Source organism: Quercus lobata, chromosome 10 (genome assembly GCF_001633185.2).
Source record: "Quercus lobata isolate SW786 chromosome 10, ValleyOak3.0 Primary Assembly, whole genome shotgun sequence".
NCBI lineage: Eukaryota > Viridiplantae > Streptophyta > Magnoliopsida > Fagales > Fagaceae > Quercus > Quercus lobata.
In genome coordinates, this window is record NC_044913.1 from 55,010,271 (window position 1) to 55,082,359 (window position 72,089).

A 72,089-nucleotide genomic window follows, 5' to 3' on the forward strand; every position below is an offset into this window, starting at 1 on the left:
CGGAGAGGAGGACTTTCTTGAGGACATTGTTCCCAAGGATTTGATTTCATCTCGTTCGTCTTGGCGGATTTCATCTCGTTCTTCTTTGCGGATTTCAACCTCTGGGTTCTAGGTTTTTTGAGATAATATATATGTCTCAAAAATAGGTTTAGAAGTGTATCCTCGCACCTTTTTTTTGAAATAATGTCAAAAATACCCCTAGAAAACGAAATTCTAGTAAACTCCCTACCACCACCACCACCAGGCCAGGTAGTGTCAATTTAAAGGAAAAGGATCCCAGATTTGATCCAACGGCTTCAAATTCATCTCAGTAGCCACTTTGGACCGTATCACTGACGTAAAGACTAATTTTTAATTCGGATATATTAAGAGTGTTCAGAAAGTTTGCCACTTATATTATGTTTTGTTCAATGTTTATCTGTGGTATCTGCAGGGGGTTGGTAATAGGTTTCTCTTTGATATGTGATTCTCATTGAATTTTGTTTAGCTTTCAAAAGATTTTAAAATGTTTGAATGTTTAAATGCCCGTAGATCTGACTCATTACGTTGTCCCAACCGGGTTCATATATTTGTGGTTCCTACTCTTCACCCTGTACATCCTGCCAGTGTCCTCACACCAATTTTCATTTACAGTTTCTCTCTCTCTCACACACACACACACAAAAACAAAAGGTCATAACATGTAAAGATTTCTTTTGATTGGTTTTTTTAGCGTTCAGCATTGTAAATGCTTTGATGTTGCAAGGTTAAAAAGGAGGAAATCATGATGGAAGGAGGAGTGCGTTATTTGGAGATGAAGCAGCTTCTTTTGCTCTTGTATTGCCAAGCTATAACTTTCTGTCTCCTTCTCAAGTCTGAAGGGCAGCCCATTCGTGATCATCCTGTGCTAGCTCGCCTTGTAGAGATCAAGAGCTTATTGGATAAGGACTTCTCTTCTCCATCAAAATGCATAATTAAAATTATTATTTTTTGATAAGTAGGTAGTTATCTTCTATAACAAGTGTTGGGGTCCTAAGACAATCATTTGTTTGTATTAATCTGTTAAAAAAGTTGGTACTTACATAATGTGTACGCAATGTGGCTTATGTTTCTCTATTGATGGTACATTAATATTTCTATACATGTTTTGTATTTCTGCCTCTCTTTCAAGAATCAGGTTCTCCTCTCAAATTAGTTAAATTGGTGCAGTGTGACTATTATTGTCCGTCTTATCATGTTTAGAATAATAGTCAATCCTTTGGAAGTTACCTTCATAACCTAGTCCTTGAGTGATCTATGTAATTTCTGCAACCTGGAGTGTAGGAGCTGGATCACCTCCTTCGCTGGAAGAGCTAATACTTGTTGAGCCAGAGAATGCCTTTAAGAACCCAGCAGCCCACTTAAAATGGTTTAGTAAAAGGACGGGTAACATGTCTTTGTCCGGGGGTTCACTTAATTCACTATAACTAATAAGTGTAAGTTTCTGTTGGACTGGCACTCCGATAGGTCAACTGCTATCAGCGCTGCTAGAAAGATCCAAATTATAATGCACTATCAAACATAGTAGAAGAGACCAGAAGAAAAGAAAATCCACACAACAAAGCTTTGAGTAATTGAGTTAAAGTCAATATAAAAGCAAACTAAAATACCATTACACAGATTCTTCATCATCATCGGAATTTTTTTATTTTTTTACATTGAGGAGGGGAGGGGGATTACAAACCAGAGAGCTGTGGCATAGAGGACAATGGCTAGTGATGACAGCATAAAAACCACGCCAATAACCCTGCAAAATCTTTCGACCCTCGGCTTGTGTTGGATCAAAAGCGAACCCAAGGAGCCCAGAAATGCGCAGAGGGCAGAGATTAGAAACACATGATAGAGCGTCGGTCGGTCTCTGAACAAGGCTGGAACTGGTCTACCGTTGACGTTTTCCTGTGGAAGAACCATAAATGTTTCAACTGCAGTAGAGGAGACGCAAACTATTGAAAGCGCAATATCCTTTGAACGGAGAAGAAGGCTTTCTTGAAGCGATGGTTCCCAATAAACTGACTTCATCCCTTTCTTCTTGCGAGCTTGATGAATTGTGCACCCTTTTTTGACGATATATGTAAAAAAAATAAAATAAAAAAACAAGATAATGATTTCAGAAAACTCTAACAAAGTAAGTAATCTGACAATTTTGAAGGAACGTTCCCTAGATATGACCAACCGGCTTCGAATCCATCGAACAATATACGAAGGAAATCAATTGTAACTTACTGACAAAATATCACCTGGCGTGGAGACCAATGTTACTGCAATAAAATAATGCGACAACTGGATAAATGGTTTTAGTGTTTATTATACATAAAACAAGAGCATAGTTTGATCCGACCGGCCTTGACAAAAACAAGAACTAAAAATACCTTTATCTCCTTCTGCTTTATTAATAAGCGCATCAAAAAGAAGCCCGATCAAATGATGGTGAATTCATCCGAGCAGGAGATGGATCCTTGGTCCTTGAGGTTAGTATTTATGCAGGCACGTTTGCTTAGCCAATCTGTGAAGCTGCAGGCACGTCTGTGAAGAAGCTAATCTGTTAAGCTGGTATCTGTGAAGCTGGAGAATTCTTCTACCTTCATATCAACTTCCCACTATTGATCAGGTCTCAACTCTCTCCCATTTCCCATGATATTTGGGGTGGGAAAATGCCTTTACACATTTAAGGGAGTTCACTCCTTATAAACACATTTTTCATATGCTTTCATAGGCGATGTGGGATTCTATAGATTGCAAGACCCCTTTTGGGTCTCTACAATCGACCCCTACTATCATGTGCGTCCTCACGTGTTGGACTCACACTTCTAGCTAGGGCATCGCTCTAATACCATCACGAAAAACCTTGCCCTAACTTTATAGACATTGTCCACTTTGAGGCTCATACCCTCATGATTTTGTTCTCACCCAAAGTTGACAATATCTACATAATTGGAGTGGGTAGTTACAATTAGGGGTGTTCACCAAACCGCATAAACTGCAAAAATTGCACCAAAACCGCTCGCAAAATGGCATAACCACATCGCACCGCAAGTAATAGTGCACCGCACCGCACCACACTGCATGGTGCAGTGCGGTTTGCGGTTTTATAATAAGAAAACCGCACAAACCGCACCACACCCTCTTTATATATTAATATATTTATTTATTTTTAATATTAAATATATTATTAATAGTTTAATAACCCTAGTTTTCAAAAAAAAAAAAAAAAGTTTAATAACCTTAGCAAGTGTTGACTAGAAAAGCCAACCCAAAAGAAAGAAAAACTAGCTCAATAATTAAAAACTTGTAGGGGTGTCAATGTTTGACCAAACCCGCGAACACGACACAAAGCCGACACGTGTTTTTTCGGGTTAGGGTTAGGCCTTAATGGGTTTGGGTCGTAAACGGGTCAATCCGAAAGCAACATGATAAGAAACGTGTCATAAGCGGGTCAACCCGCATAACCCGCAATAGACACGTTTGACACGTTAATTTATTTGTATTAACCCGAAATGACCCACTTAACACAACCCGTTTAACTAATAAATATTTATTTTATTTTAAATTTGTCAAGTACCTTTTATATCCAACATATATTTTAAATTTAAAAAGAAAAGTGAGTAATTACAAAAATTTACAAGGGATATAATTGGAAATTGAAACTTTACAGACCCTAAAACTACTAATATATATATATATATATATATATATATATATATATATATATATATTTTTGGCATAGAACTTGCACAAATGAAATTGGATGAGCTTGTGGAAGATGTTATGAATTTGGACATCAACAAAGAATCTATGGATGATAATTGTGGTCATAGTTAAAATTAGTTTACTGTTTGCTCAAATTCTTTCAATATTGATACTTAGCATTTGGCGAGTTCCAAGGATATTATATTTTTGTTGAACTATGTTATTTTATTTTTGTTAAACTTTGTTATTTTGAATTTGGGTTGAAGTGTATGAACTTCTTTTGGAGTATAAAGAACTTATTTCTAGATGAATGTTATATTTTTGTTGAACTATATTATTTTGAATGTGGGTTGAAGACTCGAAGTGTATGCACTGTTTTTTGGGATGTAAAAAAAAAAATTATTTCTAGATAGATGTTATATTTAATATTATGCAAGTTGAATGGGTTGTGTTACATTCGTGTCAACCCAACACGACTCGTTTATTAAGTGTGTCAAATGGGTTGGGTCAGGTCAACCCATCTTGTTAACAAGTCGGGTTAGGGTTGAAGGATCATGACATGATTATTAAATGGGTCGGGTTAGGGTTGAGCTATTTAATCGAATACCTTGACACGACACAAACCCGACACGCTAACCCAAATTGACACCCCTAAAAACTTGGCCCAAAAAATGGGAAAAATTAGTTTTGGACTGAGTAGGAAAAGCCCAAAATTTGAAAAATATATCGACTTCAAACCGAATCTTATACATAGTATCATATATGTGATCGTAAAAATGAGGTGCAGTACGGTTATGGTTTTGGTTAAACTCTAAACCGCACCGCATCACACATGTGACCGCAAAAACAAGGTGCGGTGTAATTATGATTTTAGCTAAACTGCACTGCAAAGTGCGGTGCCAAAAATGACCTAAAACTGCACCGCACCGCACCGCGAACACTCCTAGTTACAATAATAAATCTAATTTACTAGTTGTAAAATGCTTAGTCACTGGAATGTATCAACAAGATTATTTGATAATTTTTGCTAATGATTCTAAACAAAATCCTTTTTTTTTCCTTGTATAACAATAATTTGCATTCTAAAATGCTATTAGAACTTAGAAAGATTTGCAATCATTGTGGAAAATATACAGAAATATAACAAATCATTATCACACGGCACAGAAAACAGAAAAGTAAATATGATAAGTAGCAAAGACAACACAAAAATGCAATAAATTTTTTATTTTTGTTATTGGAAGTCTAATCTTTTCTGTTCATGCTTCATTACTTCAGCCCTGGGAGATTGAAGTCAAAAACTATCGCCTGAAGACCAAAGTCTATTATGCGCAGTTATCCACCTAAACACATCATAGACATTATCACATTCACACGGGATTCTACAATTGTGATCATAATCGCCTGTGACCAACAAAGAGGGATTCGTGATCTACCGAAGGTGGCACAAGGACTAGCCAACAAGAAAACACACAAGGGGGCAAAAGGAGGTCTAGGAAGAGAGAGATGCATAAGTGGAGGTCAAGATGGAAAGGCTATCCTAGATATTGATAGGGACTATGATCCAGCTCTACACATCCAAAAAACGGGGAGGCCTAAAGCTGGGTTCCATGTCAGACAAGCCAATGGTGGTGTTGAAGGGTGAGTTGAAAGTTGGGGTGGAGGGAAGAGGGAAAAAAGAGGTGCAAGGATAGACGGAAGCATTGATGGAGGTAGAGATGGAGTGGCAATCCTAGCAAACATCAATAGGGATTGTAATCCAGCTCTACATAGCAAAAGAACAGATGTCTCACGAGCCAATGGCAGTGCCAAAAGGCGAAGTGAAAGTTTAGATGGACTGAAGGGCAAAAGTGGAAACGAAAGCACTGTTGGAGGTCGAGATCAAGAGAAAGGCGGCACTACATCAAAAAATGTCTATTACATCAAGTGTTACTACAGCAAAATATGTGTATAGTAGTTTTTTAGACAAAATATCACATCTACAAGTTAAAATGGTTGGAATAGTAACTTAAAAGTGTTAAATTATTGCATCAACAATAATAAAGTTGCAATAACTAATAATTTTCAGCTGCAATAGAAGCTTTAATGTATAAGGAAAAATTGTTGCAATAACTTAAAATGAAAGAATCGTTGTAATAAATTGATACCAATTGTTTTTGTTATCTATTGCAATGAAAATTTCGAATTAATAGTTATTGAGTCGAAGTTACGATTGTAATAATTTGATATTAATTCTTTTACTATCTATTGCAATGACAAACATGTAACTACAATGAATATATCGTTGCAATAACTTGGTATCAATTATTTCATAGTCAATCGTAGTGATAAAATGAATTAATTATCTATTACAATGAAGATATCACTGCAGTAATTTAATCTAACTTATTTTGTTAAATTATTTGCAATCTATTACAATAAGTTTCGTGAAGCAATTGCCTATACTTACAAGATATTCGAAATAGTAAATTGTAAATTGCAACAATATATATATCAATGCATCAAAGTTAATATTAAAATATTTTGGAGTTTATTGCAACAAAAATTTTTGTTGTATAAACCTATTACCTGAAATTTTATTGCAACATCTTGTATCAACTATTGCAATGACTCTAATGTTATTGCAATGGTTTTTTTCATTGCAATAAACATTTTTTCTTGTAGTGTGGGATAGGTGGAAGTGAATGCCAAGATGTAGAAGGAGAGGGGAGCAGATCAGGTGCAAGTCAAGATCGAGTCGGAGAAAGTGGGGGAAGCTTATCAAGTGGAAGTCCAAGTTGAGATGGAGGAGATGGGACTGCATCAGGAGTAAGTCAAGGTCAAGATGGAAACGAAGGGGGAAGCGGATCAAGTGATGATGAAGACGAACGTGAACATGAACGTAGAGTTAGGGGTGACATAGAACATGGAAGACAAGAAAGTAACCAGGAGGAGATCGACTTCTCTAGAATATCAGAGACATTCATGGCCATAATTGGCGACACAACAATTGCTACTGTTGACTTCCATAACAGTGGATCTATTTCTTCCAGGATTCTGGGCCTCCTCATTGCTGTAAATGTATTTGGTTTCCTTTGTTGCATGACTTCTATGTTGCACAGGCATAGGAAACCAAGGGCTGCTCTTATCTTTGAAACTATAGGGGCTGTTGGTGGTGGCTTTGGGTTGTTACTACTGGTATCTGTACCGTTTTCCAGCTATTATAGTTGGATAATACTCGCCTTGGGATCACTTGCTATATTGGTCATCCCTGCCTTAGCCTTTATGCCTTGATCAAAAGTCAGATCAACGTTATAGGGCATCAACGGTTAATTCTCTTTACTAGATCAATACTATTTTTTGTTTTCACTGTAAATTGATCCTATGGGGATTGGAAATCACACCGACATTTCATTTTTTTATTTTTTATGAACATTACAAATTTCCGTTAGTCATATGGTTATGTTGCACTTTTTTTTTTTTTAGTTAGAAATTTATTGATAACTTATTTGAAAGTCATAGCCACATCAGCCGCTAAAAATTTAGGGTTACCTTTTTGCCTGAATTACCAACAAATAGTAGACTACCACTACTAGCAACATATAGAAATTGGCATTACAAAAAACTGGACCTATAGTGGCTTTTTTTAGTGGCGTTTTTTACTATCTACCACTACTAGCAACATATAGAAATTGGTATTACAAAAAACTGGACCTATAGTGGCTTTTTTTTAGTGGCGTTTGTAAAAAACGCCATTATAGGTTCCCTATAGTGGCGTTTTCGATAAACACTGCTATAGGAAAATCTATAGTTGTGTTTGGAGAGTTCTATAGTGGCGTTTTAAAAAAATGGTTTATAGCAACGTTTCCAACGGCCTATAGTGGCGTTTCTCAAACGCCACTATAGGTCATTGTAAGACCAAGACCTATAGTGGTGTTTATAGGCACTTTTTTTTTTTTTTTTGGTTGGGCAGGGCCTATAGTGGTGTTTGACAAATGCCATCATAAGCCCTTGTAAGAGTAAGGCCTATAGTGGCGTTTGACAAACGCCACTATTGGCACTTTTTTTTTTTTAATAAGAGTTAGAGGAGAAAAAAGACCTATAGTGGTGTTTGTCAAACGCCACTATAGGTCTTGTAAGACCTATACTGGTGTTTGACAATGCCACTATAGGTCTTTTTTTTTTTTTTTCAAACCCCCTATAGTGGCAAACCACTATAACTTTTTTCCTCTAGAAAAAAAAAAAAAAAAAAAAAAAAAAAACTGAAATAAAAAGTGCCTATAGTGGCGTTTGACAAATGCCACTATAGGCTGTTGGAAACGCTGCTATAGACCATTTTAAAAAAATGCCACTATAGAACTCTCCAAAAGCAACTATAGATTTTCCTATAGCAACATTTATCGAAAACACCACTATAGGGTACCTATAGTGGCGTTTTTTACAAACGCCACTATCAAAAAAGCCACTATAGGTCCAGTTTTTTGTAGTGCCAATTTCTATATGTTGCTAGTAGTGGTAGTCTACTATTTGTTGGTAATTCAGGCAAAAGGAAACCCTAAATTCTTAGTTGCTTTAGCGGCTGATGTAACTATGACTTTCAAATAAGTTATCAATAAATTTCTAACTTAAAAAAAAAAAAAAAAAATCAAGAAAAACAAGTACAACATAACCATATGACTAATGAAAATTTGTAATGTTCATAAAAAAAAAAAAAAAAATGAAATGTTGGTGTGATTTCCAATCCCCACAGGATCAATTTACAGTGAAAACAAAAAAAATCTGATTGATCTAGTAAAGAGAATTAACCGTTGATGCCCTATAACGTTGATCTGACTTTTGATCAAGGCATAATGGCCAAGGCAGAGATGACCAATATAGCAAGCGATCCCACGGTGAGTATTATCCAACTATAATAGCTGGAAAAAGGTATAGATACCAGTAGTAACAACCCCAAGCCACCACCAGCAAACCCTATAGTTCTGAAGATGAGCACAGCCCTTGGTTTCCTATGCTTGTGCAACATAGAAGTCATGCAACAGAGGAAACCAAATACATTTATAGCAATGAGGAGGCCCAGAATCTTGGAAGAAATAGATCTACTGTTATGAAAGTCAACAGCAGCAATTGTTGTCATGCCAATTATGGCCGTGAATGTCTTTGATATTCTAAAGAAGTCGATCTCCTCCTGGTTCCTTTCTTGTCTTACATGTTCTATGTCACCCCTGACTCTACGTTCATGTTTGCGTTCGTCTTCATCATCACTTGATCCACTTCCTCCTCCGTTTCCATCTTGATCTTGACTTACTCCTGATGCAGTCCCATCTCCTCCATCTCGACTTGGACTTCCACTTGCTAAGTTTCCCTCACTTTCTCCGACTCGATCTTGACTTGCACCTGATTTGCTCCCCTCTCCTTCTGCATCTTGGCATTCACTTCCACCTATCCCACACTATAAGAAAAAATGTTTATTGCAATGAAAAAAACCATTGCAATAACATTAGAGTCATTGCAATAGTTGATACAAGATGTTACAATAAAATTTGACGTAATAGGTTTATGCAACAAAAAATTTTGTTGCAATAAACTCCAAAATATTTTAATAATAACTTTGATGCATTGATATATATATATTGTTGCAATAAACAATTTACTATTTCTAATATCTTGTAAGTATAAGCAATTGCTTCACGAAAATTATTGTAATAGATTGCAAATAATTTAACAAAATAAGTCGGATTAAATTACTGCAATGATATTTTCATTGTTATAGATAATTAATTCATTTTGTCACGGCGATTAACTATGAAATAATTGATACCAAGTTATTACAACGATATATTCATTGTAGTTACGTGCTTGTCATTGCAATAGATTGTAAAAGAATTAATATCAAATTATTACAATGGTAACTTTGATGCAATAGCTATTGATTCGAAATTTCTATTGCAATAGATAACAAAAACAGTTGGTATCAATTTATTACAACGATTCTTTCATTTTAAGTTATTGCAACAATTTTTCCTTATATATTAAAGCTTCTATTGCAGCTGAAAATTATTAGTTATTGCAACTTTATTATTGTTGATGCAATAATTTAACACTTTTAAGTTACTATTGCAACCATTTTAACTTGTAGATGCAATATTTTGTCTAAAACTACTATATACATATTTTGCTGTAGTAACACTTGATGTAATAGACAATTTTTGATGTAGTGCTTTCATTTCCACTTTCACCTAGTCACTCTAAACTTTCATTTCGCCTTTTGGCACTGCCATTGTCTCGTGGGACATCTGTTCTTTTGCTATGTAGAGCTGGATTACAGTCCCTATTGATGTTTGCTGGGATTGCCATTCCATCTCTACCTCCATCAATGCTTCCGTCTGTCCTTGCACCTTCTTTTGGCCCCTTCCCCCTACCCCAACTTTCAACTCACCCTTCAAAACCACTATTGGCTTGTCTAACATGGAACCCAACTTTGGGCCTCCCTGTTTTTCGGATGTGTAGAGCTGGATCATAGTCCCTATCAATAACTAGGATAGTCTTTCCATCTTGACCTCCACTTATGCATCTCTCTCTTCCTAGACCTCCTTTTGCCCCCTTGTGTGTTTTCTTGTTGGCTAGTCCTTGTGCCACCTTCGGTAGATCACGAATCCCTCTTTGTTGGTCACAAGCGATTATGATCACAAATGTAGAATCCTGTGTGAATGTGATAATGTCTATGATATGGTTAGGTAGATAACCGCGCCGGTAACGATAGTAGACTATGGTCTTCAGGCGCGGTTTTTGACTTCAGTCTACCAGGGCTGAAGCAATGAAGCATGAACAGAAAAGATTGGACTTCCAATAACAAAAATAAAAAAATAATTGCATTTTTGTGTTGTCTTTGCTACTTATCATATTTACTTTTCTGTTTTCTATGCCGTGTGATGATGATTTGTTATATTTCTGTATATTTTCCACAATGATCACAAATCCTTCTAAGTTCTAATAGTATTTTAGAATGCAAATTATTGTTGTACAAGAAAAAAAAAAGATTTTGTTTAGAATCATTAGCAAAAATTATTAAATAGTTTTGTTGATACATTCCAGTGACTAAGCATTTTACAACTAGTAAATTAGATTTATTTTTGTAACTACCCACTCCAATTATGTAGATATTGTCGACTTTGGGGGAGAACAAAACCATAAGGGTATGGGCCTCAAAGCGGACAATATCTATGCCCTAGCTGGAAGTGTGAGTTCGACACGTGAGGACACATGTGATAGTAGGGGTCGATTGTAGAGACCCAAAAGGGGTCTTGCAATCTATGGAATCCCACATCGCCTGTGAAAGCATATGAAAATATGTTTATAAGGAGTGAACTCCCTTAAATGTGTAAAGGCATTTTCCCGCCCCAAATATCATGGGAAATGGGAGAGAGTTGAAACCTGATCAATAGTGGGAAGTTGATACGAAGGTTGATAGCACCAACGCCTAGGTTGATCCATCTCCTGCTCATAGTTTGGCTAAGCTATGTTCATAATATTTTTACAACATTTTCGCAAAAAATTATAAGTAGTTAGTTGTTATTGGTTCAAATTTAAACTTAACACCTTATCAATCCATTTTCTCCACATCTAGCTAGCTTCTCCACTCTTCTTTTCTCTCTTTTTTTTTTTTTCCATCTTTCACTCTTCTTTCACTACACACCTAGATTTATTCTTCTCTTCCTCTCCATTTTGATTTTATTTCCCCTATTTTATTTGTGGTGGTGTTAATGTTAGTGGGTTTTGGATTTGAAGATGGTGTTGCAACTTGTTAATTTTGTTTAAATTTGTAAATGGTGCTACTGTTATGGGATTTGTGATTGAAGAAAGAGTGCTATTGTGTTTGATGCCATTGGTTGTATAGTTGCAAGTAAGTAGTTTTTTTTATAAAAAGATTAATGATTGTTTTGGTCTTTTCCTTGATTAATTTTTGTGACTTTGGCTTTTTATTATTGATAGGTATAGAGATCTCAAGTTTGATAATATCTTTGTTAATAGAACCAAAAAAGTAGTGAAAAATTCGAAATCTATTTGGTGATTTCTTACTGCAGGTTGGTCTATGGTGGCTGAATGTGTTGGGGTGGAATTGCTATTTTTTTTTTTTTTTGGATGTGAGCATATTGTGTTTGATTTTGAATTTTTTTATTGGGTTTGTGTTTCATTTTGAATTTGCTAGGCTATAGTGTTTGTATTTTGTATTTTTTTTTGGTAATCAAAATTTTCTTTTGTTGGTGGTTTTCGGGTATAGTGGCGTTTGTAGAACGCCATTATTGTACTGTCACTATAGACCTATAGTGGCGTTCTAAAATGCTGCTGTAGCATTTTTTAAAAATAAAAAAATAGGGTAGACCTATAGTTGCGGTACAATAGTGGCGTTTGTAAACGCGACTATAGCAAACGTTGCTATAGCCTAAATGGGCCTATAGTGGCATTTTTAGTACTTATAGTGGCGTTTTACAAACGCCACTATAGGCCCAGTTTTTTGTAATGTGGCAAATGTGGCTTTCTAGCAACAACAGTTGAATTCCTCTATTAGATGGCCAAACGGAGCATTTGAAGAACATCATTGTTATGAGACACTAATGGCTTCACACAAAAAAAAAAAATAATCCTCATCTCTTGTGAGAATATAGTTGCCTCAATTATTGCTGAGAGAAAAAAAGTCCAAGAGGCCTTGAACTCATGGGATTTTAGAACACCTGCATGCTATGACAACACCTTCAGCATCCAAGCACTATTAACAGTAGAACCAATTGGTGTAGACTGTGGTCTCATCTTTCAGTTCAAAACTACTCGAAATTCCTTTAACAAATTCAGACTGGATACCGCTACATTTGAAGAAGATTATCAAAAGGGTAAGCCTAAGGATGAACTAGGATTGAAGTAAGGCTGAAGCAAGCATTATTGTAGAGAAGAAACCTTCAGGCAGAGAGGCAGGGCTTCAAAAGCACTGGAAGACTTGCAGCAGAAACACTTATACGACACTCTATAATAGCTAATATGGCTTGTAGTTTTTGAATTAGTTGCCTTAGTAGTTAAGTAGCTATTTATACATAGACACATGTAATGTTTTGATTGGTTGTAAGGGCTAGATCCATATAAAGCGGAGTTAGTTAGGATTAGATACTTTTTAGCTCTTGTATCAATTCTTATATAAATAGGCTCTTGTATATTCTTTTCTGATTAATGTAATACATAATTTTTGTTCTCAAATTCTCACATGGTATTAGAGCACTCTGCTTTCTTCTAGATTTTTCTTTTCCTTTAGCTTCATTTTCCCTTTCACTCTCAAGGTCCTTCAATGGCGAATGCTACACAATTTTTCACAATCATTGATGAATCTCACCCTTTCTTTTTGCACTATGGAGAGAATCCAAGCGCGATTCTTGTTGCGCAACCTCTAGTCAATGACAATTACCCTAGTTGGGCCAAGTCAATGCGAAGAGCTTTGGGAGCAAAAAGCAAATTAGGATTCATTGATGGCAGTCTTTCACTGACTCCATCCATGACAAAGAGTCCTTTGCTTGTTCAGGCCTGAACTAAGTGCAATGATATGGTGGTTTCTTGGATTCTCAAATGTGTTTCTCCCAAAATTCTTGCTAGTATTGTCTACGAACACTGATTTGGAGGTATGGACAGATCTGAAGAATAGGTTTTCTCAGAAGAATGGACCAAGACTTTTCCAACTTCAAAAGCAACTTGCAACAATTACACAAGGAGAGCTTTCTATCACAGATTATTTCACTCAGTTGAATGTACTATGGGATGAGATTGAGAATTATAGAGCTTTGCCTTGTTGTACTTGTGGTTCTTGCAAGTGCTCAATCAATGAGAAGTTGACTTAATATCAATTGCAAGATTCTGTGATGCAATTTTTGATGGAACTCAATGAAACATACAGTCAGTTTCGAGGACAAATACTTCTGCTTGATCCTTTGCCCTCAATCAACAAAGTGTACTCTTTGTTGATTCAGGATGAAAGTCAGAGGTCTATATCTAATGAGTTATTAGTGACGTGCTCATTGCTCACTAAGATCTTATATCTAATGAGTTGTGAACTTAAGATATTTTTTATATATTATCTTGAATGACTTATTTACATGAAAGTATTATATAAAATAATGTTAAATCCGAAACGGTACACCGGTATTAACCGGTATCTGAAATATACTGTACCGCTGGCCAAACTGTTATAGCTTCCGGTATAGTATTGACTTCCTTGATCAAAAGGGTAAGCCTGAGGATGAACTAGGATTGAAGCAAGGCTGAAGCAAGCATTCATTGCAAAGAAGCAAACCTTCAGGCAGAGAGGCAGGGCTTCAAAATAGAGCACTGGAAGATTTGCAGTAGTAACACTTATACGACACTCTAGAACTGCTAATATGACTTGTAGTTTTTGAATTAGTTGCCTCAGTAGTTAAGTAGCTATTTATACATAGACACGTGTAATGTTTTGATTGGTTGTAAGGGCTAGATTCGTATAAAGTGTGAAGCTCTCTCCTGGAGACTTGAACCCCGGCCCTTACCCCCCACACCCCACAAGCATTTATACTTGTGGAGTGACCATCGCACCAAGGGTGTACAGTGGTTAGATCCGTACAAAGTGGAGTTAGTTAGGATTAGATATTTTTTAGCTCTTGTATCAATTCTTATATAAATAGGCTCTTGTATATTCTTTTTTGATTAATGCAATACAGAATTTTCGTTCTCAAATTCTCACAAAGATTAAAGAGAATACCAACATGAACAAGTATTTCGTTGATACCAAACATTCCATGTTGGAACAGCTTAACACTTCTAAAGCATGCTGTTGCTGATCCTACTTTCCCAATAAAACTGTTAAAAAAACAACTGAAAATCCACCTGTTCCCTTTGACATTTTTGTTTTTAACTCAATTAAAAAAAAAAAAAAAAAAAAAAAAAAAAAAAAAAAAAAAAACACTAAGCTGCAATCCTAAATAATTGGAGTCTTCTACATATAAATCTTTTTATGCTACTTTGCCTTGTCTAGGCTATCTCCCCCATTCACCTTTTCAATTAACACAAAATTTTAGTTGCCGCAATTTGGCTGATGTGCAACAGTTAAAATATGGTAAGAGTGATCAAGTTGGTATACAAGTGTACCAAGCATGGAAATGTTAAAAGTAAGAGTTGCCCTTGAAGAAAGATTGAAACAAGAGGGTATCCTTCGTTCCAAAGCTCCAAAGCCTGATAAAGATGTTTGAACGAATAAATTAATTTTAGTGTTTACAGTTGCTTGCAGGTTATTTGCGATGAACCTTACACAACTGATGCTACCTTGAGATGGTTCTCAAGACATTGTTACTAGCTTGAAGTACTATTTGACCTCAAAGACTAGGGTCTGGAGTCCGGGAACATCTAACTAATTAATGAGACTTTTTAATGCACAAGTTAACAATTAAAGGGAATGAGAAATGCTAAAGTGACTAAGTTTTAAAATGACTAGGCAAAATTAAATGTCTAGTTGACTAAGACAAGTTGCATCATTTGAAAATTAAAGAGCTCGAAATAAGTCTTCTCGATTGGAATTGTACTAAAGCAAATCATCTCGATTAAAGGGAAATCACAAAAATTCAGTTGATTCAATCATAATGGCACTAAATTGAATTGAAATGGGCATTCATATAGATCAAATTACCCCAAACATATATAAATTGCAATAAACTTTAAAATTAATATTCATAAATACAATTACCTAGACATAAACTTACAAGCATACGATGAAGATCTCCTTACATGCCTAAAAGACTAAGAGACTAGTTCATATTCTATGGTCGTTGTTATGTGCTTTGAACAAATTCTCTGGTTTGTTCGTTTGGCTTGCTGTTCTTTTCTTTATTAATTGAGGCCTCTATTTATACATTGAGGACATGCCTATTATAATGTCTCTTAACGCCACATGTACATTGCAGCTTCATCATTGTGCCATATTTCCCATGCTGGTTATTGCTTAGTAGCCCTTATAATCTTCCACGTTTTTTAATAACGGCTATTAATATGTAACCGTTGTAATAACTGTACATGACGTCACAGGAGCCTGATTTTGTAACGTGCCTTTCACGTGCTAGCATATAACTGCAAGTTCAGGCTTGCTCTTCTGGGTTTTATTCCTTGGGCCTTCAATCATAATTCCAAAGGCTCAGCCCAATACTCAAAAAATTATTATTTGGTCCAACAAAAGCCCATAAATAGCTTAAGTAAGTTGGCAAAAATGGCCCATTACCATCAATTTTAAAAATAATTTGCTCAGAAACACTGTTTCCGAACTATATAGCAATGTACCACTTTTTCTGGTACTCGAGCTTGGTGAGCTCGAGTACCATGTTTTTTTAATCCACCTGGCACCGTGACATGGAAATAAGGAATTAAAAAAATAGCTTGGTACCCGAGCTCAAGAAGCTCGAGTACCAGAAAAGCCCGTTGTCCCCCTGTTACCCACAAACCAAACCATTTGTTAGACTGCTACCCACACTTACACTTTCTCAAACTCCCTCTCAATCTCAATCTGCCTCTCAATCTCAGATATCACTTTCTCAAACTCCCTCTCAATCTCGCCATCACTTTTTCAATCTCCCTCTCAATCTCGCTATCATCTTCCTCACGCTCTCAATCTCCCTATCAGTCTCGCGGTCGCTCTCATTCTGAGTCTCGTTCTTGTTCTTGCTCTCGGTCTCGCTCGCGGTCTCCCTCTCAGTCTCGCGCTCGCTCTCACTGTCACTGTCGGTCTGCATCTTCAGTTTGGATTCACCAGGTATGTCTCCTTATCTCAATATTTGTTTCAGCATTGGGTATTTGTGGGTCTTTGTGGGTATTTGTGGGTATATGTGGGTCTTTGTGGGTATTTGTAGAGGAGATGCTGTAAATGTTATTTTGTAGTTACAAAACCATTCTCTGGAGCCAGATTGGAGCATTGGGTATACTTGATCGTAGATTTTTGGTTTCAAAATTATCTTTCCATTATAGCTTATACAAATTGAACATTTACTCTACACTGACAAGAAGAGGCTTATGATACATGTGTCAGTAAGCCAACTTATATTGAGGGTAAACCTCAACTAGGAAGTGACCTATGTGTGATTTGTGTTAATTTTCACTTGATTTTAGTAGTGTTTAAATTTAAAAATGCATATAGTTTTACAGACTGGGATTGGGTCCAGTGCTCTAGTGCATTGGATCCAAGCTTTGACCCTAGTTTTACTAAGATTCAAAATGAAGTCCAAGATGCTAATGATGTAAGATAACGCTTTTTTTTTTTGGAAGCAGACACGTGAATTGTGATTTGTGAGTTAGGGCCATATTTGTCTCTTAAGTCATAAACATGTACTGGATGAACTCTGGATTAGCAACTCAGTAAGCTCAAACAAGAAGAGTTGTTCAATTCGTATTTGGAAACTCTCTAACCTAGAGAATGGTGTTGAAAAGTAATTCAATTGTTAGTATAAGATTCTATAAAATATAAAATTTTTATTTGACATATATTAGAGCAGTTCGTCCCTATATAACATAAATGTTTTGTTCATGCTGTCTCATAAAAAGCTATGAGTGATACCGAAACAGTGAGAATAATACTTTAGGAGTTTGTTGCAAATTAACAAAATTTGACATGGTTCTGCCCCATTCTAATTTCCTGGTAGGGCTGATTATATGCGATGGAAGGAATGGAAATATTCTTTACTTGTCTCAAATGTTATAGAGAGATGAGGAATGTTTATATTTGATTAAATTGCACTTTGTTTCTTAAAGTACGTGGTCATTTTGTTTTGTCTCTAAAGCTTAAAGTTTAAACATTTAGATTTTGGATCCGAAAAGTATAATACGCTTTGATATGCGTCCCTTTGTCAATACCCGTTGTTGGGGCCGTTGTTAAATTCCTACTAAGCTGAAAACAATGTAGTTTTGATGTACAGTATTAAACCACATCCTGTAAACTATGCTGTTTTGAGCACATAAAAATTATATTATATTTTTTTTTCCTAGTAAATTACTATTTTTTTGGTTTGTATTTTTATTTATTTAAATTTTCTCTCTATACCCATTGAATCCATACCCATCCATCCACAATTATTGCCACCAACCTCCATCAATGCCACCAGTCAAGTGTTGAAGAAACCCATCTTAGCAGCCTTGAATCCCATCAAAACATCTCTATAATCAGCTTTCAAGACTCTTAAGAAAGAGAATGATCATTGCATTATGTATAAGCAAGTTTGTTAGGTTTCTTTTTCTTGAAAACGAGTCCTCTATTTGTACTTGAGGCCCTTGGCAGTTAGGTGAGAGACTGACAATTGTTCATTTCACGTGTTTCTCTTCTTGGGCTTAAATGACAATTGCCATGGAGTTAAATGTTGTTTGTAATGGTTTCTGTTGGGGTTAAAATAATTCTGAAGTGGGATGAAATAGAGGCACAGTAAGAAACGTACAACTGAAAAGGTGTAGGTGATGTGGTGCCCCCAGTAAAAATAATTGAAAACTAGGACTAATGCTAGGCATAGTAATACTCGAATAGTTGAGGGCAGGGTGGAGCAATTCCCTCAACGTAGTTAAGGGCCTTGAGCAATTTTTGAAACACACATCTGCAAAAGCGACACATGGCATTGATGCAGTTAACTTTGGAATAATTGCCTCAAAGAAGTTGTAAGAAGTTTACTGAGAATAGTTGAAAATTTGGAAAGTGTCATTAACAATTAGCAAGGAAACACATGGAAGGCATAAATTGATAAATGATAATAACCGCTAAAATCTTAAGTATTAATAGAGGCATATTCTACAGAAAATAACACCGCGAATACACTAAAAAATTTGTTGAGATCATTTGTACTTAGTTTTGTAGGAGATATTGTAGTTCTTAGGAGTAGTGAAGAATTTATGTTTGTAAGTGCTTTCTGTGAACTTTGTGATCAAGTTTAATTAAGTTAGTTTCTTGTATCTAGTTGCTGTGCTTGCTTTCAATTAGTTTGGTTTTAGAATGATGACTAGTATATGGTTTATGTAGTTTACTTTGAATTGAATTAGTTTGAATTAGTTTGTTTACTTATATTTCACTTCAAGCCAATTTATTTCGAATTAGATTACTTCAAATCCATTGCATTGGAAATAACTTAGATATCGGTACTTAGTTTCTTAGAAATTGTAGTCATTCTAGTCTTTGTCTTTCATTGTTACTTGCATTACAACAAAGGTCCTCTTAAATGAGGTGTTTCCAAACCTCAAACTCTAATCCACAAAGTTAGATCTCATTTCATGCCAAAATTTTGTCCAAATGGCCAATTTAGGCTTCTGACTTTTGACAAAGACAAAAATATTAGGTATATAGTGTACCTATTTATGTACCAGAACGGAATATTCTGGTTAGAATGGAATGAAAGTCAAAATATTACTGATAAATGCAAAACAAATAGATGGAAAAAAAAATAGTGTTTAAAAAAAAAAAAAAAATCTTTTGACAAATGTGAACTAATTGAATGGACATGAAATATATTTTACTGTTTTCTCCACAAGTAATTAGTATTTTTTTTCTAAATGCAAAGATTAAGGAAATAAAAAGGGATCTTCATGATACACATATATACACCATACAGGCAGCATATCGTACTATTTAGTGATTAATAGGAAATTAGGAATTATCTGTGTAATCTTATGCCATGTTTCAAAGTGTGAAACTATAGGAGATAGGAGATATTTAGCAATAGTTTCGAAATATTTATTATAACCTAATATAGGCTTATTAAAGTAACACCTATATATAGAACAAATTCATGTGGCAGTGTTTTAAGATATATAGCCTCTAAACTCTTACACACAAATAGAATTCATTGTCGCACTTCTAATGTTTCACTTTTTTGCATTAAACTTGAAAGTTGAAACAGATCACATATAATGATGTTGCATATAACCATATGAGCTACTATATATATATATATATATATTCCTTATTCCTAGTAAATAATATTTTTTTTTTCTCTGCATTAATAGAACTGGTTTTCAAGAAAATCCAAATTGGCTGTCCATAAATTGATGGTCTAAAAACATGTAACTATCATGAATACTGTTTTATGAAATTAATAAAGAAGTCTCAATAGCAGATAGCGATCAGCATCAATGTAGTTATGAGCTTATCATCATTAGCAAATTGGTGTCTCAAAGTGGAAAAACCATATGGCTTCAATTTTTATTTGTAACTCTTTAGAAAGCCATATCACAAAATGAGGTTGTACTATTTTAAAAAATATCAATTTGTAATATTTTTTTTTTAAACCATCATCTTTCTTTTGGCTGTGTGCTCCTGTGCTTTGTGCAGTCGGCATTGTAGGTGACCTTACTATCATTCTTTTTTTTTTTTTTTTGATAATCGACCTTACTATCATTCACTCATGTTAAAGGCTAACCATTCGTTTTCCTTTTCACTAGCCTTTTTACCCACCTATCAATTCCAACTGCGGTACCATTCATTCTATTCATCAATTCTATACCATACAGCAATTATGCTAGACACTTAAGACCTCAAAATTTATTCTTCTTAGCAAATGGAAAATATATTTTTCAATACGTATTGTTACAGTTAAAAGCATCAACATTTTTTCCTTCAATCTTACTTAATTTTGAAACTAATTCAAAGTTTTCCTTTTTTTTTTTTCTAGATTAGTCTAAAATTGTGGGCGATCAAACCTCGGACACAAAATTCATATAGGAGATAGAATATCATCAACCCATTAGCCTATTAACCTAACTCAAATCTTTTTTGTATAACTTTATTTGTCTAAAACCTTTTTCAACCAAATAACTATTCACTTATTATTCTGTAAGTGAGTTCCAAAATTATGTACCTCAAATTATTCTCTAGGCCTTTATCCTCTAGGTTATTGAACTAACTCAAACTCTTTTGGTATAACTTCATCAAAAAACTTTTGAAGTATATAACTTTTCACTTACTATTCCTCAAGTGAGTTTCATAACTATGTATCTCATGCATTCCCCTACTTTGTCCTCCCTTTTCCTGATTACTAGGCATAGGGCATTGCTTTCCTTTTTCTTTTCTTTTTTCTTTTTTCCTCTCACATTAGGTACATTCATAACTCTTCTTAATTTATCCACCATCCTCTGCTTAAAGGAAAAGAAAATGTCATTTAGTACAAGGATTACTGGCATAAATTGGTGTATTGCTTTGGTCATCCCCTAACATCAAATTAAAAGTTCTGCTTGAGGTGATATTACCAAATTTTGTCACTTCAACATATCATCTTTTAACATATGATTTTATTTTTTATTTTAATCTCTCTCTTTTTGTGACTCTACCTTTTAGGATTACCTTAAGGTATAGTTTTGTTCTTAAATTAGAAATAGATACTCAAACAATTAACATAGTATTAAAGTCATACATGCATGTACTTAGTTTGTTTTTGTCTTTGTTTTTGTTCCCCTTCTGTTGAGATCTTAGTCCACCATTTGATGTCATAGACTCACAGCCAGACAATATATACAACTAGAGCTCAAATTTCAAGTTGGAAGAATCTCATAGGTTTTTCTTTCTTTTTCAAACTAACATATGGAAATCTGTTATTCTCTTCTTTATACAACGGTGAACTTCTAATAATCCTTAAAACTTTAGAGTTAATACTCTCAAGTCTCATTCTTTTCAAGTCTAAAGCAGCAAGTTAACCATGTGAAGAGGAAAGCTTGTAACTTGTTGGTTGAATTTGCACTTATAAAAATAAGAAGCAACATTTGTGATCGTTTTGCTCTTGTATGATACTCCATGATTTGTACTTTGTAGTTTCCCTCCCCATGTATTGATCTTTCCAACATTGTTCAATACGCATATCATGGAAGATGTTATTCTTTCTGCTAAATATAGTTAAGGAAGACAAGGCTCACACCTCAGTCCATACTTGTGGTGCTATTATTTCATAATTGCTGGAATTTTATTGTTTCTTCATTTTATGTTTGATTTTGTTTTCTTTCATTCTTTCTGCTGCTTCTTTCTGTTCAAGAATGGCAGTGGCTTTTGTCTCCAATAATTTTTTCAGCATACTAGGTTAATGCAAATGTGAATATGCAAGTTTATTTGAATATTTTAGATTTATTAAAAAGAGAATTTATGCAATTTGTATTGTGAAGAATGTTATTGCACCACACAATCGCATACTCAATTTTTTTTTGTAATTCATTTTATTCAAGTCAATAAGCCATTAAAACTCTATATTTGAGAAGAAAATTGAACTACCCATGATGTGCTTACATTTTTGGCATTTTTTGGGTGTGATTGGTATGTAAATAACCCAAATGGCGAAAAGTGACAACATCAAAATTTATTTCAAGATTTTGTACTAATTAAATCAATTAAAATTTATTAATGACTGCAATCTCTTATTCTTTAAGGAAACTGCTATGGTTTTGAGAATACTGATTGCCAATGTGAACGGGAACTTGGTATTGTGGTCCAAATGTATATCTTTCCAATGTTACTCGGAAAATTATAATTGTATCCCGGACCCATGAGCTGCACAAATCTTTTCACGCACTCACGCACATGCACACATTGCACGATAAAAAGTTCTGTCTCATGTTAAAAAATAGTGAATTTAATTATTATTTTAACACGTTTTTATGTTATTTATAATTTATTTTAGTAGTGTAGAGATAAGTTTCAATTGTAGAAACACATGCTTTGATACTATGTTAATTTATCAAAAGAAATGTTAATTTGTTAAATGAATCAATTGTCGAAACACATGCTTTGATAACTAACTTTTCTAAAATAATTTATTAAATCAGTGAAAGACTGTATTAGAAGAATAATGTTGCAATTTTCAGACAAATTTGTTTATAATTAAAAATAAATAAATAAGACTGTCTTGATGTTGTTTCCAAATGCCAGATATGGACCCACATGGAGCTATACAGACTTTGTGCACGAGGCAGGATAAGCATCGTTCAAGTTTGCTTTTGGATGCTCATTTGGAAGGCGAGGTATGCACTTGTTCAATATATGTAGTCGAAAGATGGGCGGAATTTAACTTTGAAGCGTACTTATTATGTGGTATTGTAATTATTATTAATACTACGCTGCTCTATTTGCAGGAAGTGCCAGGTGTATTGACTTGTCGTCACCGAGACAAAGGTCTGCTTGAAGGAGGGGTAGATGGGTTAGATCCACGAATTCTCGCTTATATCACTGATGCGGGGTTAGATGGGCTGCTTCGGGTCCCACATATGGACATTGACCACGCATTGATCACAGCGTTGGTGGAGAGATGGCGGCCGGAGACGCACTCATTTCACTTGCCCCACGGTGAGATGACCATCACACTACAAGATATGGAGGTTATAATGGGGGTACCTGTAGATGGCTTGCCGTTGGTGGAATCTATACCCTCGACGGGCAGTTGGCGTGACGTCTGCAGAAGATTGCTAGGGCGTATACCGCCAAATAGAGAACTTAGAAACAACAGAAAGAACACTGGAGTGCTGGAAGGGGCGAGCATAAAAGCCAAATGGCTTGAGGATCAATTTCGCGACCCTCTCCCGGTTGATGCCCCTGAGGCGCTTGTGCAGAAGTATGCTCGTTTTTACATATTGGAGTTGTTAGGTGGTACGCTATTTATGGATAAGTTTGGAGAACGGATCTCAGTTAGGTATTTGCAATATTTCGATCCAATCAGCAACGGAAAGAAGTATAGTTGGGGTAGTGCAGCACTAAGTTGGCTCTATAGACACCTCTGTAAGGCATCAGAGAAGACAGCTAAGCAGATTGGGGGTGCACTACTATTGGTGCAGTTGTGGGCGTGGGCGAGGTTTCCCCACATATGTCCTGTGATGAGGCATCCACACCAGGCATTGCCTCCAGGTCCACTTGCTGTCAGGTATGTAGCATCTTAGCATATGTACTGATTTTCCTTTTCCTCATTAACTTTGTTCGCATGGGAATTATGTAAGTAACTAATATGAAGGTTATGTCTGTGTTGTTTGCTAGATGGAAAGGGGCTAAGATAACAACTGAACATTCGATGCACGTCCTACGTGCCTATCGTGTGTCGCTTACTTTACTGCGGCCAAATCAGGTATCGTGTCTTACAAGTGGGAACCGCTTTAGCATGTAGTTTTTGTACTTACAATTCACTTTGGAGTGAATAAACATTCTTAATTATATATCTTTCTTACTTATCAAAAAAAAAAAAAACATTCTTAATTTCAGAGTTACATGTATTGTTCATATTCGTTACATATTTTTTCTAATTATATTGTTAATATGGTTGTTTGCATCTGTTGAATCATTGCAGATTGTTTGGGAGCCGTACAGAAATTATTTGCGTTCTCTACCCGCATATTGTACGGCAGGCCAACGTATATGGAGGTCTATTGTGCCGCTGATACATTTTTGGGTGGTTGAAGGCCATCATCCCGAACGTGTTCTTCGACAGTTTGGGATGAAGCAAGGCATACCAGAAAATGTTGATACTTCAATTGAACTGCACAAGATCACCCTCCAGGGCAAGCACGAAAAAGATTGGGCCCAAATACATGCCCCGCATATTGCTAAATGGGCTGCGCACGCCAGAATTGCCGATGCACCGGCCTTTCACGGGGAGATGAACTACAATGACGAGTATTTGGTTTGGTTTCGTCCCCGCACTATTCGCCATATTACAAAAGAGACTTCGTACTGGGACACTTTGGTAAATTTACAAAGACTGTTTCGTTATAAATGTACTTTGGTTCGCATAGTTTAGTTAAACCTACTAACATTACTCTTGTATATTTCTGACAGGTTGAATCACAGTTGCACATTATAACGAAGTGCGAACCAGGGTCTGAGATCTACACCGACTGTATTAATGCCTTGCAAGCTGTTGAAGAGATCGGTCGGTTATCCTTGGACCATGCACGTAACGTGGGCAACACAAGTGAACCAGCTGTACGACGTGGTCGGCAAGCAAGTGGACGTCAAGGGCGTGGAGGATGTCAATCTAGCCAGCGTCATACATCTAGTCAGCCTCCCACATCTGGTCAGCGTCACACACCCGTGCCCACATCTAGTCGACATCCCACATCTGCTCAGCGTCCTACATCTGGTTCGCGTCACACACCCGTGCCCACATCTAGTCGGCGTCACACACCCGTTCCCACATCTACTCGGCGCCACACACCCGTGCATGACCACACCATGGAGGAAGCAAGTCAGACAACAGATGAGATGTGGGACGACACTGCTTATGACGTAGGCTCCATGGCACACGATGATGCGGGTCCATCCCATACGTTTGCCCATAGAGACACATTTGGGTCCCCATCCATGAGGAGCGATGGTACTTGCCCACCCACACCCCCTAGTACATCTCTGTTGCCCACCACCCGTACGTCTCCCCCACTGACTGCCGGCCCTGCCCCCGCAGTTTTAGATGATAGAGATGAGATGAGGTTCATGCCCACTCCTGGGCGACCTACCCCTGTTGCTGTCCCCCCTGAGTTTGTGCATACCAAGTTTATCCAGACACAGATACCCACCCCCCCAGCAGAGCCTTCGCACATCGAGGATCGGCCACGAAGGCTGCAACGCACACGGACACATCCTCCTGACTATGGGACTGGACATGGTACTATAGTTTGATTCGATACCGATTACATATACATCGCTTTATAGTTAAATCATTTGCATATTAATATTTGCTTGTGTTGTGTTCTTTTCAGGCAAGGTGAGACCAGTGAAGGAACCGGTGAGGAGAAGAAAACGAGAATGAGTCAAGGGCAGAATTTGTGCTACTTTGGGTTTGTAATGGTATAGGATCTTTTTGTCATGTATAGGATCTTCTTGTATATATTTTATATGATGAGCCACTATTATGCAATCCACATGGATTACAAGATATAGACTGGAATGTTATAGGCATTCTTATATAGATGATTTCAAGGTAGTGGTTGATAAGCATTGTGCATGCTTTAGTAAGCATTGTGGCAACAATCAGTTGTTATGGGATGTTTCTATTAATGGGTATTTGCTAATTGTAGAGATGAATGTGGGATGTTTAGAAATGCAATACAAGGAAACTTTTTGTTGAAGTTGGGCGTAGCGAATGTAGATGCAATTATAACTGTGAATTTTATTATTAATTGTGTGTTCAGCCTCTAGAAAGGGTCTACGAAGTGGAATTATTAACATTGTTTAGATTTAGGTCCAATGTAGAGTGGATTTGGCGACCCAAACCTTTCAAATCTCACCTGCCAAGGGCTGGAATTTTTACTATGTATTTGTATATTTATCAAATTTTTCACCTTTGAAAATTATGAGGAACCCTTTATTGTAAAGGTCAGCTACTGCCATATCAAATTAGACGGGGGGGAATTTTCAGGTTCAGTTGAGCAGTTACAAGTTTTGGAAGGATTTTTTGTTCAGTACTTACATAGTACTAATTTTTTTTTTTTGGTAAAAGGTACCAAAAGGCTGGGACAAGTTGGTTGTATCTATTATCTCTATTGAAACTGGGAAAACAATTGCGAAGTCAAGCAAAGCACTTGTACATAATGGAAGTTGTCAGTGGACGGATTCTATTTCAGAAACTATATGTTTTTTTCAGGATGACTCTTCAAAGGAGCTACATGATTGTTTCTTCAAGCTTGTTGTCTCCATGGTATTGTTGTTTCTACCACATACTCTTTCTTTTGGTCATTAACCTTTTTTCATCTTCCTTTTTTCTTTCCTGCTAAATGAGATATGATTCATGACATTCTCTCTTTGCCAATTTTCCAGCCTCTAAATAAATTTTGATTGTGCTTCTTGTACTTCTTTTTTATTTCAGTTTATCTATTAGAATGTGTGTGTTATAGACTTGTAGTCATTAGCTCCATCTGTTTAAACATTCTGGTTATCTAAATAATTTTGGATGACTTTCTTACTGTAGGGTTCAGCTAGATCTGGCATCCTTGGAGAGGCTACAGTCAATATGACAGGCTATATGAGTTCACCTGCTCCTGTTCCAGTTTCACTAAGATTGAAAAAGTGCAATCATGGGACAATTTTACAAGTGAGTTGTACAATTGTATGCTATTTGTTTCTTGGTGTTTGTTTAGACTTTGCCACGTTACACATCATTAGAAAAAAAATTAGGACCTTCTTCTTATACCTATCTGATTCTTTTTCCCCCTTTTGGGAGAGATATTTTATGTCTTTATTATGAAAGCAACATCCTGTTCTAATTTTAAACCTTCTTCAAAGTTTTTAGATTTGGTCCACTTTGTCATAACTTCATATGAAGCTAACGAAGGCCATTATATAACATAGGTATATTATCATTCCTATCATAGCGGAGAAGCACATAAAGAGTATTGTGTGATCATAGAATACTTATGAAGTTGAAGGAAAATTTTTATTAGACTGCTATTAGACTCAGTATGCGTTGTGGTATTGAAAGTTAGACTGGGAAGAAGTAACATATTCATGCTAAAATTAGAATATTAAAATGAATAGGTGGAAATACACAGAAAGATAGGATTCGAAATGAGGAAACTATTTTAAAGATCAGTGTGTAACAAAGGTTCAAGCCCTTGAAGAAGAATTAAAGCTGATGAAGGACGGGAAGCAGAACCAGAGGGAGTCCAGCACTATGAAGGTTCCTAGTTTGTCTAAAACCCATGCTAAAGTTACTCCTATCCATGAAGATATGAAGCCCTCAAAGGTCAGTTTCATTTGTTCTGCAATTGCATGGTAATATTCAGTGTCAACACTAACTAAATAGCCTTTTTACTTGTACATTGGTTTAGAAGAATGAAGTGGTGAAAAACACAAGTCAGCAACGTGATAATAAAAATAAGCAATCATTGAAGACTGCTCAAGTACAAGAACTTGCAAAAGATCATCAGAAGCTTTGTAGCAACCAATATCAAAGAGAGGTAGGGTATCCGAATATTTGGTTTATTCAAATATTGCCCCATAGCTATTGTACATTAGACTCAACTTATTTAGATAGGGCTAAACGGATGGTGGAAAATCTGCTGATTGTCACCAAAAGAACATTTTCTCATCTCTTTGATCATGCATATATCTCTTGTTATATCTGCATGAGAATATTGAATTGCAAAGGAATCCTTTAGTATGGATGATCTCATCTTAAACTTTTTTTCACAACATATTACGCTGTTGTTTAATTCTTAAAGGATGGTAGTGGCAATGAGATTCTTGATGAAAGTCCTCTTGCTGTTGGAGTCGATCCTGCTTCAAAGATTCAGTTGCTTGAGCATGAACTTGCCAAGGCTATGGAAGCAAATTTAAAATATAAAGCTGAGCTTGACAGGTATCTATAAAATTAGGATCTTATACCTTCAAAACACATAAATGTGCATATTTTATTGCTTGGTATGGTATCATCTGTATATGCTTCTCGTGCTTTGTGAAGGAAATCTTCATTTAAAAACAAGCAAAGATGGAAACAGAAAGGGCTTTCCATTTTTAGTTCCTTGGATGCAATTAGATTCTTCTCATTAATTCTAATTAATTTTGCAGAATGAGAATATGAGAAGACGAGATTCCCAAAACTGATAGTATCTTTTTGGTCTATATATGGATTACAAAACTACAAAAAAATGATTCTTACTGACTTCAGCCTACCACACTTACACAAATAATGTACATTGATCAAAGCTTTTAATGTTGATTCCTTGACTTTTTCTGAAATAGTGATCAAAAACAAACTTCTTAACCACAATCATCATATTCTAGGAGTCTGATTTTTACTCTTATTACTCAACAATAAATAGCAAATAAAAGAACTGTAATTTATTTTCTTACAGGAAACTAGCATATGCCGTAAGCATGCAAAACTCTACTTAATTTTTTTAGTTCTACTTTTCATTCTCAACAGAATTTTCTGCATCTTTGCTGCAGGTTGTCTAAAAGCCGAAACAACCATGCACACTCCTAAAAAATCAATAGCAGAAGATGACATAGTGGCAAAAGAAAGTAATGGACGCACAAAATCATCACTAGAGGCAGAGTTAGTAGACATTCGCCAGCGATACCTCCACATGAGCCTCAGATACGCTGAGGAAATCGCTCAGCGTGAGGAACTTGTGATGAAGCTCAGGGCTAGCAAAAATGTAAAAAGATGGTTTTAATGAACTCATGACCATAAACAAGCAATTTCTTGTACTTTTTCAGTCTCCCCAATTCAGGTAGCTTGTTCCACGAATTTTTGAAGTATCTAAGATTTCTCAATCTTTTACGTATATTCCAGAGTGTGAGTTATTGTAAAGAAGAATAATACACCCCTAGCCCAAGTTTGTAAATGAAGGAACAATTGAGGCTGACAGGATTATAGAGACGTAAAAGAAATAAAACAAAATGGTTTTCTTTTTTCCTTTTCTTTCTTAATTTCTTTCTTTCTTCTTCTTTTATTTTTTATTTTTATACAAACAAGAGGAGGAAAAAGAAGGAAAGAAACCCCAAAGTATAATGTTTTATAATGTGGGAAAATGGAGTAGGTCTACTTTCCTGAACTACTTTTCAACAAGATTTTTAAAAGTAATACAGCAAAATCCAATAGCATTTCAATTGTCACTAAATAAATTCGAATATCATTTGAATATTCTTGTAAGTATACTGTAATTGTTCGTACGGAAGCCATTGGTGGTGCAAAGAGCTTACAAACTAGAGTTGAATTTTACAATGGCCTTCTTCTTAGAATTTTTTTTTTTCTTCAAAATTTTGTCGTGTTAAATTGTTAGGGTTGATTTCTTTTTTACTGAATTGAATTCTCAATTTCTTATTCAAGTAATGATTAGTTTCTGTGTAGTTACAATGACAATTTACAATTTTTATGCACCTGAGCATATAATTTTCATATGAGCATATCATCTTTCCTTAAGTGTGAATCATGAAAGTAATTACAAAGAAAACTGACAATTCCTTATCATACGGCTTCATATATTCCTTATGCGGAGTTGCCGCGTTTTTTGGCAGGACTGAAGGACGCAAGTCCGGGTACAGAGTATAAGTTAATAGTGGACGATAATTATGAACAGGGAACCTGTACATTCAAGTCCGTATTTTGGGCATTTCGTCCATGTATTGTTGGGTTCAAGAAGTGTAGGCCTGTGATTTGCATTGATGCAACCCACCTCTATGGAAAATATAAAGGGAAATTGATGATTGCAATGGCGACAGATGCTAATAATAAAATTTATCCAGTAGCCTTCGCCGTTGTCGAGAGCGAGAGCACAGAGACTTGGGGTTGGTTCTTGGCTTGTATAAGAACGTATGTTACTGACCGGAGACACCTGTGTGTCATATCTGACAGACACCTTGGGATACAAGCTATTTTTAGAGACAATAATCGAGACTTTTCCCTGCGGCCTCTCATGACAGAACATCGTTACTGCCTTCGTCATCTATGTAGTAACGTCAACACTAGATGGAACAATGAAACTTTAAAGAATCTAGTATGAAGGGCAGCAAGTGCTACCCAGGAGCGAAAGTTCAATACCACCTTCGAGTTAATTGAGAATGTCAACCGGGATGCGCACCAATATCTAAAGGATGTGCCCAAAGAGAAATGGGCTCTAAGTTTTGACAAGGGTTATCGTTATGGGGCAATGACGACAAACGTCTCTGAGTGCTTCAATGGTTTTCTAAAGGGTGCTCGTAGCTTGCCCATTACGGCAATGGTGAAATACACATGGTTCAAATTGAATTCTTACTTCGATGATCGTCGCAATAAGAGCATAGCACAGTCAAATTCGGGACAAAAATGGACTAAATATGCCTTGCATATCTTCATGAGAAATAAGGCGAAGGTGGAGCGTCATAGGGTGACAAGATTGAGCGCGCAACAACAATCATATCAAGTAGATACACCGCATAATCCAGAGAGTGCTGGACATGGGGATCACACACATGGAGTTAATTTGTTGCAAAGAAGTTGCACATGTCAAAAATGGAAGTTGTACAAGATACCATGTTCACATGTCATTGCAGTTTGTATTAGGTATCGACATGATGCAGAGCAATACATTGACCCATGCTATAGCGTGGATGCACTGTTTCGGAGCTATGCTCCCATTTTCCCTGCGTTGAAAGATAGATTATCATGGCCGGATCCTGAAGAAACTCGAAGGGTCCTCCCTAACCCCCGATTGATTCGAGAGAAAGGCCGCCCTGTCTCAACACAAATCAGGAATGAGATGGACGAGAGTGGGAGACGGCCGAGAACCACACCGTGGAAGGAGGGGGGGAGGAAGGTGCAATGCGGGTTGTGTGACCAAAAGGGGCATAACCGAAGAACATGCCCTAAGCGGAATGAGGTACCGACAAGTGGTGGTGTCGCAGACTAGGTACGCTAATTTTAAACCGTGGCATTCTTCTAAATGCAACTTGAAACAAAATGCATGCTATATGCCATTCAATTATGTATTTTTATAACTTAAGAAAGATTGGAAAAAATTTGAAGGACCAACTATGACATATATCGTTAAAATATCATCGTTGCTTGTGTACATGTGGTTCATTCCAATTAGTCTCTTGAGGATGCATACCCAATTCCAAAGTTTTGGGACTAAGACTTTCTCTTCTTATGCTTGGTGTTGATGACTGCATTATTTATAGTGTTGATTTTGTATGTGTTGGATCATTATGTGTAAAATGCTAATGCCCATTTCTTACAAGTGTTTTTCAATCGTATCATCCATTGGATTGAAACAAAAAATAGGATATGATGTGAATGAAGTGATAAGTATTCAAATTCAGCATGCTGAAGTCCCTATTTTTGCAAAATATTTCAACAATTGATGGTATTCTAATTAACTCATTTTCCCATTTATCAAGTGCTGTCATTTATCTACCACATTGTTAAAAAAAGTTCAAAAAAGTAGGACTTGTTTTGATTTTGTGTAATTATTAGAATGAACTTCCAGATACTAATACTATAGTCTATTTGTTTGATATTACATCATGAGCATGACTACTAGGTTGCTGATTTATCTGTTTCTGTTGTTTTCCAAAGGATGCTTCTTCACATCGTCTGGAGGCTTGAGGAGTTATGAACACCCCCTTAATGAGGTGAAGCCTGTGCCAAGGTGGAAATTTCTGGTCAGGTGTGTGGTGTAACTTTCACTGTGGATGAAGAGTCGAAGAGGGAAAATGTCGGCATGCCAAGAGTTGGAAGTGCTGCCAACTGCTCATCTAACTACTAATATTGTTATAGTTTCCTTTTATGGCATGGCTATCATTATTAGTGGGCCTTGCCTTTGATCTCCTTTTTGTTATCATACTACTCTCATCTTGAAAGGCTTGAAATGCTTTTATGGGTGCTTAGATTTATATCCTTTTTAGTACTACCAAAGACATGATTTTATGTTGCTGTACATGTTGCGTAATGTCAAACTAAGCCAGGATCTCAAGTTTGATACAAGAAATAATATGATTGCCCTTCAAGACTAATCAATGGTAGATTTCTATTTGATATTTTTCTCCATTTTTATCGCTTCTTGAATCAGGCTTTGATGATGATAATAATTTCGGTCACATTCTTGATGATAATCAGGGCAGCTAAAGCTTTTCAATGCTTTCCTATTGGTCTGATTCATGATTTACAACTTTAAAGTAAATCATCACATGACGGATAAATACTGAGATACTGAAAGACGCAAAAAGAAAAACTGAAAGAAGATACAAAACCATTCTAATTAATTCTTGCCAATTCAAAAAAAAAAGAGAATTACCCATGTACTGAGCTTGGTGGACTCGGGTACTAATCTGACAGTCATTTTTTTTCTGTTGTGAAATTTGGACTGGGTAATTCCGGAGTAGGCAGATTGGTACCCGAGCTTGGTGAACTCGGGTACTAATCTGCCTAGTTTTTTTTTCAGTTGTCCCAAGTAAGTTCTGGAAATAGGCAGGTTGGTACCCGAGCTTGGTGAACTCGGGTACCTTGTGAAGTACCCGAGTCTAGCAAGCTCGGGTACCAACCTGCAAATGAACAAAATACGACTGGGTACAATGTTGACAATTTTGAAAATTGGCAGGTTGGTACCCGAGCTTGGTGGACTCGGGTACTTCACAAGGTACCTGAGTTCACCAAGCTCGGGTACCAACCTGCCAATTTTCAAAATAGGACTGGGTACCCAATGTTGACGATTTTGCAAATTGGCAGGTTGGTACCCAATCCTATTTTTTTCAGAACTACTTTGGGCTGCACGTGCTAGCCAATACCAACATAGTGATATACTTCTACTAGCTTTCACCCATAATATAAATCCCACATCTACAATAAAGTCCAATTGAGACACATATATATAGTCATGAAATAATGAAAAAATATTGTTACATGTCATAAAAATTGATCTTTCTCTTCTTCACTAATACTTCTAAATCGTCTTCTTTTTAGTCACAAAATTAAAACAACATATAAATTACATTCCCATAAAGATATTTGGACCCACCAGCCATCTAGGAGACTCTGGAACGAAGAATAATCCCATTAGTTGTACAAGACATGGAGTAGTACCTGAAAATGAAACCAATTTTATTGTTTTAACAGATTTCCCTTCAGATGACCATAATTTAGTGACTAGTGAAGGACCAAGAAACAAGTTACCTATTAATGCTAGGGTACGCCAGGTAATGATATTTCCGATGAAATACATTAGTGAAACACCACAAGCTAGGAGCAACTGCGCTCTTGACAAAGCATTGGTATGTTAACAATGAGTTGGAGATTGGTTTAAAGCCACAATGATTTCATTATACCTCGTTAGCTGATGCAAATGGTCCCCTAAGATTTTTAGGTGTTACTTCTGCAATGTGTACCTGTTTGGTATAAGAACTTGAGCATTATTTTGTGTCTTTTAAATAGATACATCAAATGTTAACACAGATAAATTACCACATAGGAAAAAATTCCAATGCTAATTCCCAATGAAAGTCTCCCAAGATCGAGCCACCAAATGTTCTATAACAAATAGTGAACTCCATTAGTGATTGAAACCCAGCAGAGAAAATGTAGAATGAGTGATTCCCTTGACCTGATTCATGTTGATTTCGAATAATATCTTGGCCCTTCCACAACTTCCATGAAAATAACAAATGGAAGTAACTTGAAAAAAAAAAAAGATAAAAAAAAGTAAGATATTAGGTATAATCAGAAGGTTTTCTTTTCAAAACTAGTTGGGAGTTGGAACTCATTCTAAGAATAGTTCCTTCCATAACATCCTGATGCTTCGTGTGACTTCATTGAGAAAATGCAAGACAAGGTGAATTGGGATTAAAAGTCAAGAATATTTAATTATCATCCTAGAAAATCAATATTAATCTTCTATATGTCCAGCGTTTACTAAGTGTAGAATTGTTACCATAACGAAAGGGAGTTACTAGCCTTCAAGGCAAAGCTATCAATAATATATTAAGTTATTTAATACTCCCTAATTTTTTTCTCAATTTGTTGATTGAAGGTTTTTTATTATAAATCCTGAGGCTCCTAAAAGATTCTAGGGTTATTACAAGTTATAGAAGTTGGTTAGAACTCACAACCCTTTCCACCACTTCCGGTTTGCCTTATTACTTGAACATATTGACAATCAAATGCAGCGTAACTGGAATGAAGGACAAGAGAGAGCACCTTCCCAAATGCAATGGCGAGCCACCCTACCAAGCTGAAGATTTCAGAGAACCACATTGCCTGCATTACAATAGTAAAAAGAAACACACACAAACAAAGTTTATAGATTTACAAGTTTACAGTGAGCCTTAAGATACAAAAAGGTGACAAAAGAAACTTACACCTTTCCGACCAAAAAGGTCTGCAATCCTTCCACTTACTAATCCACCAATCACTCCTCCAATAGTCAATGATGAACCAAAAACTGAATACTGCACAAGGCAGAAGAAATGTAAGATAAATGAGAGAGTTGATTGGCAACAAAATGAATTCCATTGAAACAAAGAAATGTGTCATTTCATTACAGTAAAGTTCAGCACAAAGAAAAAGTTTGGCCATACATACAATTCATCAAATGGTCACTGTAATTCTAAAAGGTTCTCAGTACAAAATGGTCACTGTTCAAATTTTGATTAATAAGACATTCTGGCCTCAATACTATACAATGTACATGTTGAATCCTTATCAAATGAATGAAATTTGGATTGGCTACCTTCTGTTGAAGCTAACTAAGACGAGAATTGTTGAAAAAAACCTTTTATCCCTACCCTTGCCTTAAGGAAATCTTTGACCTTAGCAATTACCTCAAAACTCTAACTTCAGTTGAAGAAGCAAACTAAAAACATCTGATTATCAGTAAATATAGATTAAAATGTTGACCAAAACTAATATTCAGTCAACAAAATTATGTTCAAGTATCAAACCTAAGTACTAATAACCAACTCTATTCAAGTTACAGATGTCAAATTGTAGTCCTTTCTAACATATATGATTGAAATGGTCACAAGAGTGTTAACTCATCAAGTCACAAGCTTGGGATTCTTCCTGTGCACAATAAGGACTGCTATTACTAATTGATAATTAAACAGTCCATACAAACAATATTGTATCCAAATATGTACATGGGCAGATTAGTGTATATGATATGCATGACATTGTACAGGGGCTCTCACATTAATATTTTGGTAGGTTTAAAACATACAATAACACAAGAAATTGAATAATCATCATCAACCAAAGCATCCAGTAATTCTAGTCAATAACCTTTGCAGATTGTTCTGCCTAACTTTTTCAAGCTCAGGTTGAACGTCTTTCAGAGCTTTTGAAGCTTTGACCATAGGATCCACTTCTACAAACTTAAGCTTCTTACTCAGAATCTCAAGAGTTCTCATGTATTCATCATTGATCTGGACAAATTCCACTGCAAGTATGTTAACAGCAATAAAAGAAACGGAACACAAAAATCTCCCAAATCACTATGTTAACCAGGAAGCAACATGGACTGTACACCATGCACATTCAAGGACGTATGTTGTAGCTCAATTGTGTTATAGATATGTCCTGCATATTAACAAATCAACTTTAACCTATAATGTGAATATCAGAAGAGCCTAAATCATGTATATAAGCATAAAACATCTAGAAAGTGCTACTCTAAGTTGCAATTTAATAAAAAAAAGATGGGCAGCAAATGAAGCAGATGACCAGATCTTTCCACAATCAATCCACAATAACCCCATCATGCAATGATTTTTTTTTTTCCGATAAGTAACCCATCATGCAATGATTGAATCACTAATACAATAAGGGAGGGGCGAGAGAGAACATGAGAACAGTTAATCATTTCAAGTAAACACATTTTTCCACACATTAAGTTCTCCCTCAAACCAACCTAGCAAGCCTTACAAGGACATAACAATGATATAAATCAAGCATAAAAGAGCATATGTAAATCCCATTCTGCCATCCAAGGCTTGATGTGATTGGTATCAAGGCAAAAGGGTAAAGCTTGTAGCAAAATATTAAAAAAGGAGCCTTCTTAATTAAGGCAACTGTAAACCAAAATAAATGAAGCACAAATAGACCTCTCTCAGATTAATGTATCAATGCTTTTCTCATAATTCAAATCCCAAACATTAAAGAATAACCGAAGTCCTGATAATCTCATTGGATGGGTAAATCACTGAAACTCTTCTTCTTCTTTTTAAGTAACGGACATGTAAACGAAGGGTAAACAAAAACAATTTTTTGGATGAGGACATCAATGAGCAAGTTTGTAAGCCAAGACCATCTGTGAGCAAGTTTGAAAGCTACGAGAAACATGTAATAATAGCAATTATGACAGTAACAGTAAAAACGCAGGCTCTACAAAAATTAGAAATACCTCTCCGTCAACGACTATGTCAACCATCCTTGGAGGGACTATAATGTCTTCGACAAACTTTGCCAATTTTGATTCTGCCGAATGTTTATAGAACATAGAACAATCATAAGAAAAACGGAAAGGTTTATAGAACAATAATTTAGAGATGTCACTTTGGCATTACTCAAATGGCCCACTTCCAGGAAAATTGTTCAGATAGAAAAACTTCGAAAAAGTTTTTCCCCTCATTTTCACACTTTTTTCGGTTGTGTTCTTTTAACTCCAAAAAGAAGTAAAATGTTATCACAGCACAAAAACATTTTGCATATCAATAATAATTCAAAAATGGTACCCTTTCTTTTTTGATAAGTAATAAGATTATATAAATCAGAAAAAAGAGTCACCCAAGTATACAGGAGATATACTGGTGTAGACAATCAATTACAAAAACTGCATAAATCTAAAAGAGAAAGAAACTTGTCATTGAAAAAGACAAGGAATGCAATCCAACTAGGTCATATCACAAATCACCAATTGAAGAATCATTACTCAGCTAGCTTTATCCCCTGCTGAGAAATTGTTGCCACAAAATATCATTGAAAAAGCACATATAACCCCCAAGAGGAACTTCAAACAAATACAATTTTTCTTATGTTTTTGTTTTACTAACTAGTGGTCATTAACATCTAATAGATATACAAGCATGTTTCTATGGTTCTCAAAATTTAAACTCCAAACAAACAATGAAGCGGAGCTACTCATACAAACAATGATACCTTACGATTCTTAAGCTTCAGGCCCATATCCATAGACTTCTCTTGGAGGACTTTTATGTCTAAACTTATGGAACCAATTTCAACCTGGGACAAAAAGAGGTAAGGAGAAAACCTTCATTGAAATTCAAACCCTGGGGTTTTACTAAAAGAAGAGGATAAAAAACAAAACAACACAACAACAAATAATTCTGCAAGAATCAATGTAAAAAGAAAGTTAAACAAATAGAGCCTTTATACCATTAAATGCATCTAAAGTTTGTGATTCATATTCTCCTTATTTACATATAACAGTTGAATTAAAAACACTATCAATTTTGACAAATGGATGTATAGGAGAGGGAAAAAATGACTGCACTAGTTATGACATCCTTAAAGCAGCAGTGATATAAAGCTAATTCCTACAATCTTTTTCAGCTTATAAATAGCGTACTTGCAAAAAGTAACCAGCATTGGGAAAAAGGGAAATTTTACTACCATAGACTAATGGAAAACATGTATAACTTATGGTATTTATGTGAGGTAGTGATTTATATCCAGGAACCGCTACTAAAATCAAGAATGCATATAATCTTGTCCCTGAGCAAAAACAATGTATATAATTTTGTCAACATATACAAGAATTTTTTTTAAAAAAAATTATGATCATTGCAAAGTGACAAAGATATATGCAACTACATTTTCAGCCAATATGTTTTATTAGAGGGTGATCAATTGTGTATATCCATCAAAATATATTTTATCAGTATAAAACAAATGAGAAACAGTCTCAATGAAGCTGCAAGCAAGTAAATAATTGCTTATTGCAAAGTAAGGGACAACATACTTGAAATCCACTGAGGAGAGTTTCCATCTGTGACAAGATTCTATCACATTCACGAATTTGATCATGAAGCAACACTAAATTATCACTTTCTTTTATGTAATCCTGCAACGTTGAAGAAGAAGTTTTAATGCAATAAAAAACATTTAATCTTTATAAAATATATAATAAAAGAGTACTCAAAAAGGATTCTAAAGGTATCTCTGCGACACAAATCTTTACCAATGAATGAAAAAAAAAATCAAAAATCAAAATAAACCAAACACACATTTTCTATTTAAATTCTTACCAAATAAATCTTGTTTCTATAATCTAATATAGTGCCACAGAAGAGCAATACAACAAAAAGGATGAGCAATCTAACAAGTCAAAAAAGTCTTATTCTTAGTTGATGTGCATACACATGCTCTCAAGCACATCTTCCCCATACACATAAATTGAGACAACCTGCAACATCTGATGCTTCTCCAACTATTCACTTAGGAGATATGATCATGCACATGCCATGGCCAAAGCGACACTTAAGGTAACTAAAGTTGGAAACTAACAATTTTAGGGCAAGTTTGGGCCAGTTGTAAAACCCATAATGGCACACAAGCTAATAGTAACAAATTGAACTATTTTAAATTGGTCAAACTCAAAACCTAAGGAGAACAAATTAAAATGTCCAACACAATTAGAACAACCATTTTAAAGAATTGTAAATACCTAATTAATAATAATGACCAAAAAATAACCATAAACCAGAGCTCATCACGAAAGGGCGTTTAGTTCGCTATGATGTACCATTGATATGATGCATATTACGATAATGTGACATTAAAATTTTTGGTTTATTTTATTTTTTCTAACATTACTATAATTTAAAATTACAAAATATATCATATCATCTTAATCTCATCCCTTCCTAAACAATGTAATGTTGTATTCTTGTATTGAGATTACATTAATGTAATATTACAATAACGTAATATTATGCCGTAATTGAACATCACGGCGAACCAAAGGCCCCCAAAGTGTATGTCACTAAAGCTGTCCTCCTTCATGGCCCATTAGCTCCAAGTGCTACACCTAATTATTATAACCTTAAATGCAGGCTACCTAGACAAGCAAGCCTAACTAGATGAGGTAGGGCTTACTTTGCCAACTCTAAGAGAATGAGAATGTGTCTGGAGTACAAGGATAAAAATGATAACAGAGCCATGCAGTTAATTGACAAAGGGTGGGACAGAAAAAGATATATTTGGTCCAAAATCTAACCAGTCAAAGAAAGTTGGCACAAGGAAACAATGATAGTAGCATGAAACTTGGGCAATATGAAAGTACTAGAATATAGGGCAGATACGGTAATATAAACTTCCAGATCTGATACCAAAGCTTCTCAAAACTTCACACAAATAAATCACAATCCAATAACTGCATGGTCTATTTGTTAATCACCACTAGTTTTAACTTGGATAACTACACTAACAAAACATTCAGCAAAAAGTGTCTCATGAGACACTAAAACCAACTTTCCATAATTCATTATGAAAAAACAGTGATGGTGAGTCGACACCCAAATCACCAACTAAATGATCTCATGACAATAAGCTTTCCGAAAGGAAGCAATGCTCCACAAAGTTTTTGCACAATATGGCTAATGGGCTCTAGCTAACACGTCACCTCCTCCTCAATAAGAAAGGGCGGAGGGTAAGGTTTTGGGTTCCAAAACTCACTAATTGCATGTAAACTTACGAATCAAAGAAGAAGAAAAAGTTTTGCACAATATAATATGATGTAGAAGTGGAGAACCAAGCATTACAAAGAAGACTTCCTGACATAGAAGAGAAGCCTCTTTACACTATTTTTTTTTTATATGGATAATTATAGGATTTCAGGCAACAAAGCATCAAACACTTTTATGTTGTGAACTTCATAGAACTATGAGCTACGTGAGACAATTTTCCGGTTAAAATAAAGCAAAGCCTAGTAAGAAAGTTTACAAAAATAAATCATGTCTCTATGAATTATAAAACTATTGATTGGCAAAAAAGGATTTCGTTAAGTAAGCACAAACCTGAATCGAGTCCAATTCAACTTTCCGTAAATTGTTCTCAACCCCCTTTCTATACTCCCTTAATTTTGTACCTTCAAATAGTACGTTTGCAACTACCTACATTATTAAAGAGACGGGGGTCATAAATATATAAACCTCTAAAAATAAACATGAAAGCATTCTTCCGGTAAGCAACTGAAAACAATTTACATAATAAAACACGATTAAAATGTACAAGGAAAAAGCAAAAGAAATAAAATAAATAAAGAATTGCAGCTTAAAGGACCGTTGATAAAAAATATATATCTAAAGGAATGAATTTTCAAAGGAAATGATATGGAATTACTTACATCGTCATTTTTGCATTCTTCCAGTTCTTGCTCTAGTCCATCCAAAGATATATCATCACTGTCAAACATGAAAACCAAATGTATTTTCAAGATGCCATATTCAAACTGGAGGCTGATGAACCGGGTAATGTCATCATATAACAGGAATGAGAATATAATGTATTTGTAAATGAATCAAGACGCAGAAACATAAGGATGAATCCTACCTGCTGGCATCCTCCTCCACAGACAAGTCCCCAAACATGGACTTGCATTACATATCCCTCATTTTAAAGAAACAAAAATGTAAAGCAACCTTGTGTGCTTATTCCACTTCGTTAAGGCTGAAGTGGTTTTTCAATTTCTTTGGTAAAAGTAATGGCTACCCTACCTCACTATAGTGTATTCCAAACTACGGAATGCTTCAGTCCAAGTTAAAATTCCGTTTTAGGAAAAAGAAAATAAACAAGAGAGAGAGAGAGAGAGCATCTTATTCTAATAAAGAATTATGGTAGTGTACCAGTGCAACATGGTCAACAATTAGGGTGGCACGCTTAAGGATGTTTTCGACGAGAACGAAAAGAGACTCAACATCAAACTTTTCGTCACCATGAACATGGGTTGCGTAAATGTGGTTCATGATGTCGAGGTTGGACATGGTTAACACGCTCAGCTCACTTTGTTGTACTGAACTCGGCACCAACTTGCTGCCCATAATGGATTACTAATTGGGTAACACAAGAAAAAAAAAATAAAAGAAAGGTTAGAAAATCACAAGGTTTAGGGTAGAAGAGTGAGGGTTTGCTTGAGTTCTTGTTGTGAAAAAAACTTGAGCTTTTTATAGCCATCCAGCACCGAATACTATAGGTCACAAGGAAAATCTAGACTATATTATTTTCTTAACGAAATAAGTCCCCAGAATCCATGTCAACGAGATATTAACATTAAGCCTAATGCACAGGTACGCTACCACAATTAATTTTTCTACTCGAAAAACTGAGTAGGATAGGTCCATTTTGAAAATTTTGACATTTTGGTCAAAGTCAAAGATCTCAAAATGCATGTTTGGTAATGCAAACATGCATTTTCTAACTGCACTTTTTCAGAGCACAGCTTTTTTGAACTTCAATTTTTTCCTAGGTGAAGCTTTCTCAAACAACCCCATTTTCAAAAGGCTGAAAAATAAGTTATGCAATACAAAAATATTACCTCTTCTGCTCAGCAGCTTGGAGCTTCGCTTCAAGGCGCTAACCAAGATCTTCCTCATTAGATGAGGACCGTGATGGGCTTCTGGGCTTTGCTCGAGCCTTGTTTGACAATTTCCCATCGCATTGCTGCACCCAAAACAACATGACAGAATAAAGCTCATGTAAGATTCACTATTCAGAGGGACTAAGAACAATTAAAAAAAACCAATGTAGGATTCATGACTACAAAAAACTATTTTAAAAAATGGGTACAAAACTAAATTTCTTATTGAAAAAGTAAGGGATAATTTAAATTCAATTCAACAAGTAATCATTTTTTTTTTTTTTTAAGGAAAGAATGTTAAAAAGCAAAATATTTTGAAAATGGAACAAAGAGACGCCCACCAGACGTGAAAAGGAAAGACCAGAAAGTACAAAACAGAAAAAACTCAAACAGAAGAAGCACCCACCTTTACCTAACAACCCCCCCCCCCAAAAAAAAAAAAAAACCTTCAATACAAAGCTTTTAACTTTTAACCTCCCAAAAAAATTTTATTTATAAATAAATAACATAACCCATGATTCTTTGAGATTCAGGAAGCTTATATCCAAATCCTATTACCATGTTTGGTTACCAAGATAAAAAAAAAATCAAAATTTTGATCTGGCTCCTGAGAAAATTACAGACTATACCAACTTTTATGAAACGATCACACCGTTTGGTGATCTCTGAAGATTTTCTGTAAATGAAATTCAGATTGATAAGTCTTCAAAATGTTTAATTAACTAATCAGCACGTTTAAAACAAGAATCTTTAACCACCTGAAGAATTAATTGGCTCAGTTAAGTTCCAAGTAATTTCACAAACCAAGAACCACACCAAAAAGAGAGAGAGAGAGAGAGAGAGAGAGAGAGAGAGACCTGGCGGCGAAGATCGGCGTGGCGGAGCTTCGCTTCGATATCTTCGACAGTACAGTTTTGCGGGGACTTAGACTCCGAGAGTCTCCGGCGAAGCCTGCGAGGCAATTTGGGTGGAGAAAGGGCGAAGAAGAAGAGGAGGACGAAAACGCCGTCGCACCACTGTCATCCAACGGAAAGTCCATTACCATCGCTCCTCCAACAACCACCGCTTTCCCTTCCCCTCTCCCTTAAAGGCGACGGCGACGGAGACCACGATTCCACTCCCCCGACCATCATCGATACGCGAAACAGATCACAACGACGTCGTTTCAGTCTCTTAAGACAGTGAGAGAGCTGAGAGATCGCCGCCGACGAAAGCCTTCTGACGCCGACGGGTTTTCTGCCGCTGATGGTGTGAGGGTTTAGGGGGCGAAAATGGCCAACTGGCCTTAAAAACAAAACTATCTAGTTAGTAGGCTCTCTTTAGAAACATATTTCATTTATAGCATCTCGAGTCTTAAAGACTCGATTTTGGGCTTCAAAATCGAGTCTTCAAGGCTCGGTTTGTATGCTTGACTACGTCTGATGTGGCAGAGTTGCCATCTGGCATTGACATGGAAATCGAGTCTCTTAGACTCAATTTCTAACCCCTATATATAACACTCACACCAAACACCAGAGCATCAGAGGAGGAAAAACCCAGAGAAAAAAAAAAAAAGAAAAAAGAAAAGAAAACCAGAAACAGAGAGGAAGAGAAGATCGAGATCGGAGACCCAGGCGCGCGCGGCATGACCAGAAACTGACCAGCGACCCAGGCGGCCAGGGGCTCGCGCCGGCCAGCGTCGAGCTCGGCCAGGGGCTCGCGCGGCCTGGGGCTCGCGCGGCCTGGGTCGCGCGCGGCCTGAGGCTCGCGCGAGCTTGGGTCGCGCGCGGCCTGGGGCTCGCGCGGCCTGGGGCTCGCGCGGCCTGAGGCTCGCGCGCGGCCTGGGTCGCGCACGGCCTGAGTCTCGCGCGAGCCCCAGGCCGGCGCGAGCCCCTGGCCGCGCTGGTGAGGTTTGGCAGTGAGGTTCTCTGTTTCTCTCCCTCTGATCTGATCTGAGTAGCTGTGTGTTTCTCTTTCTCTCCCTCTGATCTGATCTGCGTTTGGGTATTTTGGCATGTAGAGACTTAGAATATTTTTTTAAAAATTTTGGGATTGAAATCGAGTCTCTAAGACTCGATTTCCGGTTGGAATACACGTGGAAATCGAGTCTAAGAGACTCGATTTCCATGTCAATGCCAGATGGCAACTCTGCCACATCAGACGTGGTCAAGCATACAAACCGAGCCTTAAAGACTCGATTTTGAAGCCCAAAATCGAGTCTTTAAGACTCGAGATGCTATAAATGAAATATGTTTCTAAAGAGAGCCTACTAACTAGATAGTTTCGTTTTTAAGGCCAGTTGGCCATTTTCGCCGGGTTTGGGGTTTGTATGTTTAGGTGTAAGTGAGAGTGAGAGTGAGAGTGTGTTCTGGGTAGGTGAGAGTGAGAAGTGAGAGATTAAAAAAACATGGTACTCGAGCTCACCAAGCTCGAGTACCCGAAAAAGTGGTACATTGCTATATAGTTCAGAAACAGTGTTTTTGAGCAAATTATTTCCAAAATTGATGGTAATGGGCCATTTTTGCCTAAGTAAGTTAATGTGTACTGTTTCTGGTTTTTCTTTCTGAAATTTTGAGTAATAATTCGTTAAGGCTGAAATGAAACAGACAACTCGGGACGTATGATGATTTTGATGCAATAGACGTGGGGGATACTAGATTCAGTAAATGGTCATGCAAGTTCATTGAGCAAAAGTAAACTTTCCCAAATTGTTTTTGCTAAACCAAATAAGCCCAAGGTATAAAACTTGATTGGACCTAAGCTTCTTTGTTTGTGAGTTTATATGGGCATTAATTTCATATTCAATCAACAGTAGCTCGCATATGAAAGGAAGCCATCAAAATCAAATACTGTGGATCTTTTCATTAACCCAGTTTGGTACTCAGGCTACTCAAAGACTATTTTTTTCTTTTCAATTTATAATATTTTGAACATAATTATCATTGTTTGTTAGTCCATGTTTGGGCATCACAAAAAACAGAGCTTCTTAAAAAAAAAAAAAAAAAGTTAATTAGTTAATTAATTTTTTTATATTGTTAGAAATTCTCAAATCTACCCCCACACCCTTGCCCACCCCAAGTCTGAAATCCAAGACCTCGCTCGCCCCTAGGTACTTAGTACCAAGGGTGGTGCCATTAGAGCATTCACATTAGTTTCCTCAAACATTTAGCTAAATTAATCCAAAAAACTCTACTTTTGTTAATCTATTATTTTCATACACATTCATCAACCTTGTAAGGTTGAATTTATTCAATTATGTGTTAGCTTTATTTCATGCTAAATTTGCTTGTATTTTAGCAATTAGATACCCTGTATTTATGTGGGAATTATGTAAGGGTTGTGTGTGAGTGAGTGTGAAGAAAACTCAAAATGTGTACAATCAAAGGAGTCTTGCGACTGGATTTCGTGATTGAAGCATGTAGGAAACTGAAGGGTCACGATAGCTGAGCATTACAAGACAAAAATATACAGTCTGGCCAAGCAGTTAGCTCGTGACTCAAACTCGCGACTTGTTCCAGTCGCGAGGCTGAGTTGCAAGAATGCCCTATTTGATGAAACCTGACTTTTCACATTCCTCATATACACTACTATAAATACCTTATACCCACGAAATGTAGAGAGCTTTCAGAGAGAATTTTGAGAAAGAAACCCTGGAGAAAAACAAGATTGACTCATCCACAATCTCCATCATTTGATTCTCCAAATTCCTCTACTCTCACCCTCTCCATTGATATATCTTTGAGAGATACATTTTGCTAAATCCTTATCTTACCATACCCATATCTGTGAGGAGGTATTTTGGTGCTTGGGAAGCAGTTCAGAGATGACCAATTTACTTGGTTGATGCAATGAGCTTTTTGCGGGATTTGAGAAGCTAAAGAAGACAAAGTTCAGCATAACCCTGTTGGAGCAAGAAGCTTGGAGGGCTTAGGTGCATTGGGTAGATTAGGCTTGGAGGATCTTCTACTATTCATGTATTCCAACTGTATTCTTTAGTGGATCATTTGACTGCTTGGAGGGAGAGGTTTTTAGCCGAGTTCTTCGGTTTCCTCTTCGATAACATGTGCTAGTGTTATTTTTGTGTTTGCATTTCTCTTCCCTTACTCTTTACCTTTTAATTGCTACCATGTTTGTAATTAATTATGGTTTAGAGAGTTTTACCTATTTGGTTATTGCTTATATATATTATTCCGCACATATATTGTTGTTTATAAGCTTGTGTTGGTATTGTTAAAATTGGGGGTCTAAACATTCATTAGTGTTCTACACACTAATTGAACTTTCAAGCCTCAATACTTTATCAACATTGAAATTTAATGTAGTGAGGATGGAGGCTCACTGCATGTAGTGATAAGACTATCCTCTTTAAAAACTTTAGTTAATTTCGTGAGGTTGATGCACGCTTGTTTCGCTTGAGTTTAAATAATTTTTGTTGAAATATTAAATTGGTGAGACTAATGTGAATGCTTTTAGACCATTAAAGTTATTAGGAGCTCAATACTAACAATTCATGGTTCCTTTCAACTATTGCACGAGGTTAGGTGTAGAGTGCAGCGAAAGTCTAATCATACATTGTTGCTTCAGGATTTATGTTATGATGGGAAAAAATAATTAATTATTGGTACATGTTGCAACAATTATTTGCCATTTTTAAGTTTTAAGATTTCTTTGTAGAACCCAAACTTTTAAGCTTTGCCATTGTTTACAAATTACAACATTAAAAATTTTCTTTCCGCATTTTTGAGCAGGAATGTACATTGTAATTTGGAAAACATGTCTTTGCCTCGAATGTTCTACTCAAATAAAATATGACTCTTTTTGCCTAATATCTCAAATGATGCAAACAGCAGTCATTTCTTCCTTACTGCAGGCTGTAAATCAACAAGGCTATGTATGTGTATGATGGAAAGCCACGCTGGAGTCCTAGAAAGCCTCAACCTAATCCTAAATACCTGGCTATTCTTGGAGATAAGAATAATAAGAGTCCTGCTGCTGTGCAGGAGGAGCTGTTACAGAAATCTTAGGCGTTTGAATTCACATTGCTTCTTATCTTTATCTTTAATTTATCTTATCCTTAGTTTGAATGTTGAAGTAGTTGACTATTTAAATAAACGATGTACGTAGTAGGCTGATCATTGATGAATTTAGAATTGTCTTGTGGTTTGTCTTCCACCCAAAGGAAGTCATTTATCAATTCCATCTTTGTTTCCATCAGAGTACTATTATACAAACCAAGCTCAAACATGATTGTGTTCTATTTTACTATTTATCTGCTATAGTAGTGCTCTAGATTCTGTGGATGATTTGATAGTTGATTTATGTACCATGGCCTAGGGATTCTAGATCTATTGAGTTTTAGGTTGTAATCTAAAGGAGAAACTCTTGAATGTGCTGTGCGAATAGGAGATTCTTCCACTTTTTGATAAAATATTTTAGTAGTTAAGAAAAAGAAAAAGAAAATACTCAACTTAGGGAGACCATATGGTTGGTTGATTTTTTATTTTATTTTATTATTTATTTATTTATTTATTTTAAGTTTTATTTCTGCACACTTATTGGACTCTGCATCATCAAGCTACTTGTTCTCTCTCCTTCTCTGTTCTATTTCCCATGCACTTGGATTTGTTTGTTTTAATAAAAAAAGAGTTTACTTGTTCTTCTTGAGCGAAGTGTTCCATTCCAACCCCCCTCATTTTTTCAAATACCTTAAGATCATGGATGAAGATAAAGGCAGGCAGCATATATATCAAGGCATATTTAGGGCATGAGCATTTGCTTTTCCTTAATGTCTGGTGCTTATTCTGAACAGAACAACTGTAACAGTACTTACATTTAAAAGAATGTTTGTTATCACATTCTGCTTCTATTTAGCTCTGTATGATATATATATATATATATATATATATGGATGGACTTTTTCTTTAATATCTGGTGCTGATTCTGTACAGTTAACAACTAGAGGCAGAACTTACATTTAACAAACAACAGAATGTGTTATCTTATTACTGTGTAATCTAAAGATGATCGGTATTTGTGGTTGTTGATTAAGAGCCCCTCCATCCACACACAATTTCTGTTTGACTGTTTCTATTGAGCTCCTCATCGTGCCCTCAGCTCAATGTTGTTTGCAATGTATGAGCTACTGCTCTGTTACTCTTCTTGGCTTCAATGTATCATTTGAGAACCATCTGGGTCTTATGAATCTTCCTACTTTTGGTCTTTATAAGTCTTTTCTTGGTTTTAATGTTTAAAAGACACATCTTGATTTTTAACGTTGTTCTTTATGATTCTTCAATTTTTTGTTGTATTTGGTTTCCAATTTGTTCGATAAAGTTGCTGATTGAAGGGAAATGATGGAAGCAGGTGGCCTTCTCTACCTGATTGAGGAGAAGTGTAATTTTTTATGAGCGGAGACAAAGGGTTACTACCACATTTCTTCAACTCTGAAGACTGAAGGCCTTCCTCCTCCTCTCATTGCTTCCTCCAGCTGTGTTATAAGCAGTACCATTGCAATGCACATGATCAGCTGATCAATGAAAGCCGTTTGGATATAAAAAGCTGAAATGGGTTGTGGTGGAGAAGATCGAAATGGGATTTAGATTATGTTTATTCTTAATTTTTAATTTTTTACAAAACCCAACTTTAGATCTTATTTTCTCTTGTTTTTTAGGTGGGTTTTTTTTTTTTTTTTTTTGAGAGAGAGAGAGAGAGATAAAAATAGGGTAAAAATACATATTTACCATCCTTTTTAACAAATAGTCGAAGGGCCCGCGCGATGCGCGGATAATGTTGTAAGTTGGTATATGAAAAGGTTATGTAAAATGTTTAACATATTTTAAAGTAATAACATGAAGTAACACATTTTTTCTCGTTCCAAAAAATACTTGCAGTTAAATTTTCAATTAGAATTTTTTGTACCAGTGACATTAGCTAATCAGTTACATATATGAGAAGCTCACTTGATGTTGGTGATGTAGAGAGATAGAGCTGGGAGAGGGTGAGTTAGACTTATTCCATACTTAAATGATGTTATATAGGTTCCTCCTTATATTATCATGAACTACTTTTTGTTTTTTTTTTTAAGAATCACAAACATTAATAGTTATTCATGATTTGAGATAGATTAAGAAGAGAATCAAACACAAAGGCAGAATCTCTTGTGTGTGAATGTGTGTGTTTGATTCCAAAAAAAAAAAAGAAGAGGAGAAAATTGGGAATAAAACTCCTTTCCCATGGTTCTAGATCACAATTCATGTAAAATAAATGAAATGTTAAATAGGCACCTTGACTTTCACATTGCAATTGAAACTTTCATAATTGACTCGTTCATATCCTAATTTTCACTTGATAGAGCCATCGAAGGAAAGAAATCTCAACAATCTTCCTTGCTCATTGCTCCAATGAGCAACACGTAAAATAACTATTTTTCATTCATTTAATGGCAACATCTATTTCTCTCTATTTTCCCTTAGCTCTTCAAGATATGTGTTCTCTATGATCTGTTACCATTAATATCACAAAATGGATGTCCTGCCTCAAGCTCATTACTGACCCAAATGCTGCAATCCATTAAAAAAACCCAGCATTATTACATTCTAATTAAGATAAGAATAAATATTTGTAAATTCTTGGCACTAACTAACTAATAAAACATCTCCTTAATTTGTATATGTCACACATTTGGCGCATGTAACTCCAATATAAATTGCATGTCCATATTAACAATCTACACAAAGGTAGAAATTTTTGGATGGAGGTAGGGGAAATTTGGTTCAAGGATTTCTTTGAATTCTGTTGGAGGAATTAAGAAAAGAAAGGAAAAAAAATCCCACCAAACCTCACTTTGTCATTGCTAGTAGAGAGTATTTTGGACCAAAAATTGCGTTGGCAGCTTCTGTACAGTGAACTCCATTTCAGCTTCTGTGACATTGGAATTGTAATTATACTATAGCCCTCCATAGACACAACATGCCATTAACGATCCTCAAATCCTACAAAATTAAACCATTAATCAACATGAGAAAATGAAATTTGCAAGTCGTAAATGTATGGCATAATTATCTTTAGCTATAACGTGAGTGTTTGTGTGAAGTTGACTTAAACTAATGCAACAGTGAGTGAGGCATTTTATCAACTACATGATTTGCATGTTCCAAATGGGAATAAGGTGAATGTTTTGCAACATGAATCCACCCAAATATTACACCTAAGCAAAAGCCTATTTCTTAGGGTGTTCAAAGAGTTCCTTTCCTTTCTCCATTACACCTCCTTTTTGATTTGTTTCTACATAGTTAACAATTAACAGGAATATATTGAACAACTATGGTATTTAAATAAACAATGATTATCCAACAAACATGTAGTCTAAACACAAAAACTTCATAGCAATTTGAATCAACAACTGCGGAAAAATATAGCTAACATAATCAAAAGAGACAAAAGAGAAAGTACCTTTAGTACAAAGGCCTTTAAAAGCCTCTTCATTGCGGCCCAAAGAATTTGGGGTCGCAAGCTCCACTGATTGAACCAAACCCAAGCTCCATTGATTGAAGCAAAAAGAGATGGGATTTTCAAAACAAATTAATGCCATGAAATACCAAAAGATTATACATTGAACTGGAATTGTGAATCCAAAAAGCACAAAGTTGTCAAACAAAACAGCACAGGGAAACCAATTACGCATGGATAAATACATCTAAAGTGGATTAGCCACAAATCCATTATCAAAAATTTTATATTTAAAAAAAAAAAAAAAAGAAATCATGGGAGGAAAAGAGGAAAAACTCACCATGAGTTCGTACTGGTAAAAAACAGTGTGAGAGGAAAGAGAAATTGGAAATCTTAAAGGAATTTAATTCCGGGGGTGGTAGCTGAAGCATCTGAAGAACTGGAAGAGTCAGAGACTCAGAGGTGAAAAGGGATGGCATATTATTTATTGCCCATTAACTAATTCTCATGGTTTACATAAGCTATTAAAGATGAGCTTGAGTTTTTTACGATGGATGGTGTTTTAGTCCCAACTTTTGGCTACTTTAAAACGTTCTTTTGTGAAGAATGGGAAGAAGTTAATGTGGAAGGCTATATGCAAGATTAGAGAGCCACATGACAGAACCTCATGCTTTCACGCATGAGGTCTCTGTTTTTATATATATATTGATGATGTGGGTTACTGGAGACAAATTAAGCAAATCTAGTAAGTAAAGTGAAAAATTTCAACCTACTACCAGACAATGTATATTCAAGCCAAAGCACATATAAATTTACTGTAATTACCCCTATCAGGTAAGGATGATTCAATGGCATGTGCCTTGGAAATCGATTGATTTAGCTATGAATTATTCCTTTTAGAGGGGCTTATATTGAGTTTAGTTCTATGTTGATATCTTTGGTATTTGCCTTGGGTTGATCATGGCTTTCTCTTTAATATGATATGCTTAATTTATGTCCTAGATTATTTGTGTTTTGAGGGCTTTCAAAAGATTTAAAATGTTTGAATGTAAAAATGCTTGTAGATTTGACTATTACGTTGTCCCAACCATCCAATACAAAGTTCTGGGTTTATACAATTTTCATTCTTACTCTTCTCTACTTGTGCATCTGACCAGAGTCCTCATCACCAATTTTTATTCTCTCTCACACAAGCTTATTTTACAAAGGTCATAAAATGTATAAATGCATTGATTAGTTTCTCAGCATTCAGCATTGCAAGTGCTCTCATATTGTAAGAAGGTTAAAGGGAGGAAATCATGACGGAAGGAGTAGTGAAAGCTTTGAATTCCGTTTCAAAAACTGTTCTGAATTACTGGAAGAATAATTCAGTATCGGTATCTATTTGTTACCATTTTAGGATTACTATCTTATTAACCAACACAAATCCAAAAAAAATATAACATTAAGAAAATAATACAAAGGATTATAAATATATCATACATAATTAAACAAATCAAAGGCTCATGAAAATTAATTACATAATTAAATAAAGGCAAAAATATATTTTTGGTTCTTACATTTTGGGCTAATTCTTGTTTTGGTCCTTAAATTGTTTTGCTCCTAGGTCAGTTCTTGAAATAAGAAAATCAATTCTATTTTCCATTAACCCAGTAACAGAAAATGTATACGTGGCAAACGGAGTACATTGTTGGCATGTTAAATGCTGACGTGACTAATAAAATAATAAAAAAAAATTATATTTAGCATTTTTAAATACCACATCAGCATTTAAGTTGATAAAAAAAGCTAGCTCAGAAAATTTAAACTAAAAAATAAAATAAATTAAAATACAATCCTTAAATCTAATTTTACTCTTTTAAAAAAAAATTATGTAGAAAAAACAAAAAATTAAATTAAATTTTTAAAAAAACCTTAAATATTTTGCTAATCTGCATAATCCAACAAAGCTCATCACTAATCAGTGTCAAAGTCTTTATTACATTGTCTCTTAGTCTCAACCACGCTCAGGCTTCTCTCTATCTCCTCCAAATCCATATCCAATTCTCTCAGAAAATCTCTATATCACCCTATTCATTTACTCACTTAGAAACCCATCTTTGTAATCCCACAAGCTCTCTTATCTCTGCAAACCCATCTGGGTCTCCTCTAAACCAATTCAATTCTATATGTCCAACAAAAACTCCAGATGGGTATTCGTTTTCTCACCATTTTGATCAAAATTTTAGTTCTTTCAGCTCCAAGATTGGTTTTTGTAAGGTTTCTTCACCTGGGTATTAGCTAAGTGTGTGTTTGGCAAAAATTATTTTTGTCAACTTATTTTATTATTTAGCTTATTTTTCTACTATTTATGGGCATCACTGCACTTTTTGGTACTATTCATGGGTCTCACTATACTATTTTAGCTAATTTTTACCTTTATCTATAGTACTTCCAACAAAAAGTTTTTAGTTTCAGCAAAATAAGCAGATCCCAAACAGACTCTAAATTGTGTAAATTTAAGGACTTGTGAAAGAAATGGAAGTGGGGTTTTAAGGGTTCAGGGTTTTTTGAGTGGATTAAGGAGTTTCAGTAGTGAATTGGATAGGGATCCATGGAGTATGATGTTGTCATTGTTGGGGCAGGACCGACAGGGTTATTGGCGGCGATAAGGTTGAAGCAAATATGCATTGAAAAGGTGCTGAAGTGGGTGTGTTTCTCATATCATGGTTCCCACATCCAAAGATCCAAAAAGTCTAACCGATCTTCGTTTTCTCGAATCAAGATCTCTCTCTTTCAGCTTTTTCTATAGGATTTGGCTTTGATTTGGATTTAGAGAATGAGATGGTTTGATCGATGGCAATGGTGGTAATTGGTGGTTTGATCGTTTACTCTTGTTCTGGGTTTATTTGGTTGGGTTTGACTTGCTCTTAATCGATGGTGGTGGTGGGTTTGATCGTGAGAACATGAAGTTTGCTTGGTTTCTCTTAATCAACTTGCTCTTGTTCTGGGTTCGACCTGCACTGTTAGTTTATTTTATTTATTTATTTGTTTTTCTAGATTTGATGGAGATTAGATTTGGTTGTTAGATTTGGATTTGGGGTTTACCAGAGATTGGTTCGGTTGCTGGTTTATTTCTTAGATTTGGGAAGAACTTGAAGAACATGTTCTTGCGGAAAAAATAATGAAAGTAGTAGTAGTAGTAGTAATAATAATAATAATTAGATTTAAGGTTTCTTTAAATTTATTTTATTTTTTAATTTAAATTTCCTGAGCTGGCTTTTAAAAAAAAATTAATTTAAATGCTGACTTGGCATTTAAAAATGCTAAATATAATTTTTTATTATTATTTTATTAGCTATGTCAGCATATAACATGCCGACAATGCACTCCGTTTGCCACATATGCATTTTCTGTTACTGGGTTGATGGCAAGGACTAAAATAAAATCGACTTTCTAATTTCAGGGACTGACCTAGGTGCAAAATCAATTTAGGGATCAAAACGAGAATTGGCCCAAAATGTAGAGACCAAAAGTGTATTTTCGCCTTAAATAAACTAAAATGTTCATCAAATCTCATATATATATATATTTTGAGATACACAATTAAACTAACAAAAAAAGCTAATAAAATCTATTGAAATTGAGTTTTTTTTTTTTTTTTTTTTTTTTTTTTTTTTTTTTTTTTCAATTATAAGAAAGGTGAAAATAAATTTTTGGTCCCTCTATTTTGGGCCATTTCCACTTTAGTTCCCATATTTTATGGGCTCTTATTTTGGTCCGTAAAATTCAAAAATCGTTTTTAATTTAGTCATTACTGTCATCTCACTAATGAGAATAGCCTATATGGCATGCAGAGTGAACTGCTAACTCACTAAATGCAGATATAACTATTAAAATAATATTAAAAAATTATTTTTGGCATTTAAAAAAAATGTCATGTTAGCATGTTAATAAAAAAAATAATAAAATAATCCCTTTAAAAAAAATTCATTTTCCTTTTATTTTTCTTAAGAACAAACGCTAAAATAAGTACCCTTAAACCCAGAAAATCAAAGAGGAACCCATAAAGTTTTTGAGGAATTATTTTAGTTTTTTCTTTTCATCTTAAACTTTCTATCTAATACAATTACACAAACAAACCCACAAAATTACACAACCACACTCAAGTTTAGAAAATCAAGAGGAACTCACTTAAATTTCTCAAACTCTCGATTTGACTCTCTCTCTCTCTCTCTCTCTCTCTCTCTCTCTCTCTCTCATCACCTCAGTTGCCTTACTCTCCATGATTCCTCCTTTCTCCATAACCTCTCTCTTGATTCCGCTCTCTCCGATTTCCTCTCTCTTGTTCCCCCTCACTACATTGACCATGTAGAAATTGAAGACTTCAACATCGCCACTCAAAAGACTTGGATTTTCAATTAGTAATCTCAAATCTTCAGTTTTGGTTTCGTATGGGTTTGGCTTTTCAATTTCATATGGGTTTGTTTCTACTCGGAAATTGAAAGAATCAGTAGGGCTTTCATTTGGGTTTACTTTGTTGGGTCTCCAAATTTGGTTGAAAGTGTATATTGTTGAAGGTCTTTGTGTTTTGAATTCTTTGTTTGTAAATTAGTGGTTTTTGATTTGTGTGAATACTTGTGCATTGTGTTTATGTGTTCTATGTGTTTCCTTGCTGAGTTTATGGGTTAATTTGCTGGAGGTTTCAATTTGTTTTGCTGGGTTTTAATGCTTTTATGGATTTGATTGCTAAGACAATGTAAGAAAAGAAAAGAAAAGAAATTTTTTTTTTTTTTAATTTTCTGGGCAACCAAACATGCTATTTGGAGAACATATTCTATCCAAAAAAAAAAAAAAAAATTGAAAATAAAGACACATTAATTGCATTATTTTATTTTAAAAAAAATCAGAAGTTTATAATATTACTATTATCGTTTTTTCTGATGTTACTTTTTTTATTATTAAAATGCGGAAGTGGCATTTTTAATATTATTTTAATGATCATGTTAGTATTTAGTGTGCCAGTGGTGCACTCAATCTACTACATAGGGTATTTCTATTAGTAAGATGAGGTAGGGTCTAAATTGAAAACAATTTTTGAATTTTAGTGACTAGAATAGTAGCTAAAAAATGTGGGTATCAAAGTGAAAAATGGCCCAAAATAGAGGGTACAAAAATGTATTTTCAGTTATAAGAAGCTCACAAAATCAATTTTAGTCTAGAGTGCATATTTTGCTCAAAATGCCAGAATTTTGTCAAAAAAGCCTATACAAATTAACACAAGTTGGGATTTTGACCAAAATGTAAACTGCTTATGAGTAATTGAAAGTCATACTCAACCTAACTTGAAAACTATTTCATCATTCAAGCCCTAAGACCATGAGTCAAAATGAATTCTGAATGCAAGCATAGCTAGGATGTGTTACCAATTGTCGGGGGTTGTTTTTTCGTAGCCACGTGTCTTCCGCTGGGAGGGTGACTTTGCTAGGCTCGGATTTGTTTTAGGGAGTTCAATCTGGAACTCGACATTGGGCTGTATAAACCAATGGCTTTCGGTGCATTTTTAAGCCTACAAAATAGATAAAGCCCAAGGTCTTAGAATCATGATAATAGTTAAAATAAATAAATAATATGTTTAATTGAATAGTTTTGATTAAATGACGAGTTGAACATTATTGTTATGTGTGTTAAGTGATGTCCAATATTAGAAAATTATTAATTAAATGTCATATGTCTAACAATGGGCTGAGTCCAACAGTCCATATCTAGCTATGGTATAATTCATGTTCAATATAATAAGGTATGTCCAGTAATGGTCTACGTCCAAATAATGTATGTCAAATAGTTTATGTCTAGTCGTGGTTCATGTTCAAATAATATATGTCTAGTGGTGGTTTATGCTTAAATAATATATATTCGGTGGTGAGATGGATTAAATTATCATTATGTATGTTCATTAATGAAGCATTAGTGAATCCATGTTTATTAAATAGTGAGACAATATTAAAGTAGTTTGCATCTAGCGGTGTAATAATGATGAGTTAACATAAACTTAATAATATAATCTTGAAGATAGAGAAACATTGACTTATCTTTTATGTTTCTAACTCCAGCTGTATAACATCGCTTTATTCTTTATATGATTTGTGGCTCCAACCGTATTACAATAGTGAGCTTTCATAAGAAGGATTTTTAGCAATATAATTATATGACTTCCATGAGATGGGCTTTTGATAAAATGTTCTTGGAAGAGTATTTGGTATGTTTTAAGATGTTTAGAGATGGTAATAAATATATATGTAGTATGGGATAGATAATATGAAGGTTAAATATAGTAAATACATGAGCTTGTAGTTGTTGCTGGAGTGGTTTTTTTGTGTTATGTCATGGTTTATGTTGCTTTCTAAGAAGAGATATTTTGTAAAAGAAATGAAGGAAGAGATGGAGATGTGTTTATGGGCAGCAAAGTGATGAAATTTCAGAATTAGAGAGTGAGAGAGGGATGGATAGGGGTGTGTTGTAATGGTGTTATCTAAGAAGAAAGATTTTGTAAGAGAGATGGAGAAAGATATGGAGATGTGTTTATAGGCAGCAAAGTGAATGAAATTTCAGAATAGTGAGGATGAGAGAGTAAGAATATGATGGGTAATGATGTGTTGTAATGGTGTTATTATTTAAGAAGATAAATTTTGTAAGAGAGATGGAGAAGTATGGAAATGTGCATATGGCAGCAACATGATGAAATTTCAAAATAATGAGTGTGGGAGAGATGGGTAGTGGTGTTAGTGTAATAGGTGTGTTGTGATGTTGTGGTTTGGTCCTCTTTATACAGGGCCAAATGTAACTAAATGGGATTTGGTTGAAGGAATAATTAGCAAATAAGGAAAAGTTTTTGGTAAAGTAAATGATTTCCTTAGTTGGTCTTTGATTTTTAGCTGAAAGAGGAAATTCTGAGATTTTAATGCTGCTGGAGTTATTGCTATAGCTATCAGTCATAGTTGTATCAGCTGCACAATAGTAGCTACTACAGGAGCTAACACTAGTGGATGATGTCATCTGAATGATATCTTCTGCTGGAGGAAAATATTAGCATTAAATTCATGGTTTGGTTGAAAATGGAATGATATCTTTTATGAGATTTTCCTCTTTCTGGTATTGTAGCTAGAAGCAAGAGATTTGGCTTAAAATAGTAGGATTTCTTTTATGGGATCCTAACTTCTTTTGGTATAGCAGGTAGTTGTTGGGATTGACCATTAATGGGCAAGTGATATTATTTTGGGACATGTGACAACTACCTAAGTTGCTGCTGGAACTATTGCAGTTGTTGCTGGAGTTAAGGCAACTTTTGCTGGAGTTAAGGTAGTTTTTGCTGTAGCTGCTGTTGGTACTTTTGGCTAAGTTTCCTCTTTTGGAAAAATATATGTTTAGTCCAAGGTTTCATACAATACATTTTTAGCATGTAATAAACTAGTTGGTTGATATTTGATGAAACTTTAGAGATGTAATTTGGTCTCTTTGTCTTGTGACCAAACTTGGAGTGCAAGAAGGGCATTTAATGTTGGATGAGATATTATATAGAGATAGACAATAAGATTTAGGCATATGTTTGGAATTGATTTAAATGAAAATAATAATATAATTTATATGAGATAATATAATTAGATTATATGATGAACATTAAGTTTTTGGTAAAAAGCAATGGGGAGTTTTATCATTTTAAGTGTTAAGTGATACGAGAGGCTTACCAAATGTTACCTATTGCACACCGACTCGTCAAAGTTCAGGAATTGGGGAGGACATGCCAAGCAACTTGTTTCTTTTATCAACTTTGAACTGTTGGAACTTTATTGAACATAGTTCTTGGCTCTCCAAACCACAATTCCCAAAGTTCCCTCAATGAGACTCATGAGCTTGGATCATGAGTTGAAAATGAAATGATGTGCCATAAGCTTGAACCATGAGCTTTGATGAGATAATATCACCATGGGTTTGGGACCATGGGCTTTGGCATTGTTTTGTGTAAATATGGGCTATTTTGGGCTTTGAAATAGATTTACCCAAAATCCATGATAATATTGATGTGGTGTGGGTTGTCAATGAAATATAGCCATGTCGCGTGAAAATTTTGTCCTCAACACCAATCTTCCTTAAGAAGAAAAGCACTATATCAAAGTTCTCAAAGATCAATTTTAGGGTTTTAGGTACATACCTCTATTGGAAAATAGCTTCAATTTTGAAAAATAATTATAACTAGTCCCATTTAGAAACAAGTTGACTAGCATGTATAAGAGCACTTGCACTAGCTAGTGCAAAATAGAAAAAGTGCATATTTTTACACAATTTTGGTCAAAATCTACTCACATTAGTCCCTCTATATTACTGTGCATTTCCATTATTGCTTTAGTAACCGTGTATATTTACACAGTTACTATAGCTTTCCATTTGATTTTTTTTTTTTTTTTTTAATTTAGTTATTCTCTATCCTCTCTCATCCTATTTTCTTTGTTCCTCTACTCTCTTTCTCCTCTATCTTCTCTTGAATTCAATAACAAATTTACACTAATCATCAAATTCTTCAAATTTATTCTAAATCTAGATCCCAAATTTATCAAAACCTCTCCTCAAAAAAAAAAAAAAAAAAAAAAAATCAAACCCATATAAATAATCAAACCCAAATTGCAAAAGAAGAAGAAGAAGATGCTTGAGAAGAAGAAGATGATGAAGAATAAGAAGCAGCAACTGAGAATCCGCCCAAAATCACTGCCCATAACAGCAGAAAAATCTGTCCAAAATCAAACCCAAAATCACCACCCATAATCAAACCCAAATTACAAAAGAAGAAGAAGAAGATGGAAAAGGAGAAGGAGAAGGAGAAAGATGAAAGAAGAAAGAAAGGAGAAGGAGAAAAAGAAAGAAAGAGAGTGTTCAGGGAAAAGAGTTTGGAGTGTGTCAAGGTGGGTGGGGCCATGGTTTTGGGTGTGAAACAATAAAAAAAAAAAAAAGAGAAAATATTATTTAAATAAAAAATGGTGTATAATAGTTAATCTGATGTAGGTGTTTTTGCTAAGTAGTTGTATAAAATAGAAAAAATAGGTTGTTATGCTAACATAGACATAAATTTTCAGATGGACTGATGCCAATGCTCTAAATGTAGTATGCGAGAATTAAATTCACTTACCCTACCATCAGCTAACCCATTTTGGTCCACCATTTATTCCATAATGCAATCTGTTGCTAACCTAAAATTGTGCAATTCCCTTCGCTTCAGCATGGTCCCGAATTCATGGCAATTCCTTAATATCTTTAGTAATTGTTGGTGACAATCAAGAAGAAAAAATATGGCGTACTTCCATCAAGGCGGATTCTCAAATGTATGTAGCTATTTCTGTAAACCTTTTCCTTAAAGTTTTAATTAGTGAACTTATATAAATAGATGTATTTTCCATTTCTAAAGAATGAGTATCAATCTAGAAAAATTCCTACTTTATTTTCTCTATCACAAGTTTCTTCATTCTTTTGGGCATTGAAATGAGTTCAAAGCATTGGTTTGTGAGTGTGCATAGCCATAGCTTGTCATTGAATCCTTGGGGGTGATCACCATCCCTAGATTGCACCAAGGATAAATTACATCCAATGGGACAAAATCACTACTTAGGACAGTGGATTGAGTTTCATGTCTTAGCCTTCTTAATCATCAATAGGTTTCGTATCATCTCTCAAACTTGCTCTACTAGTTCTGTTAAACCATTCCTCTTTAAGCCAACCACAAGACCTCCACTCTAGTTGTGTTAGCTTGTCAGTGTGTAGGAGCCACAAAAGTGAGTCCCCTACGTGTGTCAACAGGCCAAGACTTAGGGTTAAATGATGGAACCTAGCCTAAGATAACGGGAGTTTTTTTTTTTTTTTTTGATGAGAAAATTGTGTATTACTCATTAATTTTATAAAAAATTAAATTTTATAAGGATGTAGTATAAACCTCCCTTGTTTAATTACACCGTTCAATAAATGAGTGACATGTCAGACTTTTTAAAATCAAAGATCCACACATCTAATAACACCTGTTTAAAGCCCCAAAACCCCAACACATCTTCTCCCTCAGACCCATTCTCTGATTGCAAACACCATTGGCCATGGCTGAGCAACCCTTGCTTGCCGTTGCTGCTGACTAGAGGTCACCACCGTTGCTCCCATGTCTATACCAGTCTCGTTTCTCTTTTGTCTTCTCTATTCTCACCGTGAGGAACCCAAGGTCGAGATTCACTACGTCACACCTTTGCTGGTAATTGCCACCGCCACAATTAGTGGTGAATCTTAGTTCCTTCACCTTGAACACCACAAGAGTTGGTTTTCTCTGCCACTAATATTGAATTTGAGAAGGTGGTTGAAGTTGGGTTTGATTTTTGGATCAATTTGAAATGGTGGGTTTGCGAAATGGTGGGTTTGCAAAGTCGGTGAGATATGGAACTATGATGGCTGTTTGGTTTTTGGGTTTCGTTTGTGGAAGGTGATTTGATTGGAGTCATGACCATGGATGACTGTGGTGGTAACTGGTGAAAGGTGGATCTAGAGAAGATTGGCCCATGTTGGCTGTTTGGTGAGAGAGCATATGGGTTTTTGGATTTGGATGAGTAGTGATTGTATGTGATACTGATGTGGCACACTATACTTGGAGGGTTAAACTATGGGGTTTACACTACTTCCTTACCAAATTCTGACTCATTTTATAAATCTTATATGCATGTCTTTGGAAATACGACACTTTTTTAATTGATGGTTTACCCACAAGAGCGTCTTTGGCCTTTTTGCAGGCCTAAAATTCTAACATTACATTTTTAGAGTTGTAAAATTTAATTTAAACTGTAATGGAAAAAATATACTGCACTTAAAAGAAAGAGGATCCTAATCCTTTTAAATAGATGGGAAAATTCATCCCTACTAGGTAACCGACCATTGGTGTATGGCATAACATAAACCGAGTTCTCTAGTTTAATCTATCATGCTATTTGTATATGGAGTTTTCGAGATCTTTTATGGGTAGTGAGTGAAATAATCTAACCAAAGACTGAAACACTATTTTGTTTAAAATTTTCAAGAATTTTATAGACAAACTAACTACTGTTTGCATGGAAAAAATATTTAGGGTTTAAATCTACGATCCGTACCCTATTGAATTTAAAAAATATATAAATATATATATATATATATATTAATATCAATAAATAAAGAGACAACTTCGTACTAACTAACTAAACAACAAGACATAACAATATTATTTATAACACTGTTTTAATACATAATAAGTAAATCTTATTCATACTCATTGTAATTAATTGATGTGCTTAAGGAGAGGGCCTGCAAACCAGAGAGCTACGGCATTAAGGACAATTGCAAGTGCTGACAACATGGAAGCAATGGCAGAAATCCTGAAAATTTTTCCAAACCTTGGTCTGTGTTGGAGCACCAAGGCACTAAATGCGCCCAAAAACGCGAACAGGATGAACATTAGAAACATATGATAGTCTGGCGGTCGGTCTTTGAAGAGAGCCGGAACTGGACTTCCGTCTACGTTTTCATGTGGAAGAACTATAGAAATGGTAGCTGCAGTGGAGGATATGTACAATATAGATTTCATCGGGCACAAGTTCAAGGATTTGTGAGCCACGACGTTCATTGAAAGGGGAAGAAGGCTTTCTTGAATGGGAAGTACTGAAACTGCGGAAATTTCTTTTGCTGTAGTTGAAAGTATGTTGAAACTGAACAAGTAACCATTTTTTTTTTTTAATGAATGAACAAGTAACCTTTCAAAAGTATGGACCCCGCAAGGCCAGCATTGACGGACCGAAACTTTCCTTGAAATTTATCCGCGAAAATTCCGAGTCAAGTCTAGCTATAACGCGGCTTGACCGATTTTATGATGACAATTTTTCTGTGCTATAATAACTTTATTACAATTTTACCGGGATAAACAGTGAGTGGTAGAAAAAATAAATTGTAAATTTATATGAAAGTGAAATGTCCAAATTTTTTTTTTCTGTTAACAATTTATCACATAAAAAAAAAAAAAAAATTATGGTACAAAAATTTGTAATCCTAAATCAGCTTATCATTTGAATTCATTACTTTTTTTTTTTTTTTCCTTCACCACTTATAATCTACTAAATTAAAATTGTGTCAAAATTATGGTACTAAATTAGTCATCCTAAATTTTCTTTGCGGCAATCATGAGTCAAAAAGTCTACACCGCGTTGAAATATGTGATAACTGGAGAAACATGCCACCAAAAATTTTCATTTTCACTGGTAAAAGAAATCAAGAAAATTTGTATAATGAGGGTTAATGGGTTTGAAAATTCCGTGAATTTTCTTTTTTTGACTTCTTGTTCTCGACTAAACAAATACGTACAATAATTTGCATTGCTTTTTCTAAATACGTTTTGAAATCACACCACTACATTATTGCGATACTAGTATATACACATACTACACTCAATTGCGGCAGTTGAAAACTTAAAATGCTATCCTGCGGGTCTGCAGTTGGGTTCAGCTTCCCTCTAGACACTGTCCTCTTAAAGGTTGTTAAATATATTAGCAACACAATGTAGGGATGGAATCAGGGTTCCGAATGAAAAATTGGTATAGACCAAACTTAACATAAGCTTGTTCAATTGCATTGTGTTAATTAACATCATAATTATATTCGTGGTAATTCTAGATTATTCTTTTTTTCTTTTTTTGAGAATTCTAGATTATTCTGTAATGAACTATTATCAATTTTATATATGGTGATTTTTCAAAAATTTATTTGATGATTTTAGAAATTGGGACATCAAACTAGATGTTGACAATACTGCATTTTTAATATGAGCTTCTAAATTATTTTGAATTTTTCTTAATAAAAAAAATCAAAATTGAACATTATTTTTCCAGGATCTTAAAAAAAAGGCAACAATAATTAATTATAAGGAATTTATCCTACATCTACCTAACCATTTAAATAATATTTTGACATAAGATTGACAAATTTCTCTTATTTCTTAAAAAATTGCACTACCAAACAATTTATTACAGCAAAGTCATTATAAATTTTTTTTTAATTAAAAAAATTAACATAAGCTTGTTCAATTGCATTGTGTTAATTAACATCATAATTATATTCGTGGTACTTCTAGATTATTTTTTTTATTTTTTTTTTGAGAATTCTAGATTATTCTGTAATGAACTATTATCAATTTTATATATGGTGATTTTTCAAAAATTTATTTGATGATTTTAGAAATTGGGACATCAAACTAGATGTTGACAATACTGCATTTTCAATATGAGCTTCTAAATTATTTTGAATTTTTCTTAATAAAAAAAAATCAAAATTGAACATTATTTTTCCATGATCTTAAAAAAAGGCAACAATAATTAATTATAAGGAATTTATCCTACATCTACCTAACCATTTAAATAATATTTTGACATAAGATTGACAAATTTCTCTTATTTCTTAAAAAGTTACACTACCAAACAATTTATTACAGCAAACTCATTATAACATTTTTTTAATTAAAAAAATTAACATTATTATTACAGCAAACACAACTAAAAACTTTTTCAAAAGTAACTTAAAAAAAAAGCATCAAACACATCACAGTTAACATTGAGTGAACTGAAAATCATACGATTTGATATAGTGCTAGATTTATGCTTTACCTTTAATGTCAATATTAGTTTGTCTGCAGGTAATTCATGTTACTTTTGGGGCAATTGGGTTTTAATTCATATTATTTTTTGGGCAATTGGGTTTCTTTAGACCAGATTTGTGCTTTATTATTATTATTATTTGTTATCATCTAGAGGTTATTGTAATTATTCTTCAGGCAACTTGGCAAAAGGGATAGAATAGGACATATACCATGTTGTATATGTTAGAGGGATGTGGAAGAGGAAGCACAGAATAGGAACACCGAAAATATGAAGGTTATGTGGTTTAGCCTTGTCGACCTACATCCACAGAGGAATCTCTTAAGGGCTACATCTTTATTATGTAACAGTGTAGTACAATAACCTGTGCGTGTTACAATGAACCCTAATATGAGTATATATAGGCGACTAAACCCTAGACTACTAGTACAAGCAAGAGTGGGATTGGGCCTATTACATTGGGCTAATATGTCTAATATATCTCTAACACCCTCCCTCAAACTCAAGGTGGAAGCTCGATAAAGGCTTGAGGTTAGATAAGCATAAGAAGATCCCTTGAAGATGCCTTTAAAGAAACCACGATGAAGAATGTGCCAATTGACCAATTTTGGAGTTTCAAATGAAGAAACAGAGTTCAAATTCAGAATCTACGCCAAAAAACTAAGCAAGATAGTCCCTTTTGGATATTTTGACTTTTGGTCAATGGTTAATGCAAAAAATCAAAGTCAATCGATGGAAAAGGTCAACGGTCAAGGTCAGTCAACGGGCTACACTGTCTGGGTTGGGTCAATGATCTGGCTGTAGAGTCGCTGATGTCATACGATGATGTGTTAGTGACATGGACTAGGGCTAACGTGGACGTGCTTGTGTGGCTACTGACGTAGAGTGATGACATCATTGGATGGCGTCAGATGACATCAGCAAGGGTTCTTCGGCACGTGGCTAGAGCGTGAGGTGTCTACTGGCGTGTGGAGGAGAGGCCAGAAATCAGTCAGCGCATGAAGGCACGTGCTCTAGTAGATGACTGCCAGATTTCTTCCATAGGCAAATGGGCGGTCGACATGGCTGATAGGACGGCGTGTGTGACCAATGGATGAGCTGCACATGAGGAAATTGTGGCGGCGCATGGGAGAAAGAGCTGGGGCTTTGTCTACATGTGGAGGCGCATGCGGCTGCCGATGGTGGCTAAACTTCTAGGTTTTTCTTGTGAAAGGTCGAGTAGCACATCTATGTGGTTGGTTTCATTAGGTGAAGGCTTGATTTGTATAGATCTGAAAGAGGAGGCATGAATTGCTTGGTTTATGGATCTTAGACATGGGTGTGAGTGACGGTGGCTGCGTAATTCCTTGAGGTCTAGATCTGAGAGGCAGCAAGGCAAGTGGCTGGTATGGAGGATTGATCTGTGTGCACCTGGGAAATTTCTTTGCTGTGTAAAGATTTTTGTTTGATGTCAAGAACAAAGTTTGGCTCTGATACGATGTTAAATATATTATATTAGCAACATGATGTGTTATAGCATGTTGTATATGCTAGAGTGGATACAAAAGAGGAAACATAGAATAGGAACACCGAAAACATGAGGGTTACATGGTTCAGCCTTGTCTGCCTACATCCACAGAGAAATCCCTTAAGGGCTACATCTTTATTACGTAAAAGTGTAGTACAGTAAATTGTATTACAATGAACCCTAACATGAGTATATATATGCTACTAAACCCTAGACTACTAGTATAACATGAAAGTTTGGTAGGACAGGATGTGAGAACTGAAGTTGCAAGTGTAGTTGAAGGGATAGGCAGAGATATAAGAGGTCGAGATGGACATGTAGAGAGAAAGAGAGACTGAGGTGGCTATGAAGGCAAACACAGGGAAAATGGAAGGGGAGCAAGAAACTCGATACCTTCCACAATGGTAGAGATATTTATTATGATCATTGCTCTTGATTTCCTTAGCCTTTCTTCCGGGGCTAGGGAATATTTTGTTTTGCATTGCTTATGTTTGGAGTACAAACCAATTTTTACATTTCTCTCAATGACGAAGCTTAATTTGAGGCAAGATTTCACTTAAAAAGGGTTGGGTTTGGTAATTACCTAACTTAATTGTACTTTAAACATGTACAAATTACCAATGAGAGTGAAAAAATAAAGTCAAATCAAGTGCACAAATGATCAAACAAAAAAAAAAAGAAAAAAAAGAAATACATGACTTACTTGACAATATAATAGCACAAGTACAATATCACTTGATTACCATAGAAAATAGGAAAAAAAGGAATAAGTAATAAACTGAAATTGACAAAGCCCAATAGTATAATTACAAGAAAGTCTACAAATTACTTGTCTACTCCCCCTGCTCTGAGATAGTCATGCGGGGGAGAATAGGTGGTAGTTTTAGCCAATAAGTACCCTCAAATCAAGGAAGAGTGATTTATCCGTAAGAAATAACTATGACTACTATTTTATTTTCACATAAGAAACTTACCAAACTACGCTTGCTAATGAGATTTTTGGTTTACAATCAAAACAAACTTTGTGCGCTTGCTGAGCTTTTGTAGTTCATGATCGCAGTTTGTATTAAAAGATAACTTTGCGTGCGAGCTCAAATTTTTCAGTTCACAATCAAAATGAACTTTGTGTGCAAACTTGTAGAATTTTTTGTAGTTTATAGTTGTAATTCGTACTTGAGGTGAACCTTGTGCGAAGAGAATTTTGGGGTACAAAGTGCATTGGTGTGAGTTTGTGATGTCGTAGAAGCTACAAGAAAACAAACACATTGATTTCTGAATGGAAAAAGAAACTATACACATTAGCTTGTAAATGAAAACCTTGAATCCATGAGGGTCTCTTCAATCCACAAGGTGATAGGGTTTTGGAATCCATCAGAGAGAAATAGTAAAAAGAAACCCTAGGACGGCTAGGAAAATGCCCAGAAACCCTGATTCGCACTAATCACGTAATTAGGTGGCAAAATAGTAATTTTTACCAAAAATTGCAAAATTGAAATAATTACGAAAATTGAAAATACTTTCTCTAAGAGACGTTCTAAAATAGACGGGATCTTATTTTGATTTTTAAACCAAAAGTTATTAAGGAAAAACAAATATTACTATAAATAGCAAAAACACTGTTTTTGAGACCTTAACGAAGGAATTTGCCTAAATTTAAGTAACACTTGAAAAAACTCAAGTCTGGATCAGAATGCCATTTACCTTTAACCTGCCAAATTTCATGCAATCCGGACATCGTTGCCTTGATGGCCTTACTGGCACCTGTCTTGATTTTGCGCCGTGACTTTCGGCGCTGTTGTTGCTTTTGGGAGACTTTTGCTGTCTGTTCTACATCAGTTTGGGCTATGGCTCAAACGAATTTTTTGCATAAAAAACACATCCCTTATTTCTTCTTTGGCGTTGAGGCATTGAGAAATCTTTTCCTCGCACAAATAATGGTTTTGTTACTCATGCGATGGGACAACAGAAAAGAGAATTTCCATGCTGGCATTGAAACTGTCAAATTCTCGTCAACCCTATTCTTTATTTGATGAAGTTATGAAGTCTCCTCTTGGACTTTCCTTTACTGCTGCAATCAACCCGTGGCTTGTCTTGTAGGAAGGAAAATTTCTAAATATGTATCTTTGCTAATGACACCGGGTGTTAAATTGCTAATGCTACATACAAAAATGATCAAGGGTGCATTATTTTCCCTCTGGTTGCTAGAAATAACTATAATAAATAGAAGATATATTACTTCAATTTTACATAAACGCACATTGATCCGTTTAGTGTCCGTTTGGTATGATTAATTTTCCAACTTATTTTACTATTTAGCTTATTTTTGCTACTATTTATGGGTCTCACTACACTTTTAGGCTATTTCAGTTAACTTTTACCTTTATCTATAGTACTTTCAACAAAAAAGTTTTCAGTATCAGCAAAATAAGCGGATCTCAAATAGACTCTTAGCTGAAATAATGCAATAGGACCCATGAATAGTATCAAAAAGTGTAGTGGGACTCATGAATTGTAGCAAAAATAAGCTGAATAGTAAAATAAGTTGGCAAAAATAATTTTTACCAAACACACACTTAGTCTCAATTCTAAGGCCAATTTTGGTCTAGACCAGATTATAGGATGTGGCGGAATTTTCTTACATTCACCGATTTGGCCATTTAAAAACAGAACTGCAAAACAACATTTGCAGAATATATCACAAAAGTGGTTTTTTGCCGTTATTGCCATTGTTTTCTGAATGCCTACTCCTAGATAGTCATGTGAAGGAGAATCTCCATCCCTACGAGCATGGATTGGTCTCCCTTGAATAGAGGATCACATTGTTGGATGATGTGTCAGAGAAATTTTGGTTGTAGACTTCAAATTTTCATTAGTAAGCAATAGGTGGTAGTTATTTCAGCCAATAATTACCACATAATAACTACCGCACTCACAAGAGCTACAGATTTCATTAAGAGTTTTTGAAAAACTCAACCATCCACACATTACAAGATAGATGCATTGATACCATGGGGATAGGCCCGATAAATAAATTAAAAATTTGGAGTGCATTTCCTACGACCACCCTATGATTTGTTCTTCCCATTGAACTTAGTTCTCAGGACCTCTAGTCCCTAGTTTGGGTCACCTCATATGTGGTTCATGATCTTATTTGGACTATCAACCATATCTCCACCAATGTTTACTAGACCATTTGACTGTATTTAATATTTATAGATTCCTTTTCCTCATGCACACTAAGGCAAAAAGTATAGACAATGATGGTATTATCAAATCATGTGCTAAAACATTTTGTATAATTTTTTGTTAGGGTTTTGGCCGGGCCCCAGTTGACAAAGTTAATCAATTCTTAGCCAAGCAATTAATTAGATAATTATGTTTCATATCTGAATTGATGAACATCACATGAACATGGATCACAAAGAGACAGCCAAAATGGTGAACTCGGAAAACCAACAAATCATTTCACAATAAAAACCTTTGAGGGGATTTAACTTACAATCCTCAAGGTAGACAAATTCACTAAAATAGAATGAAATTTTATACAACAAACTTAATCCTAAATCTACCTCTTGTAGTACTTACTAACGTGACAACATATAGCTTCAAATCCATAGACTCTTCTATTTTGGATTTGTTTCACATGAATGTCCTCTCACAATTCCAAAAACACCTTTCAAATATTTGGACTAGTAAATTGGATGTAAATTGGATACAACAACATGACGTGATCACCAAATCTTTTGTATGAGCTTAGGTCTCCTATTGATGCTTCAAGAGAGCTTGGAAAAATACTATGTACAAAACAGTACTCTCCCATAGACTTAAAAACATGCTCTAGGTTTACTTATATAGTATACTTGAAATGTGCCGGGGGCAGTTTTTTCATTGCCAATATGATATTTGGGAAGCCAAGACCAAGACTTGACTTTGGGCTTGGAATATGGCCCAAATGCTATCGGTGAAGTGTGAAAGGCCCATTTTTGCTCAAGTTCTGGATTGCATTCAACAAAGATCATGCTAAGGCCTTAAAAGTATCTCCTGCAAAGATGAGCTAGCACAAAGGATTGCTCACCACAATAAGTGCTTAACTAATAGTCCAGTGGTAAACAAGAGAACTGTCCAATGGTAGATTTCTAGAAAATTAATAAATGTATTTGCATAGTAAAATTTTTGCATTTCCTCCATAGTTGGTTAATATAAAAGTGGGCCCATTATAACAAGTACATGAGGAAAATCGTCCAGCAGTGAATATGACAGACCTTCAGTAGTAACATTTGATAAGTTAATAAATGTGTTTACATGATAAAAATCATATATTTTCCTGATTATTATTAGGTCAACATGAGGGAAAAATTCCATAGTATCCAAGACATTATGACCTTCATTATAATAGCAATAAACAAAAATTAAAGGCTTCATAATTACAAGTAAAAGAGGAAAAATTAGGATGGAATGAAGGAAGAGAAAGACCCCCAGTTTCGTGCAGCAAATATTAACTAAGGTTCTTATGCCCATAATGGAATATATGGAAGGATGTATGGTAAATGATGGAAACTACTCTTATATGAGTGGGTGAGCAAATATATGGTGATGTGGGAATAAAATGGCAAAGGTACTTGGCTATTTTTGGCTATGGTGAAGAGAGATTGATTGTGGCTAATCATGAGACTTTTATAGTGCCGGGTTTTGTTAGAAAATAAAAGGAATGTTTGTGACTTGATGGGTATGGGCCTTTATGAACTAAAAAGGAACTTATTTCTGAATTAAGGGCTAAAAATAGCAAGATTGATGGAGACTTTGAGAGGATTTTGTCCCCACCGATGAGTAATGGTTCTTTCCTTTTATAGTTAAGCTTAGGGAGCAATTATCAAAATCCAAAAACTTTGGGTCTGATCAGTAAGAGATCCATCATGAGATTTGGCCAAAAATGATGTGAGCTCCTTTTTGAATGTTTATCTCCTTTGGGTAATGTCAGATGGAGCTGAAATTCAGAGCATCTAACTTAGGATTTGGTAAAAAATGGTGTGATTTGCTTTTGGGTATTTTATCTTCTTTGGGTAATGCCATTAAGTGTTAGGATTTAGAGATTGATCTCAGCCAATAAGATCAAGACAAACATGGGGCTAGAACTTGGTTGCTGCAAATAAGATTTTAGCTTCAAAGAGTAGGAGCTATCACCCTAAGCCAGGTGTCAATCTTTTAGCCTACTTTAGGGAGCTCCGCTGGAGATCTTTTTATTCCCTCCAAACCACATTTCCCCAAATTTCCCCTTCAGGAATTCATGGGTTTGGTTCATGAATCAATTACATACATTTCTAGTAATAAAATAAACTATTTAGTTGAGAATTTCATGAGCTTGGAGGTTTTGGTTATGGCTTCCTTGAGTTGTGACCAAAACTTGGAGAAGAAGAGTATTTATTGCCCATTAGTTTTTTAGTTGTTGGCCCAGCCTTTGGTACTATTCACGTCAAAATTGGCCGTGGTAGAGAGGTTGATGGGATAGGTGGCCACCTCCTAATTTGTTTTGGGAGCTTAGTTGCTTCTGGAGGTGCTCTCTAGTTGAAGGCAAAACTGAAGGGAGTTCTCCTGTTGGGCCAGTTTGCACACATGGGCTATTTTGGCTGAGATTTCAATTTGGGTTTGGCCATGAGGGTTGAGTATTTTGGTGGGCTGCTAACTTGGTGGTTCTCTCCACTTAGGCCTATCTTTTGCTTTCTCATTGAAAGCCCTACAAAATTGACAAAGTTACCATATATTGCCATGGATTTTTATTCCTCATGGCTTTAGTTGTTAGTAAAAATGAAATGTATTCATGAGATTTAATAAGTATTTATGATAGGTTTTGGATATTAATTTCCATGAGTTTTAAATAAAAATTTGTGTAGTTTAATATTTGATATAAGTTTAATTATTTCTATAGATAATCATAATAGGCTTGTAGGATAAATAATTATCATGAGTTTTGGAAATAAATATCATAAATTTTGTAATATAAGATAAATAGTGACCATGAGTTCTTATATAAATTCCATGGGTTTATAATATGGTATGTAATAAATGTCATGGGCTTAAGATAAATAATTATAATTCTCCATGGGCTTTTATATTAGCAACACAAATTCATAATTCTCCTTGTGCTTGATATACGTTTGCCATGGGTTTTGGAAAAATGAATAGTGTTACGTAACATAAATAGTTACCATGAGTTTATAATATGGTATGAAATAAATATATTTCATGGGTTTAAGATAAATAATCATAACTTTCCATGGGCTTTTATAAGATGATTGCCATGGGTTTTGAGAATAGATAATTGTCATAGATTCCATGAGTTTGTAATATTATAGTAATAGATTTAAGAACTTAAAACATTGTTCATCATTGGATTTTAAGTGAAATACTTATGATATAATATTTTGTCAAGTATTGATAACCTTGGGGTTTTCACTAAATAGTGCCAAGTAACTAGCTTAGGCTTTTAACAGTGCCAATGTGAATTGGGCTTCTGATATTGCCAATGTGAATTGGGCTTATAATATTGTTAATGAGAATTGCATTTTTGATATATTTTCAATGAGAATTGGGTTTTTGATATTGCCAATGAGAATTGGGTTTTTGATATATTACCAATGTGAATTGAGTTTTCGATATTGCTAATGAGAATTGGGCTTTTGATATATTGCCTTTAATATTTCCAATGAGAATTGAGCTTTTAATATTGCCAATGAGAATTGGGTTTTTGATATATTTCCAATGAG

At 35.2% G+C, this 72,089-nt stretch overlaps 3 protein-coding genes and 4 long non-coding RNA genes across 7 annotated transcripts; 4 read left to right on the forward strand and 3 right to left on the reverse strand.

Annotated features, from left to right (window-relative positions):
* Positions 1–22,611: 22,611 nt before the first annotated feature.
* LOC115965005 (serine/threonine-protein phosphatase 7 long form homolog) lies at positions 22,612–25,028 on the forward strand. The gene is made up of 6 exons (XM_031084219.1): positions 22,612–22,701; positions 22,813–23,594; positions 23,705–23,792; positions 24,012–24,407; positions 24,500–24,646; positions 24,954–25,028. Exons 1-6 carry the CDS (start codon positions 22,612–22,614, stop codon positions 25,026–25,028), a joined length of 1,578 nt encoding a protein of 525 aa, XP_030940079.1.
* A 1,299-nt stretch (positions 25,029–26,327) lies between these two features.
* LOC115966069 lies at positions 26,328–27,093 on the forward strand. Its single transcript, XR_004086302.1, has 3 exons — positions 26,328–26,357; positions 26,628–26,750; positions 27,008–27,093. It is a non-coding gene; the product is annotated as an uncharacterized LOC115966069 (long non-coding RNA).
* Positions 27,094–27,561: 468 nt separating this feature from the next.
* LOC115966067 lies at positions 27,562–28,724 on the forward strand. Its single transcript, XR_004086300.1, has 3 exons — positions 27,562–27,615; positions 27,880–28,016; positions 28,607–28,724. It is a non-coding gene; the product is annotated as an uncharacterized LOC115966067 (long non-coding RNA).
* A 1,150-nt stretch (positions 28,725–29,874) lies between these two features.
* Positions 29,875–31,050, forward strand: LOC115965006. Its single transcript, XM_031084220.1, has 2 exons — positions 29,875–29,975; positions 30,168–31,050. Exons 1-2 carry the CDS (start codon positions 29,875–29,877, stop codon positions 31,048–31,050), a joined length of 984 nt encoding a protein of 327 aa, XP_030940080.1.
* A 2,152-nt stretch (positions 31,051–33,202) lies between these two features.
* LOC115965007 (vacuolar protein sorting-associated protein 52 A-like) lies at positions 33,203–40,741 on the reverse strand. Its single transcript, XM_031084221.1, has 12 exons — positions 40,704–40,741; positions 40,498–40,555; positions 40,169–40,264; positions 38,113–38,214; positions 37,290–37,373; positions 36,535–36,615; positions 35,415–35,557; positions 34,493–34,582; positions 34,241–34,391; positions 33,600–33,809; positions 33,312–33,523; positions 33,203–33,221 (listed from the first exon to the last, which is right to left on the reverse strand). Exons 1-8 carry the CDS (start codon positions 40,739–40,741, stop codon positions 34,558–34,560), a joined length of 627 nt encoding a protein of 208 aa, XP_030940081.1. The 3' UTR covers positions 33,203–33,221; positions 33,312–33,523; positions 33,600–33,809; positions 34,241–34,391; positions 34,493–34,557.
* Positions 40,742–40,909: 168 nt separating this feature from the next.
* Positions 40,910–42,655, reverse strand: LOC115966068. The gene is made up of 3 exons (XR_004086301.1): positions 42,585–42,655; positions 41,686–41,810; positions 40,910–41,200 (listed from the first exon to the last, which is right to left on the reverse strand). It is a non-coding gene; the product is annotated as an uncharacterized LOC115966068 (long non-coding RNA).
* Positions 42,656–48,995: 6,340 nt separating this feature from the next.
* LOC115962795 lies at positions 48,996–49,695 on the reverse strand. Its single transcript, XR_004085606.1, has 2 exons — positions 49,549–49,695; positions 48,996–49,265 (listed from the first exon to the last, which is right to left on the reverse strand). It is a non-coding gene; the product is annotated as an uncharacterized LOC115962795 (long non-coding RNA).
* Between the last annotated feature and the right edge of the window lie 22,394 nt (positions 49,696–72,089).

Excerpts from the sequence above, each read along its gene's own strand:
- LOC115965005 (XM_031084219.1), top strand. The coding sequence starts at position 22,612 with ATGGACCCACATGGAGCTATACAGACTTTGTGCACGAGGCAGGATAAG. Across the intron at positions 22,702-22,812 it reads ATGCTCATTTGGAAGGCGAG|GAAGTGCCAGGTGTATTGAC; the intron begins GTATGCACTTGT and ends CTCTATTTGCAG. Across the intron at positions 23,793-24,011 it reads CTTTACTGCGGCCAAATCAG|ATTGTTTGGGAGCCGTACAG; the intron begins GTATCGTGTCTT and ends GAATCATTGCAG.
- LOC115965006 (XM_031084220.1), top strand. The coding sequence starts at position 29,875 with ATGGCGACAGATGCTAATAATAAAATTTATCCAGTAGCCTTCGCCGTT. Across the intron at positions 29,976-30,167 it reads TTCTTGGCTTGTATAAGAAC|GGCAGCAAGTGCTACCCAGG; the intron begins GTATGTTACTGA and ends TCTAGTATGAAG.
- LOC115965007 (XM_031084221.1), bottom strand. The coding sequence starts at position 40,741 with ATGTTTGGGGACTTGTCTGTGGAGGAGGATGCCAGCAG. Across the intron at positions 38,215-40,168 it reads TTGAATTGGACTCGATTCAG|GATTACATAAAAGAAAGTGA; the intron begins GTTTGTGCTTAC and ends TCAACGTTGCAG. Across the intron at positions 35,558-36,534 it reads ACATAGTCGTTGACGGAGAG|ATCAATGATGAATACATGAG; the intron begins GTATTTCTAATT and ends GAATTTGTCCAG.